Source organism: Uloborus diversus, chromosome 10, assembly GCF_026930045.1.
Source record: "Uloborus diversus isolate 005 chromosome 10, Udiv.v.3.1, whole genome shotgun sequence".
NCBI classification, from domain to species: domain Eukaryota; kingdom Metazoa; phylum Arthropoda; class Arachnida; order Araneae; family Uloboridae; genus Uloborus; species Uloborus diversus.
Window position 1 is genome coordinate 36,079,001 of NC_072740.1, and position 72,089 is coordinate 36,151,089.

General features: G+C 35.4%; 1 long non-coding RNA gene across 2 annotated transcripts; it reads left to right on the forward strand.

Annotated features, from left to right (window-relative positions):
- Window positions 1–10,271: 10,271 nt before the first annotated feature.
- On the forward strand, window positions 10,272–45,327 carry LOC129231491 (uncharacterized). Of its 2 annotated transcripts, none has more exons than XR_008581255.1 (5): window positions 10,272–10,410; window positions 22,112–22,284; window positions 27,287–27,497; window positions 30,999–31,110; window positions 43,347–45,327. It is a non-coding gene; the product is annotated as an uncharacterized LOC129231491 (long non-coding RNA). The 2 variants fall into 2 exon arrangements; XR_008581256.1 differs by lacking the exon at window positions 10,272–10,410 and adding an exon at window positions 13,401–13,483.
- The last annotated feature ends 26,762 nt before the right edge of the window (window positions 45,328–72,089 follow it).

The following is a 72,089-nucleotide window of genomic DNA, read 5'->3' on the forward strand; positions in this document are numbered from 1 at the left end:
CTGTTTTGCATAAAGTCCCTTTGACTGATGATGAACCGGTTAGAAAACGCCCATACAAAGTGCCATATAACTTAAGGAAGGAAATGAATAATCAATTAGATATTTTGATCGAGTCGGGAATTCTGGAACCCTCCACTTCGGCATTTTCTGCACCTATTTTGCTGGTTAAGAAAAGCTCAGGAGATTTTAGGCTTGTAACAGATTTTAGAGCGTTAAATGCAAAGGTCGTCCCGGATTCCTTTCCTATTCCGATTATTAATGAGGCTATTGATAATTTAAGCTCAGGTACTATTTTTTCGACACTGGACTTAACAAGCGGTTTTTTTCAACAAATTGTGGCGCCTGAAGATAGGCATAAGTTAGCTATTACCTCACACAGAGGACTATATCAATTTACGCGTTCTCCTTTCGGACTTAGAACTTCCGCAAATTCGTTTCAGCGTCTGATGTCAATTGTTTTATCGGGATTAGAGCCCCTAAATATTGGAATTTATATTGATGACATAATTATCAGCAGTAAGTCGATTGAGGATCATTTTCCTAAATTACAGGTAGTTTTTGATCGCCTGCGTCAGCATAAGTTGAAGCTAAAACCAAGTAAATGTAAGTTCTTAACTGAGACAATAAAATACCTCGGTTTTGTAATTACAAAAGGAAAAGTTTATCCTGACAAAAGTAATCTCGAAATTGTTCAAAATTTTAATATCCCGAAAAGTAGGAAGGACGTTCGATCATTTTTAGGAGCGGTTAATTACTATCGGAGATTTGTTCCGGATATTAGTCGTAGGGCTATAAATTTGACGAATTTAACAAAAGAAAAATTAAAGTTTAAATGGACAAAAGAAGCTGAACAGGAATTTTTCGACTTGAAGTCAGCTCTTATTAAAGAGCCTTGCCTTTCTTTACCGGACATGACAAAAGATTTCCACCTTTATACTGATGCGAGTAATACTGCAATAGGTAGTGTGTTATGTCAGTTAGACGGCTCAGGCTACTATAAGCCCATAGCTTTTGGTAGTAGGAAATTAAATATGGCTGAAACTAGATACTCTGTAACTGAGAGGGAAGCTCTTTCAATTGTATATTTTACCAACTATTTTCGACAGTATTTGCTGGGTAGAAAATTTTACATTTACACCGACCACGCTCCCCTGACTGGCTCTTTAAAAATTAGAGACTCTTTTTGCAGAATTGCAAGGTGGTCACTTTCTCTATCCCAATTCGAATATGAAGTAAAATTCGTGCCCGGCAAAGTGAATAGCGTGGCCGATTTTCTCAGTAGGCATGTTAGTTCTTGTAGAACTGTTCAGGGTCACATTTTTATGAATGAGCAAACTTCTGAGCTAGACGTAATTATCCCAGAAGTAACTATGGAAATCATAAAAGGGGAACAACTCGAGGACGATAGATGTAAGCAAATTCGGGAAAATATGAAAAATAAAATGCCAAATAAGCCATCGAATTTAAAGTTTTTTGAGAAGGAGGGCATTCTTATGTGTACTGACACGAGCATGGGCATTGAAAAAAGAAAGGAAAAGTATGTCATTCCCCAGTCTTTGATAAGGAATATTTTCCAACTCCATCACGACTCGCCCTCTGCTTGTCATCCGGGGATAAGAAAAACTTTGAAGAAACTTAAGGACTTGTACTATTTTCCAAAACTACGACAGCACACAATTAACTGGATTAAGTCTTGCGTAAGCTGTATGGAGCGTAAAGCGCATAATCCAAAAGTTAGTGCGCCTCTACAAAGAATTCCTTTGCCAAACGGCCCGTTTGAGAAAGTATCGTTCGATATTGTTGGGGCTTTACCCATTACTGAATCGGGAAATAGGTATCTTGTCACATTTATTGACTATTTTACTCGCTGGGCTGAGGCTTTTCCGGTTCCTTCTATTGGTAGTGAGGTTATTGCTGATGTCTTGATACAGTACATTTGTCGCTATGGTACTCCTAAGAAAATAGTTTCTGATAGAGGTTTGAATTTAATTAGCGACAGTATGAAAAAAGTGTATTCGGCATTTAATGTGAATAAAAGGGAGGTGATAGCATGGAGGCCCCAGTCCAATGGCTGCATAGAAAGGGTTCATAAGACTTTAGGGAATTCTTTAAGTCATCTAGTAAATCAATACCATAACGACTGGGATAAGAAAATTAATTTTGCTTTATTAGCATACCGCACATCGGTTCATGAAGCAACAAACTTTTCGCCTGCGTTTCTTGTATTCGGGAGGGAATTTAATTTACCTAATAGTTTTTTAAATGCTCCTCCCACCTTTTCTTACAATGATAATATTGATTTTGCAAATGAAATGTTAGTGAATTTAAATAAGACATATAACACTGTAAAACAAAACTTGACAATTTCTGCTGAAAATAATGAAAAACGCAGAAATACAAAAGCTAAGGACAAGGACTTTAAAGTAGATGATATTGTATATTGGTATAACCCAGCGATAAAGCCTGGACATTGTAAAAAATTTTATAAACATAACGAAGGTCCATTTAAGATCACAAAAGTCCTATCGCCTGTGGTAGCAGAAATTTCAAAAGTCAATAAACCAGATGTTAAGCGTTTGGTTCACTTTGAGAATTTAACCCTTGCTACAAAAAGGAATGAAATTTTGAGCTCGAAGTCTGATGATGATGCTCAATCTGAGAACGAAAACAAAGGTCAAAGCCATGATACTGCTATTGACCAGAATGACATTGCCCCAAATGTTGTGTTTCCTGGAGTTATTGGTCGATTTGTACCTAGACCATATAATTTACGACCACGTCGCCATGGCAGAGTTGTATAAAACAATTATCAGCAAGGAAAATAATTCTGTGTATGTATTTGATTATAGATGTATGTTTTCCTAGTATTGCGTTTCATTACTATGTCATTACACTTTATCTCTTTTTATTTAAGTAATATTTTACATGTATGTATTGTATTCCGTATTCAAGGATATTTTTCATTATTTCTTTTATCGTATAAGTGTATCATGCGTAAAACTTTTCTGGTTAATTTTTACTGGTCCACACTGTACTTCAGTTTAATTGCTATTTAGGGATTTTTGTTCTTGTAAGCACAAAATCAACTGTACCTTTTGTTTTCTGAATTTTTTAAACTTTTTGATCTAACGTGATGTTGCATTTTGGAGACTGTATGCGCGCTACTGTCTTTAAAGTCTGTATTTCGGGGTTTGTTCACTTTTGAAGGGCAAGGTTGGTTCTTGTAGCCGCTGTGGTGCTTTGTCGTTTTGTTGTGAATAGGCTTAGATCAATACCTCCTTGGGGAAAACTGTTTACTTCATTTGCTTAAATTAGTTTCGGTTTCATTAACATGTATCATGTGCAAGCAAAAAAAAAAAAAAAAATTTTTTTTTTTTTTTTTCTTTTCGCGGGGAGACGTAGGTATTTGTACAGTTGATTTTTTGCAAACAAATAATGAAAAGAGAAGTACAACTTAAGTTGGTCACCTTATGACATGCGTTACTATAGTGGATTTACGAAAAATATAAACTTTGGTTTCCAAAAGACTATTAATACGTGTAACGAAATCAAGAGGGCGCCATCGACTTGGCTGAGTAGTGGAGGGATGATGGAACCCTGGACCCCTGTTGGGAGAGATGAAAAGGGGGGAGTCGAAAAAATTTCCTTGGAGAGTGAGAGTGGAGAGGACGAGCGAAAGGAGGTTGGAAGGTACAGCTGAAAAGGTTGCTTCGAGGCGAAGAAATGAGCCTTCTGAAATCGTTGAGTGCCATGTTTCCCGGAACCCCTGAAAGTTTCCCCTCCTCTACCTGATGATGAAATGTGGAAATGAATTATGCCCTCGAGAGAATTCACGATATTACTCATATTGACTAGGCAAAACTTTCACGAGATTTGTTGATCCACGGGGCCCCGCCATTACGAAGGATGCAGCGAACGAACAGTAAGTTTTTGTCATATTATTGGTGACCAATTTGTTCCTATCATATTAAGGCTATGATATAATTGAATTTTGTCAATGTGTAAGGTTTCATGTAATTCCAATACATTTATGTTAATTAAACTTTTCCTTGTAATCTACGAAAGTGTAATGTTTCACTATGCCACGTGGTTTTTATTCTTTAGGAAAAATAGTGATATATTTGAGTAGCATGTGTTACGATAATTAAGAATAAATTTGGATTTTAGCTCAATTTGGATTTTTACGGTACGATGCAATTAGATTGCGGATCGCCACCACGTGACGCCATTTGGCTCTGTCTGGTAAATTGGCTTGTTTGTGATTAAGGAAGTATTTATGAACTGGGTTATCGGACTGGATAACACAAAAGCTATACGATCATAAAATTTAATTACGGAGTTAAGTGTTATTTTGTTATTTTTTTTTGGTTGATAACAGAAGCAAACAGTCCGTACAAAATGTTAGAGTACAAATTTTGACTGGTTTCAACTGTAGCTGCTCTGTCCCCCCCCCCTCCCCTCCCGCCAGCTACTCGCAGTCATCCTTTAACTATACTTCTAGGAAACAGTGGTTAAAGCAACATATTCTAAAAATTCAAATTCAATTTATCAAAATAAAATCAACTGATTTTCATCACTGATTTTGTTAAACAAATCACTTGATTCAAATCAATGATTTTTTTTAAATCACTTAATTTAAATCATGATTTTAATCATAAGTCAAGCTGATTTAAATCAACGATCCCTGTTTAACTTTAAGTAAAACGGTCAAGCAGTTTACAATAAGTATTAATAAAATCGAAAGTATGGATACGGTTCCAAATTATGTACACGTTGATGTACTATTATATAGATAATAACAATACTCATGTTTTAATACTTTGTTTTAAACCAGGAACTAATTCTGTTATGATTATATGATATGATTCCTGTTATTAGCATTTTGTAAGTTAATATATACCTACTACCCAGTAGTCATTTTTATAGTAAGTTTATTTTTATTTTAAAAGTTTTGTAAAATTAGTCAAGTGCATGCTGGACAAAGTGAGTTCAATTCGTTTACTTATTTATCATTTACTAAGCCATTTAAGTATTAGTTTATTAATTAAGTATAATTTACTTTCTTCTTTATACAATTCATTAATTCATACGTTCATTCGTTCACTTATTTTCTTCTTCATTCATTATTTTATTCACTCATCAATTAGTTAATTCATTTATTTATCCATTTATTGTTTCATTATCTATTCATTTATTCAGTAATGATGAGAAAGATGCTTCTATTGGCGCTGAAACAGGTTTGGCCGCAGTTCCAAAAATCATGTTCTCTCATAGCTCAATATCAGCATATCCTAACAAATTAAAAAAATTAATAATTGAAAATATCTTAATTCTATAAGATATACATATATTAATTAGATAATATTTCAACGAAGGAAGTACCATGGCCTGTGAAAAGTGGATGCAATGGAAATGCAACATAACTATACCTTTCCTTAAATGCGTCTGAAATTTTTGCCAAAAGTGTTATTTATAAAAATTATTGTTTATTAATTATTGTTTTAAATAACCACATAGCGAAAGATGAGGATGTTTTGAGGATCCTGAAACAGTTTTTAACGCAGTGATAGATAATCTCTCTTTGGAAATTTTTGAAGCCAGCAGAGATTATCTATCAACCAAAATAGATTTAAGATATTTTCAATTATTAATTTTTAAAATTTGTTAGGATGCTGAAATTGAGCTAAGAGAACATGATTTTTGGAACTGCGCCCAAACCCGTTTTAGTGTCATGAGAAACATCTTTCTCATCATTACTGAATAAATGAATCGATAATGAAACAATAAATGGATAAATAAATAAATTAACTAATTTGAGCGAATAAAATAATGAATGAACAAGAAAATAAGTGAAGGAATGAATAAATGAATTGTTAAAAGATGGAATGTAAATTATTAAATTAATAAACTAATACTTAAATGTTCAGTAAATTACCGCCCATTAGCCAGGGCTGAAGCAGAAATACGTGAAACACACGTGAACTTGCAGAGGCGTAGGAACTTGGTGGAAGTAGGGGGAGCTGAGACACATTATGCCATAACCAGAAAATAACTTAAGGAGAGGGGGCACTTAAATTTTTCCCCCATAAAATATTAGCTTCTCAAAGCTTTTCTCTCTCCATCTCTCTCTCTCTCTTTCCCAGCAAAATTTTCAATCATATTTAATAAATACATTGTGTATGGAGATAATGAGGTGATAAAACTCTGGTTTTGAAAGAGGATCGGTCAGTACTCGAAGATGAGCGCGTATAAGGGAAAATTTCAAAATTCTTGTTCTAAAAACGAGTTTTTAAGCGATTTTTGGAATGTTAAGAGGAGAAAAGGTTCGAATAAACTTCCCTGAAAATTTTTCGAAATTAATGTCTTAAAAACGGATTATATACCATATTTGTTGTCGTTAGTGAAACTAGTAATATGACTCGAGGGATTGTCCTCGATAGAATTTTCAAATCTATTTACATTTCCCTCTCAATATTTCGAATTTGAAGATCCAAAATCGCTATTGTAGATAATCTTCAATGATATCAGGGGAAAAGGCTGTACTAGGGCTCTACTCTGGTAATTTTTCAAAGTTGTCCAAGGGAGCGTTCTTCAATGATGTTATCAGAAAAGGTTCAGAGGTTCCTTCTCCTTATTTTTTTCGAAATTATAATCTCTAAAAAACGCGACTGCGGATGATATTTGTCAGCGTTAGGGGCAGGTCTCGAATAACAAAATGTGAGGCCCTAGGCCTGCAATAATTTCAGGGCTCCCTGAAGACTCGATTAGCCATGTCGGAATGCATTTTCGGAGCCCAGAACTATGTAAATTATTTATCATGTGCATTCACGAATCCTTTTCGGGGCACTCGAAATTGTGGCATGGTAAATTTGCTAGTAGCAGAATTAATAAAAGTTCTCCTTTAAGGAAGTTCTTTTCTAAATAAAATGTCTTTTTTTTAATTATTACTTTTAAAAATACATGGAACTTTTTCGTATAGTTGTAATGTTATGCATAATTATTTCAGTAATTTGGGGCCCCTTAGGGCAGGCCAATTAGGCCGAGGTCTAATTGGCCTGTGACGTAATCAGGCCCTAGTTAGGCGCCGGGCAATTTTTTGAAATTGAATTCCCAAGAAGGGAATATTATTTAATTTCCCATGTTGTTGGAGAACAAGGTATTCAGGGACTCTCTTTCGGAAATTTTCAGGGAACCGAGTCCTGAAAACAAAATTTTAGGCGATCGTCTGTAATAATTTTGAAGGAAAGGGAGGACTTCGGCAGCGTAGCATTTAGAAGACTCTCTTATTTTCGTAGAACTAGAAAAAGGGAAAAATATGAAACAGGAGGGTGGAGAAACAGAACGTTGGAAATTTGTTAAAATGAAGTGTTCGTTATATATTTTATTGTTCAGATAAATTTTAGTAAAAGTCTTTGAGATAAACTATAAAATATTGTTGGAGTTTTTTTAATAAATGAAAAATTATAAATGAAAAGTTACAATTTTGGCATGAAAATATATCTGTATGTGACAAAAAAATCGTAAATTAGGAAAGCAAAAAAATTGAATAAATCTAACTTCGTAAAGTATTATTATGTTCAAAATTTTTCATTTCAATGAACTCGCATTTTTTAAAACTGATTTTTACGTAGTAACTGTTGTTATAATCATTAAAAGATTTTAGGAATATTATAATAGTGAAGATTTCACCGATTTTGATTTATGTGAATTTTTGTTCCTGCAATGTTTCTGTACCTTTAGTATTCTTTGAATGATATTTATCTTTTCAGTTTTATAACTTCATGAAAAAAATCTATCCCTGACGGTTTAAAATGAATCAAAATACTGGGCACATTTTTTTTAAATTTTTTACAGTGAGATTGTTCTAAAAATTGCGTTTTTTTATCACAGCAATGATTTGCGCCTACAAAAGTAATTTCTGAGTACGCCACCGATTTATGTTGTTTCTTTTGATAATATTTCCCATTAAAAATAAGTAAAAAATTTGTTTGAATAATATCTATTTCGGGCGCTACAGGGTCTCTATCTGGCAACAGATTACTTTCGGTTTCGATAGATCATCGAACAATGGCATTTTTGCGATCTGATGGTACCTTTTGAACGAAACATAGAATTTAAACCTTAAATATATGTACGTTCATGATCCCTCGAGAATTAGTTTAGGACTGTTTCTTGTTTTGTAACTACATAGACTTTTGGGAAGTCTTTAAACATTTTTCTTTGTTCGGGGCTTAACTTTTTATGAAGGAGTAAAAAATGATAAAGGAGAGAAATAAACGACGGAGTAAAAAAAAATTAATTAATTAATTTGTTTGTAAATGGGGATCCCCCCCCCTCGAGTTTTTTTTATGTAGGTAATTGCAATGAATAAAGAACACGACCACTTGGTCCTTTAGTTTAACTTTCACGTTATATTTTGCAAGTTTATTTTAATCAACCAGTTTCAAAGGACTCCGATGGAAATTCTTTACATTGTGCCTTAAGAAGTCAGATATCTTAAGATAAGATAAGTTTCTGGAAAGTTGAAAGCATTTGATTTGAACAAGTTGCTTACCTTAGTAACCTTTTTTTATGGTTATGTCTGTAGCACCTTCCATATTATTCGTATTTAAATGCCAAACTGACTCACTATCCTTTTTATGATAAAGTAACAAAAAAACGGCATGAGAGCAAAACTAATAAAAATGTGAACTAAACTGCGATGCCGCTCCCGAAACACGAACTCAAGGTGGGGAGCAAACCCCTATCGGTACTGGTACCGATTTTTGCAGGCCGCGGGGCAAAGCCCACTTTTCCGCAGCCGGTAGGATAGCTTGTCTAAAATTCTTTAATTTTTCTTCTGGGAATCAAGAGGTGTGTAAACAGTGAGAAAAAGGGTGAAGGTGGACTCAAGTGCACTGACCACTCCCTCTGTCCCCTGCTTTTGTTGCTTATTAGGTGGAAATTCTTAGAAAAGGCAGATCACATTTTTGAAATCAGGTTTGAGGTAAACAATTTACGACAGAAAGCTGCTGTACGAGAATTTTTCCGGGGGAGCTGAGCCGGTCTGAAATATTCCAGAGGGAGCTCAAGCTCCCCCAGCTCCCCCGGCTCCGACGCCTATGTGAACTTGACTAATTTCACAAAACTTTTAAACTAAAAATAAACTTAATACAATTGAATACTGCACCAAATACTAGTAAACCTCAATTAATTTTCAAAATGCTTATCACAAGAATCATATCATTAAATAATAAAAAAATTAGTTCTTGGTTTACAACAAAATATTCAAACACTAAAGTCCAGTAGCGTTCATTTGACCGCTTTTTCGTTTCTTTTCATTCCCCCTGAAATGACAATCTTATACTAGTTTTACTTAATATTAAGCAGGGTTCGTTGATTGAAATCAACTTGACTTAAACTATGATTAAAATCATGATTTAAATTAAATGATTTACAAAATAAATCTTTGATTTGAGCCAAGTGATTTGTTTAACAAAATTATTGATGAAAGTCAATTGATTTTATTTTTATAAACTGAATTTGAATTTTTAGAACATGTTGCATTAAATTTATATTGTTTGTTTTTTCTTTCGTTCAATTTTTAATTGCTCCTTACAAGAATCGTAGCTCTTACATATCCTAAGTCTATTTCATGTGAACGCGCCACGAATTTATTCAGAACAACCCAAATGAGAAAACGTTCAATATTCTACCTTATTCTTGTGTCTTTGAATAATTTTATTTCTCTAACAGCCATAGGCAGTTTGAATTCTATTATATTCATATATTACAGAATTTGAAAATTTATTTATTCATCCATTTACACCAAGTGTTACCAACTATAATACACTCTTCTTCTCTTTCTTTTATAAGATGGCACTATCTAATGTAAATAATCATGTATGTATAATAAAAAGTCTATTTTTCATTTTTTTCCACCGTAAAAAATAAATTGAACCCACATAGTTCTTCAAACATTTGTATTTCTGCTAATTATAAATAATAAATGAATACGAAAAAAAAAAAAAAAGCGAGCGAACCTTCGATAAGAGGATTATGCAACTTAATTTTTATAATTACTATGGATTGATATTTATACATCTATCCGCTAGATGGCAGAATAAGCAATATGAAACCAAGCAGAAATGCGAAGATATTGCACTATTTCACCCGGATACCTTCGGTCCCTAACCGAATGTTAAAAACGTAACTTTTAATCTGAAGTTCATTAGTTTGAAAAATTCGATTTAATAATTTAGTTTCAAGGGAAAAAAAAATCTTAAGATTGTTATTTCCTCAAGTAATTATTATTATTTTTTTTTTTTTGAACTATCGTTTGTATTCGAAGGATGCGAGTTGACTCAGAACAGCTCGGACAAGGAAAAGGTTGAAATGGAGAAATATGAAAAGATCTGTTTAGTCGGAAAAGTAGGCTATGATTACTTTTTATTCTTTACAAAAATTTTCGCTTTTGATTAGTAGTTGAAGTAATGGCGATTTTCTTAAAAATTACACTATTTTGGTGAAAAAGAGTATTTCCTTTTGTGCGATGTGAATTTTATACACTTTATGGCTCTGTTAAAATAATTTTTATCTCATTAACAGAAGGGGATGGAGAAATTAATTTGTGCTGGGGAACACTTTTCGTTCTTGCTGTAGTTGGTTCGAAAAATTTGAAAGCTTTTGCTATATTTAGTCAGGTGGGGGTAAATCACTATAAAGCTTTTTTAACCGATGAAAAACGGAGGAGGTTCTTAAGTTGACCCGTATATTTTTTTATGTATGACCACGCATAACTTTTTACAGAATAGTCCGATTTTGATAATTCTTTTTTTATTGTAAAGGGAATACTTCGAAGTTGGTCCCATATAAATTTGGGAAAAAAATCCTACCCGGGGGGGGGGGGGATAGGGGTGATTTATAGTTCACTCACATTTTTTTTGTGTATGACTATACGCATAACTTTTTACAGAATAGTCCGATTTTGATAATTATTTTTTATTGAAAAGGGGGAATACCTCAAAGTTGATCCCATATAAATTTGGACAGAAAAATTTCCTACCCCAAGAGAGGGGGGGGGAGAGGATAAGTGTGTGTGTGATTTATTGTTCATTCACATTTTTTTTATGTATGAGCAGGCATAACATTTTACAGAATAGTCCAATGTTGATAAATCTTTTTTTTATTGAAAAGGGAATATCTCGAAATTGGTCCCATATAATTTTGGAAAAAAAAAAAAAAAATCCTACCCTAATGTGGGAAAACAGGGGTGATTTATTGTTCACTCATGTTTCTTTTTATGTATGACCTGACCAGGCATACTTTTTTACAAGCTAGCCCGATTTTGTTAATTCTTTTTTTAATTGGAGAGGTCCATATAAATTTAAAAAATAAATTCTTACCCTAAGGGCGGAAAAATGGGGGTGATTTCATGTTCACTTATAGATTTTTTGATGCTGAGTTGGGTGTTACAAAAAGAAAAAAAAAAAAGCTCAAGCATCAAACTTATCTGTCTCTCGTGTGTAGCTCTCTCAATCTATGGTATTTGTGATTTTGAATTGTTTTTAGTGCCAGTCATTTAAAATTTTTAATCTTCAGGGTTTGTATAAATAATAGAAAAAGTTTTGTGATGGCGATATACTAGTTTTTGAAATACATTTACACTAAAAGGAATGAAATAAAAATTTAAAAAAAAAAAAAAAAAACTGAACTAAATGCAAAATATGCCGCTGGAAATTTCTCTAAAAAGTAAGACAAATACTTTCAATCTTTGAATAGCATCTATACTTCTTTTAAACATAATTTTTGAAGTCGTTGCAAAAACAGAAGATACAATCATACTTAACCACTATAATTTAACTAAAAATGTAAATTTTAATGGATCCAGGCTCTTCAATATAATTTGCATACATTACATTGATAACAATATATATTTGTGTATTGATATAAAAGTCCTAATTTTGCAAGGCCGCATCCAGAATTTTTTTTTGGGAGGGGCCTGGTTCTGCACATTGCCCCAACACACACACATATGGTCCGGACATTTTTGTTAACGGTGAAGCAGATCATTTTCCCCCGTATATGTCTTTTTTACCCTCATGTTTTTGTTTCATTTTGTTAATGTTTCCACAATTTTAATTTTTATTTCAATTTTTTATTATTTTAATTTTATTTGCCTTGTAGTAAGAAGGATAACAGGAGAGTGACCTTTAATGTGCGAAGTAAAATCCCCATATTTTCAGGGGGTCCTGGGGTTTTTGAAAAAATTTTTTTTTGAAAAATAGTTATCAAAATCTGTATTTTAAAGCCTTATATGGGTATACTAATACAAAAGTGACAACCAGTTACAGGCTCTGGGCCCAGCTAGGCTGGTCCTAGTCAATTTACAATCTCCAGTGAAGGTCACTGGCCCTCTTAAAACTATCTACTCCCTTGCTTATTACCGCCTCTTCCAATAAGCTGTTCCAAGGTTCCACTACCCTGCTAAAATAATAATTTTTCCTAATATCCATGTTAGCCTGAGATTTAAATAGCCTAAAACAATGACCCCTTGTCCTGTTTTCAATGCTAACTGACCAGATAATTGAGACATAAAAAATATAAAGAAATATAGGCAAACAAAAACTTTTAAAAGTTATGCATACTTTTGCAAATCAAGATCAATTAAAATAAAAATTTCTTGTTCGACAAATCGTTGACATGAATCGACAGAGAGGAAGAATGAGAGATTAGAAAAGAGAAGCACATCGTCACTTGCTCATATCGGCTTTAAATGTAGTTTGTTTTTTATACCCCCCCCCCTCATTTCATCAAATGCCTTATAGTAAAAATTGTACAAAATGGTTCAAAAGAAATGGTGTAGAGATTCAGAGAATAAGTAAAGAAAGGTAATATCCTGGCCATTCGGATGATTCATACTTCTGGGTGTCCCACAAAAATCAAAAGTTGATTTTTCAAGTCGCACCCCCTCGAATATATTTCCTTTTTTCAGGGGTTGTAGTTCTCTGGGACTACCCCAGATTTCCGGGTTTTCCGAAAAAGCATTCAGTGTTTCTCAGAAAGCTTTTCCATTATGAACACATAGTGTTAGTAACAGGGGCGTGCACAGAAATTTTGGGGCCCGTCAAAAATGACTTTTCCAGGTCCCCTGCCACTTTGTTTACCCTTATATTTCATGCCTAGTTTTAAAAGTATTGGGTCCCCTTCAGACTCAGGCCCAGGCCAACAGGTGTTCTTTCTCCCCCCCCCCCAAGTGCAGTCTCCTGTGTCTGCTAAATTAAGGATTTGTTTTGATTAAATATTGATATTACTTGAATTATTCAATTTTCGAGTACCTGAATTGCTTTTGGCTCCAGTTAGTCCAGGTAAATGATGTTGAACTGCATTTTGACTCTTGTCTCCCAACCAGGCTCCGGCCAATGTGCCCCAACAGACTGGCGACCAGGTGGAGGCCGAGGAGACGGGGGCCGACCCCGAGCAGCTGCCCCCGAACATTGAACGGGTGAGATGGTAAATGTGTCTCTTGTGTAAAAACACTGACAAAACAAACATTTTGGGCCAATGTTTACTTTATCTCCCTATGTATGCAATTTTCAGCTCTGCTCATCTATCTCTTTCCTAATCCCCTTTCACTCGAACCATACCAAAATCAATTTTTCTCCCTCTACCGAGTCACTTCCACTTTAAGCAGAGAAAGAGAAGTTACCTGCAACTTGCCAGTAGCAGAATACGAGAATGGCAGAATACGAGTTGCTACCCCCTAAATTTTTGTGTTTATAAGGTTTAATTACAGGGGCATCCTAATTTTTATAAGTCTTACACATCAGGGGTTGCTTAGGTTTGCCAGAATTCTGATATGTTCAACCAGGACTCCAGAATCCCTCCTCCCCCTGGATATTCAAAGTAGTGCATACTCTTTGCTGGTTTTTAGAGTTTTAGAAGGTAGCTTATTCTTGGTGCTGTGAATAAATGGCTACTAATTTTGAATCAAAACCAGAAGTAACAATAATTAACCCAAGTAGAAAATTTTTAACATTTTATTTCCTGCACGTTAATATTTATAAGTTACTTTAGTAAGAAGAAACATTTTGAATGAGGAATAAAATTTGAACAATATTTACATATACTTTTCATTGGCTAATCTAGGACTTATATTAGAAGGTCTTTTGGGGTTTTAATCTTGTTGTAAAAACCTTCACTATTTTAGAATGTTTTTTGGGACTTCAATCTTGCTGTAAAAACCATCACTATTTTAGAAGGTTTTTTGGGCTTTAATCTTGTAAAAATCTTCACAAGCTAATATGATACTAATTTAACTTGTCAATGTTACAAATGACAATGTAGTTATCCCCTAAATAATTCTTCACAGTTAATTATTTATAGACTTTTTTGGTCATCTGTAATCAAATTTATCTTTTACCGGGATGTGAAGTGAACCGGACAAGACACCAGGATTTTATTTGAAAACTGGGACTGTCCCAGTACGTTTGGAAAGCCTATACATACTGAATATTCTGAAAGGAAGGTGGGTTCGCAAACAACTGGTTGGGAACCCTTACTCTACACTAACAAGTTGTCTACTGAAGTCATACAATATAACCATTGTCAGAGACTAATAAAGTTAAAACTCGTAATATAGTATGATGGATTTATTTTGTTTGTAAAGCATAAAAAATAATATGTTGATTGCATTTATTTTATTACAGGAATAGTTTAATTTTAATCTCATATTATAGTACCCTAAATTTGTCATAGCATGCAGAAAATTTGCATATTGCACATTATTTTCCAAAAAAAAAAAGGCAGCTGTTTTAATTAAAATGTTAGGTTGTCATAATTTTGTCTATGGTATTTTTAACTTTTTTTTAAAAAACTCAATAAAAATATAGTTTCTGAATCTTTTAAGCATGCTTCCCCCCTGTTGTATAAATATTTTCTGGTGGCACAGTCCAAGTGCAGGAAAGCCTTGCCCATACTTAGGAGCGATGAATTGATGAATACGTAAAGACAACGCAAAACAAATGCTTTTAATCATGACCATTTTAGGGGGAGGGGGGAGGAGGCTTTAATTTTTGAAGAATGTTTTATATAAAAAAAAGAAGAATTACCAAAAAAGAAGGGAAATGAACTATATTTGTAATGCAAAAATGAAAAATTGTATTGTTTGAACTTTTCCTTTTTTTTTACCGTGGGGAAGGGGGGCACTTTGGAAATTTGTTCGGGCCCGCAAAACTGCTAGAGCCGGCTCTGAATAAGTTTAAATGAAAAATGATCAAATAAGCTTTGTGCTACAATATGATTAAATTGAAAAACAAACGTAAATAGAGCACAAATTCTGAAGAAAATACAGCATATAGCTATTTCAAGCAGGGACGTGCACAGAAATTTTGGGGCCCGTCGCAAATGACATTTCCGGGCCTCCTCCCTATTGTTTACCCCCATATTTCACACCTAGTTTTAAAAATATTGGGCGCCCTTCAGGCTTGGGCCTGGGCCAACAGGTTTCCCTTCTTCCCCCTGTGCACGCCCCTGGTTAGTAACCTTTTAGGGTGTTCTTATACTCTTCATCCTCCACTTTCCGGATTTTTGATGTTGAGCTATTATCACCCCTGTTTTAAATCAAAACAATTGTAAAAAAGTTTCATGTAATTTGAAAAATGGCCTGTGCCGACTGGCGTCTGAAAGTGTGAACAATCATATAATAGGCCAAATCCAAAAAGAAACTTTTTTTAGAAACTCAAAATTTCTGTTGATAAAACGTTGCCCCCAAGGGTGGATTCAGGGGAGGGTCAAAGAATCAGCTGACCCCCTGTGACAAGAATTTTATTATTATTATTATCAAACTATTTTTTTAAATCTAAGAAAATACATAGAATCAATGTTAACTTTTTTAGCCTACTGTAAAGTATTCCTTCAAAGTTTAAAGGATTGTACTGTGCTATTCTGCAGCAGGGCCGCCGTTTGGATGGGGATTCTGGACCTATAGTATTGGGGCCCGGAGCTTTGGAGGGGCCCGTCATGAAACTGTTTTTCCAATAATTCCAACTCATTTCCTTGCACCATCCAGGACTATTGAAAGCACTCGATCGTTTTTGTGAAGAACTTGCTTTATAGTTAACCAAAAAGACATTCAGTGAAGCAAACTTTTTAAAAATATTTCAGTTTTTTAAAGAGCATGCTTATGTCAGCCTTTTGGTTATGTATTGACAAATGTAATGTAATTGTTCAAACCCGTAGAATTTCATTGGATGTGGAAGTTAATGTTCTAAGTGATATCCATAAAGACCTTCAAAAATTAAGGGATGATTGGCTTGCAATTTTCAAGAAACAAAATTGGTTTCTGAATTAACTAACTTAGAGATCAAACTTTCGAATTGAAAAAAAAAAAAAAAACGAATTTATAAAAGATAAAAACATTTTTTGACGAAGGAGCAAAATACATCAAAGTACTGAACTCATACCCCGTGAATATGAATTTCAAACAGAAATAATTTTGCAGTTTTAGACTTTATTATAAGTGATATAAACGCACGTTTTGCAGAAATAAAGATAGTTTATTTCCCTATTATTAGCCAATACTCAAATATATGCCAATAGATGATGAATTGCATAAGATGTCTAGATACAATTTAAAACTATTTATCATGAAGTGTGTGAGTGAGAGCAAATGAAGCGACGGTATAAAAATGTGCAATTGGGGGGGGATGAAACATAGGGAAGGCTCGGAATTAAAATTAGTATTGCTGGTAGTGACGACCCTGTTCTGCAGTAGGAAGATAAAGTGCAGTAACTGCAAATTTTTCATTTTTTTTTTTTGCATTCTTGTCACCTATTGTACTTCAGCTGTACTGTACAAGCTTGTTTACTTGATTTACACTGAAAATGAAGCACGAAAAAGTGTCAAATTCTGCATATTCCTTTTAAATCCAATGTACATTTCTTTCAACATCTCAAAACTCATTTTTGAGGATACTGCGCTTTACCTTCCCCCAGCAGTATTACTATCTTGAATTTTTGTTCATTTTCAAAAGATCACTCATCTCTAATGAACTGAACAGTTTTTCAGAGCATTCTTCAACTTCGGCCTCAAACCACAAGTCGTTTGTGTGTGTTGTGTTATGTGTGCTTTTTCCAAATATTTTATGGCTTTAATCTTATGTATTCAAAGCTTACGGCAACATGACCAGCCTGTCGGCCTAAATAAATATGACTTTTGATCAGGGTTGTTTGGTTTGAACAACGTTGGTTTAAACCGTGTTTAAAACCAAGTAGTTTTTTTTCAAAATTTTTTTTTTTTTTTGAAATACTTTATCGTTTCCCCCCAAATGTTTTCATAAATTTTACATATTATTTTGAAGCGTAAAGTCTAATTAATACAAAGTAACTAGCAAAGCTTTATAGATAAACTACAGATTTAATAAATTTAGAAACTTATATATTTTTAAAGATAATCAAAGTTTGCTAAATAGTTTTTTTTTTCTTTTTTTAAAATCAATGCAGCTTTTCTTTAGGTGCATAAATATACAAGGCAGACCAATTAAGTTTTTCTAAAATTACACGGAGGAAAAATCTAAGTAGATCTTTTTTTAATCTTTCAATTTTCATCATTATTCAGTCTTTTGCATTTCAAAATAGTCCAAAAAGCATATTTCTACCAAAACCTCATTTACTACCTAATTTGCTTGATTGCTTAAGATTTATTGAGATAGATTATGTACCATTGAAACAATGCATAGTGTACATAAATCTTAATACTAGAATATTAAATGACAAGAGAAAAAAAATAACTAAATAAGTCCAAGAACACTTAGAGCAGGCATAAAATTTTGCTTATGCCTGCACACTTTTTGCATCCCTGATAGACGATGAAGTCAGAGCAAGAAAAGAAAATGTATAAAGTTATGAAACAGAAAATATTCATCTAACTCAGTGCTCTTATTAAAAAAACTTAATGCCAAATTTTTACCTTTCAAAGAACTTTTTTTGATCCCAATATATTAAAAGAAATCTTATGCATGAATGGTAGCAGAATTAATAAACATTCATTTTTATAAGTCTTCATTATTAAATTATGTTCAAAGAGTATTTTCATGCCGAGGCTTTTAATTAAAATGATTTTTTTTTCTTTGATAAAAAATTTGTATTCCTAAATGCATTAAACCAGGAAAAATAATGTCTACAATGAAAAACATGATGATTTTCTTAAAACCTAATTGTCCTGTTTCTATAATTGTTGTCACTGGTACATTAGGTAAATAAATTAAATGATTTATAACTTTTTTTAAAATCCTTGAACACAATATGCGTTGATTTTTTGATTTTTAAAGTTCTGTAATGTATAACAGACTTGTGATTCATTTGTAGATGCTGAAAAATACTTTTTATGTTTAATGCATGATTTTAATTAAACTTTTGTTTTTTTATTTATTGTAGATAGCTATGATTATGGGGAAATTAATTTTCAAGAATTTATTCTTTGTTATTAGTAATTAATAATGTCTGAACTATCACAGTAAATTATTTATAGTAAGGCCCATTTACGTATTGTATTTTTTATAATAGTTAAAGATTTTCAACCAATATTCTGCTCTAGGTATGAGGAAATGAAAGTATAAGATTTTACTTTTAATTATTTAATCAATTAGGAAGAAATTAGGTACAAATATGAATATTAAACATTCTTTAACTATTTAATCATAAAATCTTCATGATTTTCCTAAAATAAAATAGTTTTTTTTTTAAAAATATTGTTTAAACCAAACAGACCTGGTTCAAACCAAAAAAAAAAAAAAAATGGTTTAATACTAAAAAACCATTTTTTTTTTCAAAAAAAAAAAAAAGTTTTCATACCAACCCTGCTTTTGATAAAAACTGAGGGAATATCTGATCCATGGCACAGGATGCGCTATTGAAAAATTTAAGGAGAGAGGGATCTCTGAAAGGATTTTGATTGCATTGGGAAGGGGGGGGGTGCTTCATAGCATATGAGAGGGTGCACCATCACCCTTAGGGGATAGAAACCCCTTCTTAAATGATTCTTTTTTACATAGGAGGTATAACACTGGCAATTTTAACTTGAATCCCCTTAAAAAAATTTCTGGATCTTCCCTTGGTTGCCCATATATATATCCCACATGTACACAATAACATTTATTCAAATTGAAAAATAGTTAGGTATCCCACACTAGGCCTAAAATTTATATTTTTCTTCAAAAAAAAAAGGATTTTTTTCCATATGTTTAAAAAAAAGGTATATTTTAAGAAATTATCAATTTGAAAAATATAAGCTATAAAGTTGGTAATTAGTGTTAAATAGAAATTTTCGCTCTTCTGCAATATGTAAGTCTCCCACTTAGTGTTTCAAAGATACTAATTTTTTTAATTGATTTTTTCATTTTAAATACAAAGTTAACATAAAGGAATATCCCGGTTTTAAAAATTAATATTTCATAAACTATTACACTTAGCACTATAAATGATACATAAAAATAAACTGTGAAAGTTTTTTTTCATTCACATCACTTCGAAGTGTGTGCCTTTCGTCGCGTGACACACAGCTATAACATTTGGAGTGTTTCACTGTCAATTTTTCGTAATGCGTAACACGTATGCGATCTTTTAGTTCTTGCAATGTTGTAGGTAATGGTAGTGTATATACACTGTCTTCGACCAAACTTCATGAAGAAAATCACATGGGTTTAAGTTTGGGGATCTGGCTGGCCAATGCGTAAAGGGTAAATAATCATCACCTGCATGCCCAATCCAGCGTTGCTGGAGCGTCAGTGACACAGCAAAGTGGGGTAAAACCCCAACTTCGCTAGGGGTTTTGGGGATGACCCCCACCCAGAGGTCTTGGTTTTAACATTGTTTTAAATCCTAATACAGTAGTTAATACACCTGTAAGGTCTGTTTTGACCAGAAAACACTTTCCAGAAGGAATTTCTGGCATCTCCAGTGCAGAACGTGCATATTTAAGTAGTTATGCACATTAAAAAAAACTTTCACAGTTTATCTTTATTTTTATGTATCATTTATAGTGTAAGTGTAATAGTTTATGAAATATAAATTTTTAAAACTGGGATATTCTTTTATGCTAACCCTGCATATTATGTGTTTATTATTCATTTGCAAATATTGATCTGATAATGTGTTTACTTTTAGTTTTTGAACTTGATATTTTATTTAAATTTATTTGTAATTATTTAAAAGATAAATAAAAAAAAATCAATATTTTGAAATCTGGCAGCTACATTTCTCTACATCACAATTATAGCTATACTATACTGCACTTAAAGAAATGATAGACTAGATACAAATATAGAAATATGCCACTTTGCGGTACCAACCATATGTAATGGGCATAGAAAATAACAAATCAGTTCTAAGCAGATAGCATATATTGTTTAAATTTTTATTGCTGAGAAAATCCTCAGATGTGGCAAATATTCTGGCTGCACTTTTGTTTACTTTTGGTTTATCTTTTCGCTGAACAGAATTTGGTACTTAATATTATATTTTTGCTGTATAATCTCCAAGAAACCTATTTTGACATAAAAATAAAAGAAGCAAAATGAAAAAAAATGTGGAGATTTAATTTTTGCAATCTGCAAACATAAGAGAAAAATATGCTGTTATGTTCAAGCCACAATTTCGAATTATTAAATTTTATTACCCAATTAAGATAAGTTTACCACTTTCAAGCCCCCTCCCCTCTTAAAAATGCATACGTGATTAGTAAAGCTCTAGATTAGCGGTCGTCAGTCATTGAAAATGGCTACCTTTTCACCCCAGAGTCCCACGTACCTACTACTATTTGTGGCTTAACCAGTTGGATGGGACCCTGAAGACAGCTCGGATTTTTTAACCAGACCAGAAACCGAACTATCCCTGGTCCAGCACCCCCTCAGGTATCGTTTCACTTAGAGGACTTTGTGACCACAAGTATATTTAATGTCCCCCAGTCACCATTAATGAAGACGGTGAATCTTCGATCCGGCCAGGATCAAACCGAGGACACTCCGGTCACAAGTCCGACGCCTTACTGATCAGGCCACCACAGCCATTTGAAAATGGCTACCAAAAAATCAAGTCTTAATGACTAAAAGTGGAGACCATATGTTTTTTCCTTAGTTAAAAATCATATTGTACATGCTGCGACAGCACATGTGAATAAATTGATAGATAACATGCTGATATAGTGTATGTTTTATGTTTTGATAATAATGTCTCATATTCCATGGACTGACTCTTTCCCTATGGGGGGACTGACGGGGAGGAAAAACTCTTATGTGAATTTCTGAATATCAAAGAACCTCTGCGCCAAATTTGACAAAGATCCGAAGAAAACTGAAGTTGGACCTAAAACAATGTCATACCCCTAACCAACATATCTCATAAACATTATTTTTCTCAATGGAATTAGTAGTGTGCATTGTTAGAAGGATTGACCTCATTGTAAAGCCAAAATGTCAAACTTTTACAACAAATACATATTGTTACATAGTTAGAAGTAGCTATTTTCGGTTACGGGCCTGACAAAGACTTTAGATAACTTTGCTTACCAGTAATTAAAAAAAAGTTGCAATCTACAAAAAAGTTGACTAGTGAAAAATGCTATACACACTAAGTGAGTGCTTAATATGACACTATGAAACAGTAGATTCCAAACTGGAATTGGTGTTGCCAGATCCTAGGCTGAAAACTTGATAGTTTATAACTAAAAAAATGAGGTTGAAAAATTGTTTTCTTTTTGAATCTATATTTACTCTAAGAACTGGGATATTTCACATATTGAATTAGGGAACTATACTTTCTTGTGAATGAAATGACATAAAACATGATGGTATAAAGTGTGTTTATAAATACAAATACAAAAGTGACAGCCAGCAACAGGCTCTGGGCCCAGCTAGACTGGTCCTAGTCAATTTACAATCCCCAGTGAAGATCAATGGCCCTCTTAAATAGGATATATGCCCTTATATTTGATGCTGCTGTCCTATTTTCCGTGGATATGCCCATTATCTACTTTTCCATGACTGATATTTTCTTTCTAGAATAGTCTGTCATCTTATACTATTAGTTGATGAACTTTGCAATCATTTTGATGCGTAATCTTTTTTTTTTGTTCCAGGAAGTGCTGCATTATTTCGGGCAGATGGTCTATACCCTGCAGCATGTTCACAACAAGCTCATCTTGCACAGGGACCTCAAATCCCAGAACATTTTGCTCCTTCAAAACAAGAGGACTGAAAATTGGGAATTTTGGGATCTCCAGTATTAAGTAGCAAGAATAAAGCTTCAACAGTAAGTTAGTGTTGTTGTTCTTGCAAATGTTTTTTTTTTCTTTTTTTGAAGCATGTAAAGAGATTTTCTATTGTGCATCAGTTTTAATAAATTGAGAGGGAGCTGAAATCATATGCCTTATGTGTGATACATTTATGATGTTGTAAAATATCATTTTTTGTACAAGAAAGAGCTCATAACATTTTTGACAATATGTACTAACTTTAATGAATTAGACGTAAAAGTTATGCTTTTTGGCCGTCTTTATGCTTTTGCATGTCAGCCTGGCTTTTTTACGCATTTCATAATCCAATTGCAATCACATCTGCAAAGTTTTTTCATTTTTGTAGTCTATGTGATTTTACTTCTTGAATATCCTTCATTTTTTATTTGCAATTATTTTTAAAACTCTTCTTACATTTCATATTCTGAATAGAGGACTTGCATGCTCTGGTCATTTTGCCTTGACTGCTCGTGAATTTGAATCCAGTTACACCATTTCTAAAATCTTCATTTTCCTAAGATGTTAGATTTTTGAAAATGAAGTAGATCTAAAATAAGTTGACTGAAATTCGAAAATTCATTCATTAATTTTGCTTTTAAAATTTTGGTCATATCAACTAACTGAATAAGTAAGTATTTTAGCATAATTAATACTTTTCATCCATATTTGTGCATTATTCTTTTTTTTTTTTTTTGTATGTTCTTCTAATTAAATTTGAGGAAACTTTCAGTCAGTTAAGTTAGTGGTGTGTGCTTAAAATTACTGATGTCAGTCTCCAATTATGTTCTGTTTTATCGCTTTTAAACTATTTTTGTTCTCTGCTTATAAAGGAAAAAACCATTATAGTTGCAGTAATTTTTCTGAAGAAAATAGTACAGAAATTTCCTTGAACAAACAAGTTCATTTAAAGTCACTTTTGTTAAACTTTTCCTGTTTTTAGTGTTGCCTTAAAGATCTGTATAACAGTACAGGTCTGCCTCCACCCTTTCTATTTTGAAGAAGCTCTTTTGTGAAGTAGCTTCAGTATAGTTCATTTTTAAATTCAAGTCAAGTCAAGGGATGCTTTGAATTTTTCATGAGATATATTTGCTAAAATGGTGAGGTATTTTCTGTGAGAGTAAAATTTTTTTATTGAGATAAGTGCACTTATATAGTGGAAAAATGAAATTAAGATGAATAAGACTTTATAAGAGAATAAAGATAGAGATAACCCGGTGCCCCCTCCCCTAAAAAATAAGGGAGTCATTTTATGGGCCACCAAGCTAGGGAAAAATTCCTATAATCTTAATTTTTCTAAGACAAAATCCACTTCTGGTGAGCCATTCAACAGAAAAAGTCGCTATCTTTTCCTGCACATGATAGCTCATGTTCCAAGGGGACTTTATCTTGGACACTTTTAAATTTTTTGGAGATTTCATCCTTTTTCATTGTATAACAAATTATTAGATTTATTTCCCCTATTTCTCTTTTCTCATATTCTGTTATTTATAAACTATGAAGGTAATTTTTTTTAATAGTTAATGTTATTTATTTAATATTGTTTATATAGCATTTTACAATATGCATGTTTACTTTGACATTCAAAGGCTAATTGTTATTAGTATCTAGTGAGAATAATTGTTTTGTATTTCATTTGAAGAGCTTGTTTTCAAATGGCATTTCCAATTTTTACCATTCTTAAAAAAACATGATTTTGTTATGTATTATTTGTTATTGAACTCAAGAAAAGAAAATTTTCCCCAACAGAGGGGGGGGTATACAGGGGGGTTCTTAGGGTTCACCCCCCTCCCCGAAAAGTTCGGTTTAACCTTTAAACGTTCGTTTATATTTAAAAATTTCTAAAAAATATTGTTCCAAAACTCAAATGTCTTTCATATGTATTTTAATTGCATAAAACGCTTTCATAATAGATAACCCAACCACTTGAACATTAGCACAAATAGCGCAAAGCTCCACATGAAAGTTTTTAAACCCTCCCCAAAATTATTTTCTGGTTACGGCCCTGTTCCCCAGTAATCTATAGATGATAACAGTAAATTACCGTATTTTCCTGCGTATTATCCGCGGGCGGCCTATAATCCGCAGGTCCTAAAATCGGCCTGAAGAGAAAACCCTTCATATAATCCGCGGCGGCGTATAATCCACGAATAATACGATGTAAAAAGATAAAGTTTGAATTTAACATACCATTTGAACAACTAAACTAAAAACGTGAAAAAGTAATAACTTTGAAGGCATAATCAAAATTAATCTGAAATATAATCTAAAATATAATGATTTCTTTTTGAAATCTTGATTATATTTCGCTAATTGCTTGAAAAACAAAGAGTCAAGACAAAGGAGCAAACGGTCTAATCTTGTGCAAATGACTACCTATTTCACTGTAATGTTGCTTATTTTACATGACCTGAATCGCAAAGAGGAACATTCAAGCAACGTAAAATAACCAACAAGGCAGGCAGCGAAGAAGAACATACATGCTTCGTAAAATAAACAACATGCAGTCGGCGTACAATTTCGATTGGTTAATCCTACTGTAAAAATATTGAGGTTCAATGCGTTGGTGTTAAGCGAAAAAAAAAAAAAAATTCACAGATCATCCGTGGCTGCGTATAATCCGCACCTCATAAACTTTGCCTTTTTTAGCAGATAATACAAATACAAAAGTGACGATCAGCAACAGGCTGTGGGCCCAGCTAGACTGGTCCTAGTCAATTTACAATCCCCAGTGAAGATCAATGGCCCTCTTAAAACTATCTACTCCTTTGCTCATTACCACCTCTTCCGGTAAACTGTTCCAAGGTTCCACTACCCTGCTAAAATAATAATTTTTCCTAACATCCATGTTAGCCTGAGATTTAAATAGCTTAAAACAATGACCCCTTGTCCTGTTTTCAGTGCTAAACTTCAGCCCCGTAACATCTTTCATTTTAATAAATTTAAACAACTGAATCATGTCCCCTCGGACTCTTCTTTGCTCAAGACTGTACATTTTTAGCCTTCTAAGCCTGGAATCATAGTCTAAGTGAGAAAGTCCATTTATTAGCCTTGTAGCTCGCCTTTGAACCCTTTCCAATACATTTATGTCTTTCTTAAGATAAGGAGACCAAAACTGAACAGCATACTCCAAATGAGGTCTTACCAAACTTCTCTATATAAGGGCAGAAGAACTTCTTTAGATTTGTAATAATCTGCGGGTTATTCGCAGGAAAATACGGTACTTGGATAAAAAATTCTGACGGTATAGTTATTTAGAAAAAAAAGAAAAAATTATTTAACCCCTTTTGGAACAAAACTACATGACTTATGCCCTTTTGGCTCAAACAAATAACAAAGTGAAATGACCTTCTTTCATTCAAAAGCATTCTAAGTAATTTTTTCATGTAAATACAGTAAACATTTTAGAAGTACAATTTTGAAAAGTAGTTACTAGGAATCTTCATTGAATAATTCTATTTCTTGATTGCTATCATTATGATACTGTGAAATTTTCATAATTTTTTCTGTTTAATAAATATTAACAGAAATAAGATATTTTTGCTGTTGAATTAATATTATACAGTGAAATCTGATTATAACAAACTGCAAGGAGCCATAAATTTTGTTTGCTGTAACGAGAATTTTGTTGTAGTGAAATTCAATCAATGTAACAGCAATTTAATTAGGACTGAAAATTAATTTCATTGAAACAGAAATTTTGTTGTATTGGTACTCGTTGTAACGGGATTTCACTATATTTTCATTTTTGTTAGCATTACGTGTATCTTTGCAACATTGTTTCTAAACATAAAAAACATTCATAAAACTAGTTAACTCCTGAAACTTCATGTAATTTCAAAAAATCTGATTTAAAAAAAAATATTGTTTTGCTCGTTTCATATTGTTTTTAGTTTTTTTATTTTCAACGGGGTGCACAGGAGAATTCTTTTTCCATTAATTTCACGCAAGACAAATCGCGTAATCTCAATGCATGCTGCGATTGGTTAAACTTGACTTTAATTCCTTTTGTCAAAAAACGTATTCCTTTTATTAAAAAAAAAAAAAAAAAAAAAATCGATTTCACGCTCTGTTTTCATGGCAAAATTTTTCTTGGAAAACCTATGAATTTATTCAGTGAGAAGCAAAGGGATGTAAGTACGTAAATTAAAAATTTAGAGGTAACCACTACAAATGGCAGGTGAACCTCTCCTCTTGAGGTAAGAGATAGCCCTGGTAGGTGCTTCTCTACAGCATGATTTACAAAAATTTTCAATGAAAGTGTACCTAGGATCAGAACTTGAAATGCATTTTACTCAAAACTTGAAAATACCCTGTTACATTCATTTGCTTATTACTGCCTGAATTGTAAATACATTGATTGACATGTACTGCTATATTTTCCTTCAAAAAGTACATTTTCGAAAATTTTTGGTTGAATGCCTTTTTGAAACAAGCTTTTCATTTAACAAGAGCACATATGGTCGCCTCAGAGCATCAGTAGGACATCTTAGTGTTATATCTGGGATTAGATGTCTTAGTGTTGCTCTGAGGTGACGATATCAGTAATTTAAATTGGCTTTTGTTTTTTATTTTCATGGTTTTTTAAGCATCTATTTTTAAAGCAATTTGAGGTGCATTAATTATCAAAATACTCTTAGGTACGTCTTTTGAGTTTGTTATTATAGTGGTTGAAACCAAGGCTTATACTTAAAAAAGGAATATAAAACTACACTTTAAAACACATGCATATACTTATGCATTCAATTGTGTTTTGTGGATAATGCATACACTGCATATTCGGTCATCTCATCGAGTTGATGAATTTATTTGAAGATGGGTCATTAAAAAGAAAAGAAAATCTTAGTTCTTATTATTTAGCAAAACTTTCCTTTTTGTTAAAGTGTTGTTGTCCTTATGTTTGATTCTTTCTGGTAACATATCTTGCATACTTTTAGTGTTTTAGTTGAAGGTTGCTAACAGTTTCTTTCCACTAAATGAAAATAATTTCTCATATTGCCTAATGATTCTTTCATCTTTCAGGTTCTTTACCAACTTATAAAAGCTAAATTGCTTCGTTCTGTTTCTCTTTGCTTCTCAAGAACCTCTTCTGTTTTGAAAAAACAAATACTCCATTGTTACATTGATGTTGTTTCCTTTAACTGTTATAAGATATAACCAGAAGAGTGACATCTGGGCCCTTGGCTGCATTCTGTATCAGCTGCTGACTCTGAAGAGACCCTTTGAAGTTGATGTAAGTATTTCTTATTTAATTACAAAACATGCATTTATTTAATGACTTTGTCAGTGTTTAGGATGGATCATATTTGTGAGGGCAAGTTTAATTAAACTTGTGCAGATTTTTTTCAGTTGCATATTTTGTGACTAAATAATGTATAAATAAAAGTAAAAGTTATTACTGGACAAAATTAAAAAAAATATTTCTTGTATTTGTTGTAATCTATCACAAGACACCAATTTTTTCCAGAACTTTTGAGCCTTGGTCATGAAGAAGCAACTGCCATTTAGTTTTATAATTTAGCATTGTAAAAGAGGTTACTTAAAACCAGGGTCTCAATGATTTAAATCATTTGATTTATTTATTTATTTTTACACATTCATTTAAATCATTTTTTCAAACATAAACCCTGTATTCAGTAAGTTACCATCCTATAGCCAGGGCTAAGGCAGAAATACATAATATGCACCGCCAGCTCAGTCAATTCCAGCCGAGGACTGCAGTTTTGTGCTTATTAGCACTCATCAGCCCGGCATAGGAAAGTGACTGAGCTGGAGATGGAAAACCTCTTAAGGAAGCCAAGAGTGCCAAACAAACTGGTAGCTAATACAGAATTAGCACTGACCAGACGAGTGACCAAAGCAATGGTTCAGTTCAACTCGAAGATTGAAGGCAAGGCAGGTATATTCAGTAAGTTACCGTCCTATAGCCAGGGCTAAGGCAGAAATACATGAAATGCACTGCCAGCTCAGTCAATTCCAGCCAAGGACTGCAGTTTTGTGCTCATTAGCACTCATCAGCCCGGCATAGGAAGTGACTAATTTTATATTAGCTACTAGTAGCTAATGTAGAATTAGCACACTATACATTAGCTACCAGTTTGTTTGGCTCTCTTGGCTCCCTTAAGAGGTTTTTCTCCTCCAGCTCATGGGATTCCTATTCTGTGCTGATGAGTGCTAAAAAGCACCAAACTGCAGTCCTCGGATGAAATAACTGAGCTGGTGGTGTATTTTAAGTATTTCTGCCTCAGCCCTTGCTTATAAGGCAGTAACTTACCACATAATGTAATGTTTGTGTGCTTTTTCTTTTAAAATAATGTCAGGTTACACTTAGAGGAATCAGCGGGTCGCATATGACCTACGGGATACAGACTTTGTATTGCTGGTGTTGAACTTTTTAAGCTTCTTAATTGCTTGCATATACTGCGATTATCTACCTACGCCAAACTCATGGGGCAATAAATGGGGTGTTCCTGTTGACCCCTAGTCTCTAGAGTACATGTTAGAACATGTTCACAATCAGTACTCGAGAATTCCTATGAATCAACTTGGAAAGCCTGAAATACATTCACAATTTTATCACAATGATTGAATGGCATTAAAGAGAAAATGGAGAGAGGAAGAAGAAAAATCATTTTCCTAGATCCTGCATCGCATGAAATCATTCAGCTGAGCAATATGAGCCTGAAGCTTCTGCCACTGAACTACATTTCAAGAATCCAACCATTATATCAAGTTGTATTCAAGACCTTAAAGTACAGTTACTTTCAAGAAAATGTGGCTAAGAATCAACTGAAAACATTCTCACTTGGATAATAACACGTACCTTGTTAGAGAATACACACTGCAAAAACAGATTTTTTTTTTCAGGTATTGTACTGGCAGCTGTATTGTAAAATTTTATTGTTGAATGTTATGTTAAAAATTTTTAATTAAAAAAGAAATGAATAAAATGCAGGAGTTTAGGTGCTACTGAGTTGAATACTGATTTTGTGGCACTTAGGCAGAGTTTGAAAGCAGTTTTTTCTTCCGGATTGGACTATAGCGATGTGAATCTTCAGTGGGCAGAGCTTAAGGAAAATCTAGCGAAAACGGCCGATGTGGTTCTTCAGGGAAACTAAAGACACTCTAAATTACAAGCAAGCCGCTTTTCATAGGTTTAAAGAAACTGGTCACTGTGCAGACAGGCTCCAATATTGTAAGGCAAGGCGTAAATTTAAGTATTTGTACGGATTCAGAGAAGAGAGTTGGAGCAAAAACTGGCAGGTAACATAGACAGGAATCCTAAGAGGTTTTTTGCGTATGCTAGTTTAGGGAAAGTTTGAAATAGTCATATTGGGCCCCTGGTTGATGAGCACAGAATTTTAATTCAGGAGTGATATTGCTAATGTTCTTAATAACTTTTTATGGGAATTCTTTTTGGATGAAGAGTAGATTTGGTGTCAGTAAAGCTTCAAATAGGCTCAAACATCTTGGTGATCGAAAAAAAAGTTTAAAGTGTTGTAAGTAGTTGATTTTTGAAATGTGGACACTTGTTTCTGGGTGTCATGTTTTTGGTACCTCATAATAGGAGGCATCCCATGTAAGGGCAAACCTTTTTCAATTTTTTTCAAAATTGTATAAAAATTCATAGCTAAGATTTTTGTTTAAAAATTTTAAATCTAATCTCAGAATCCTGAATTTTATTTTTCGCTTTTTTTTTCTTCTGAATCATGTCAGTTTGACATGACAAAAACAAAGGGTACCCCATATTCAGTGCTTTATCCCTTGTAGAAAATAGTTGGCTACAGTTGTTTTCTCTCTGCGTGCTCCCTCCTCAGTGGCGTAGCTAGACCCGACTTTCGGGGGGGGGGGGTTAGTTCTTTTATATATATATATATATATATTTAATATATATATATATATATATATATATATATATATATATATATATATATATATATATATTTAATATATATATATATATATATATATATATTTAATATATATATATATATATATATATATATTTAATATATATATATATATATATATATATATTTAATATATATATATATATATATATATATATTTAATATATATATATATATATATATATATATATATATAATCGCTTGGAATTTTTTCCTTTTCTTCTTTTTTTTTTCTTTCTCTTCTCTCTTCTTTTTCTCTTTTTTTTGAGACTAATTTTTCGGGGTGGGTGGGTTTGTCCCCAAAACCCCCCCCTTAGCTACGCCCCTGTCCCTCCTTCTTGTGGGAAATGCATCAATCTTGCGTTTGATTATGTAGCAGTGACAAGCAGATGTATTCTGTGTGTGTGTACTATCTATTTTGTGCTGTTGAAACAAACCTTATTTGAATATCATATATCTGGTATTCCTTTTTTACAATTTGTTTTGCAAAGACTAAGACATTGGCTTAAACATTGATATAAACTACCCCTAGACAACCATAGGAAATTATTCACATATTTTTATTTCTTATTTTACTTACTAGATGGCTATTATTCATAATGTAATTAGAAATAACTGGTTTTTAAAAAAAATTCACTTTTTAAATCAAATTTCCTTGATGATTATGATTGATGATAAAAATTAAGTGCTTTGATTAATGGTGTCTTGAAAATGATGTAATCTTTGAAGGGATATTTGAAAACTTTTGCTTTCATGTAATTCTGTTTCATGCACTCAGAAACATGAATTGGTTAACAAAAAATAAAATTTTCTCTTTGTTACAGAGGAGGGCCTCAGAGACGAATCGTTCCGTAACCGAACAGATTTCTCTCCAAAATATCTGGTTGTTTATGATTGAGACATTGGAAGCTTTTCTTCTGCCATCGAATCCCACACGTAAGATCATAATAATTTCTTCCAATTCACAAATTGGGGATCACGGAAAATGAGTCCCTGATCACTTGGGAATCTACAGCTGTATCAACTGTGGTATGACTATTTCAAAATACATATTAAATTAATAAGTGCAAGGTTTTTTTTTCACTTTTTTAAGTAAAAGATATCTGGATATCAGTTTAAAATTTAATTTTATCAAATAAATTTGTTTGATCATAACTTGTTCATGAGTGTGATCTACAAAAGTTTTAAAACTTAGAAGATTTAAGTCTATAAGTTTAGTTAAGAAGCACTTCTTATTACAACCAAAAGGTGGAAAAGTAATATGATCCCACAAATTTCATGGATCAAAGTATAAAAACAATACAGCAGAGTGCAAAACGTTTTGTAGAGTACCTAATATTTTCTTAATTTAATAAAATATAGTTTAGCATGAGTTTTCTATGTTTTCACGGAAATCCACTTTGTTGAAAGGTTTGTTGTCTTTTGAGCTGAATCTAAATCTGTTCAAAAATCCTAATTGGAAACATGCCAACTTCAAACTGCTTTGGACTAGAATGATTTTGCTGTATATAGCTGAATAGCATCAACTTCCTGTTTCTTTACTTTTTGGGGGGGAAAGTTGTTTCCTGCACTCACATCTTTTCTCAATTACTTTTCATGCTTTTTTCCCTGCTTTTCTTGAATACTTTATAAGTAAAACCTCTATGTCTTGAAGTTCAAAACTCGCTGCTATGGAAATTTGAAGTACCGTATTTTATGGAAGAAACGGCACGGCGTTTACGTGTTTAAAACCAAAAAAAAGTGGAATGCGGCGTTTATACCAGTGTGGCGTTTATGATGTTTTAAAAATTTTTATTTGCTTTCAAAAAAAAAAAAAAATAATCGGATATTCGAATTTCAGTATATTTCACATTGTTGCCAAAAGATGGCGCCAGCTCTGATCTGAAAACTACATTGTCTCGCATGGCTACCCAACCAATTTTTTTCCAGGGGTGTTAAAAATAAACTCTTCCACCTCTGCTCCCTGGTCAAACCAGTGGGGGAAAGGTGAAACGGCATTCCTTTCTCATTGATTCAGTATTGGAAAGCTGCGAGCCTATTTTCTACTAGCGCTTCTTATCTTTCGTTTGTTCGATATTTTTGAATTTCTCTCATGGCTCCTAAGCGTCACATGAGCTACACTGCAGCCTTTAAGCTTCAGGTCATCGAAAAGGCGGAGAGTGTTGGAAATCGTGCTGCAGGACGCGAATTTGCAGTTGATGAGCGATGCATCCGTCGTTGGCAATCAGAAAAGGCGGAGCTCAAAGAGATGCCGAAAACTAAACGGGCTAGAAGAGGCGGAATCGCCCGGGGCCTGTTTTGGAAGATCGGCTTGAAAAGTGGATTTTGGAGCAAAGGGAAAAGGGATCCCCTCTCTCCACAGTGCATATTCGCATTCAAGCGAGAAGGATGGCCGCTGATATGGAGATACATAATTTCAACGGCAACTCAAACTAGTGCTATCGGTTTATGCACCGAAAAAAGTTATCAGTGAGGCAAAAAACGACTGTTGGACAGAGTTTGTCTGATGACTGGGAGGCAAAAAAAAAAGTAATTTCTAGATTTTGTACATCGTACGATTGCTGATAAAAAGCTGACAGCTTCACAAGTGATTAACATGGACGAGGTTCCCCTGACTTTTGATTGTCCTCCCAACCGGACAGTCAGCAAAACAGGGGAAAAATCCATCGCAGTTGCGACTACAGGACATGAAAAGTCCTCATTTACGTGTGTACTCGCCTGTTCAGCAGATGGGGAGAAGCTAAAACCGCTAATAATTTTCAAGCGGAAGACGATTCCGAAGGAAAATTTCCCGAAGGATGTGGTTATCCAGTGCAACGAAAAAGGCTGGATGTGTGAAAGCGTAATGTTGCACTGGATAACGGAAGTGTGGCGGAAACGAAAGGGATGTTTTTTCGAACCCAGGGGCCTCCTTATTTTTGATTCGATGCGCGCTCATTTGTTGGATTCAGTTAAAGAGCACGCAAAACAGGCATCTGCTACTCTTGCTGTTATTCCAGGTGGATTAACGAAGCTGCTACAGCCCCTGGATTTAACCGTCAATCACAGCTTTAAATGCCACGTACGGAAGCAGTGGGAAACTTGGATGGCCGCAAATGCTTCATACACAAAAGCGTGCAACCTTAAGCGAGCGTCGTATGAAGAAGTGGTAAAATGGGGATCGCTTGCTTGGAAAGAAGTGTCGCCTAACACTATAAAAGGAGCTTTCGCACAAGCAGAAATCTTTTGTGAAAATGTGCCAGAGATTGTCGAAACTATCTCGGACGACGAAGAATCACATGAAAATGATGCAGAATTGGGAGATGAACTTCTCTCACTCTTCCATTCTGATGCTGAATCAAGCGATTTCGAGGGATTTAACTAAAGTAGTTTCTAATTAAGAGGATGCGACCCGCTTTAAAAAGGGTGCTGTAGTGGAGCTAACCACTTAAAAAAACTACAACGCACGAACTTAATTTTTTTTTGTATCTGGCAACTGACTTGTCTCGTCAATTTGTTTACTTTTTATGTTTTTCTATTGTTGTTTTTTCCATTGTCATACATTAATTTTACCTTTTCCATAAGTGCTGTAAATGTTTTTAATAATTATAAATGAATTTTTAATTGTTTTTTCTATTTTTGCTACCTTTTAAGCAGTGTAAAGTATCAGTGACATACTGTGTACTCACCATTGTTAGCGGGGCGATTGCGACGGGTTCGGCGTTTACGATACGTTTTTCGTACATTGCGCTCATTATTGCGAGTGCGGCGTTTACGATACGTTTTTCGTAAATTGCGCTCTTTATTGCGAGTGCGGCGTTTCTTCCATAAAATACGGAACAATCTTGTTTTCTTTTCACTGTTTAAAAAATAAAAGTAGGCAGGAGATTAGCCCTAAAGTATGAAATAATTTAGGAAAATACCCTGCCTCGGTCAGGGAGAAGGAGAAGGGTGGAACAGGGCAAATCCAAAGTGCAAACAATGACTGGCCCACAATACTATGAAGTAACGAGGGGAGGGAGAAATAAAACGTCTCACTTCAAGTTGACAAACTCGACACATACACATAGTGCTATTATTTCTTCTGCAAAGCTGAAAAGGGTAAATGAAAGAGTAGGAGATAGGTAGTAGAAGGAAGAATCAAAAGCAGAATTTACAGCTATTCTGAAATTAAAAAGAATTGTAAATGAGACAAAAACTGTCAATCACCAAACTTTGTTAACAGATTTTTTTCATCGACATATGTATTATGGTATTGCATTAAATCATTATGAATTGTTTATTTAATTTTTTTGTATAGTATATTTTTATCCAGTTCACTACAGCATGCGCATTGTTTGAACTACTCATGGTCGCTGATTTAAATGCAAAAATCAAATCCTCCATATTTCAAAACCTGTCTTTCTCGAATTTTTTTTCTGAACCCTCAACATTCGAGAGAGCCAGGTTTAACTGTACTACAGGATGATTCCTACAGCACTGTATTGTTAGTTTTATCAAAGAAAACCATTTTATATTTAAGTTCTGTTTTAAAACTGAAGGGGGTATTCCAGTCTAGAAATTTAAAAAACATTGATCCCCCTCTTTCATATTCTCAAAGTTTAGACCTTTAAAAATAAGCTTCCAATAGGATTTATGGAAATTTAAACTATTTTTTGGGTTACTTGTCTGCCAAGATAGTCCCAAAGATGTTCTATCGGAATCAGGTCTGGAGATCGAGCTGGGCATTCCATTTCTTTTCAAACTGTGATCCTCAAGATACTCCTTAACAATCCTTTTTCGGTGAGGTCATGCATTACCAATAGCATCAGCATATGGCATACTTGCCAACTCTACTGTTTTTAACGGGAGACTCCCGTTTTTTGCTTCCATCTCCCGATTTCCCGTTTTTTACGATTTTCTCCCATTTTTTCAGTCAATCATCAAAAAGTTTCACTTTCTTCTCAATAGATGGCGTCCCTTTCTAGTCTACCAATGTCAGGGAATAAGAACTTTTCCAATTAATAACTCCGTAAGTAAAAATTAATTTTTTGGTGTGTATCTAATTCCGTGTGCATCTTTAATTTAGAAGTTTGAGGACTTTAGCAATGGTAGCTATACATTTCATCTTTTAAGTGAAATGCTTTAAAAAATTCTCAGTCAGAAAGAAGAAGGGGAATATTGTTTCCCTGTGGCCTATAGTCGTACGTCTACAGGGTACAACTATGGGTCACCTCATTTTAACCTAGAAAAGACATTGAAAACTTGACTCTGGCCTGTTGATGTCTGAGGCTGCAAATTGCCCTCTGCTTGAAAATGTATGAAGATTTTTTTTAGTCCATCATTTACGTTTTTTTTTTTTTTCAATTTTAAAAGGTTTAATCATCACTTGTCATCTTGAGTGAAAAAAAAGGGTAACATTCTTTGTTATGTGCTTAGGGTTTGACCTAGAAACATTTGAAAACTAGAAAAGTCTCACCAACTAAAGGCTAGGTACCTATACTTAGTTCTCACAAAGGGGAATTTTTTCCCCTTTTTGAGGAGAAAAAAACCCTTTCCTCAAAAAATACGTAGAACTGACAAGTTTTAAGCGAGATAAACAAAAATTTTCAAAACTGAGATGTGGAATCACATTTCGCATTCCAAATCTCATCAAAATAAATAATTTTTAAAAATTATCTCAGTTTATATTTAGTCCAAATTTCAGTAAGCAGGTTCTGCAAAAAATTCCTATGAATACGGCGATAAGGCGACCCCCAAACTTTTTCTTTGTTTTCTTGCCATTATTTACAATTAATAACACAAAATACGACAAAAGCATCTCTATAGGGAATAAAATGAAGCTCCAAGCCACTAAAAACTCTAAAAAATAGGTGGCCTATTGTTGTACCCAAACATTCCTATTTTCAATAAATGTTGAGAGCTTGTGAAAACTATGAACTATTTTAGGTCAACAAGTGGCTTAATTCATAACTGACCAAATAATGAAGCAAATCTGAACTTACCAGATCTTGGAAAACAGTATAAAAGTTCTGCCCAATGGAGACTTTTGGCTCTTGAATTTAAAGGAAAAAGGGAGTGCGCTCGGAGATTTTCTCCCGAAAAATTTTAAAAATTGAAACTTTAAAACTGAAATTTTAAACTATATCTGGTGACGTTCAGGTAATCTCCCCCAGAATGTTTTGAAATTAAAATCTTAACGTCGAGGCAATCGTCAATGACGAAAAAAGTGCGGGGGCGGTCGCTCCCCTTGCCCCCCCGAATCGCCGCCACTGCTCTACAATATTATCCTTCAATTTAGAAACATAATGTACCCTCCTGTTCCGTGGCGCAACTAGAAGGGGGGGGGGAGGTCACATGGCACCCCTTCGGTTGTCACATCTCGCAGAATGCTGAGTTGAATGTTTTTTAAAAATATTCTTTATTATTGAAGAGAGAAAGAAAAGACGCTTCTTTGGAAAACAAAGTGATTTTAATAAGAAAAAAATAATTATGTTGGGGTAAAACTTTTGTTTTGTTAAGAAAGAAGTCTTTGAAACAAATGTTTTCAATTGGTTCATATAATTGGTCAGCTACTCGTCCTCCTTTCTTTTTTCTTATTTTTCTTTTTTCTAGTTCGTCTGAAAGTACGAAAGTCTTAAAATGCCACTCCTCCGAATCTTTCCCTCTCCCCCTGCAAGAGCATTACGGAGCATCTCAAATTTCATTTCCAGATCTTCAATTTTGCAAAATTTCCAGGGGAAATTCCCCCTCTTCCGAGAACCAGGAGATCCCAGGGAGGTTCCTCCGAACAACAAATAACACCATTTGAAACTGCTTTCAAAAATGATCTAAAATTGCGTTTTTGTAGCTTCATTTCTGAAAGATTGCCCGCCCTAATGTAACCAAATATGGTCTTACAATCACATTTTTAAGATTTCAATTTCAGAAAATATTCGTGCATTGGCCTCCAAGTAAGCCTTCCTTTAATATCATCAAAAAATAGGTTTTTTTAAACATGATTTACGAAATCTTTAAGTGGAATTGCCTCTGAACCTCTTCCTCTAATATCATAGAATATTGCTTAAGTTTTTAGGACTTTAATTTTGAAAAATGTTCCGGGGGGGGGGGGCTCCAAATCTCCTTCTTGTAAAAATCTTTAAAGTTGTCTACAATTGCGTTTTTTGGAAGTTTAATTTCGAAAAATTGGAGGAGAGAGGAAGAATCGATTTCTGTCCAGAAAGAAAAAAAACCATCGGGTGGAACCCCAGAGTCCATCTCTTGTTCTAACGTCAATAAATATGACTTATAATCGCATTTTAAGGTTTCAACTTCTACAAATTTCTGCGGAGCCCCTTGTACCATTTTCGCCCATAACACCATTAAATACCGTCTAAAACTGCATTTTTAAAACTACAAGTTTCAAAAAATTTCCGTGGAGAATCTCTAGACCTTTCTTTTTAGAAGATATTTTTTTTAAATGTGCCCCCCTAAAACTATTTTCTAGTTACGTGGCCACTGCCCAAAGGAGACTTTTGGCTCTTCATGAGTGAGTCGAATCACAAACTAAGAAAGACTAAGTTATCTAAGGCAGACAACAACAATGGCAAACTCTGATAAAGCGTCTTTAGTTACCTAAATGGTTACACTACCTGGTAAATTATTTTGAAGCTTGTAAGTTCAGAAAAGAAGTCACTTAGAGAGCAAAATCATCACCATAGCAATAGTGGCCCATTGTTGCCCCTTTGGCACAAAGTTGTTCCATTTTACGGTATTCTAGTGCCTGGTTTGTTTATTTTGTCGAGAGGACTCTTTTTTGCACGAAATACCTCTGCTCTTTTGATAAATTAGATCCAGCAAACTTTTAGTTTTCAATCTATAATGCAATCCAAAATGAAATGGCTATCTCTGCACAATTTATACAAATACAAAAGTGATGACCAGCAACAGGCTCTGGGCCCAGCTAGACTGGTCCTAGTTAATTTACAATCCCCAGTGAAGATCAATGGCCCTCTTAAAACTATCTACTCCTTTGCTCATTACCACCTCTTCCGGTAAACTGTTCCAAGGTTCCACTACCCTGCTAAAATAATAATTTTTCCTAACATCCATGTTAGCCTGAGATTTAAATAGCTTAAAACAATGACCCCTTGTCCTGTTTTCAGTGCTAAACTTCAGCCCCATAACATCTTTCATTTTAATAAATTTAAACAACTGAATCATGTCCCTTCGGTCTCTTCTTTGCTCAAGACTGTACATTTTTAGCCTTCTAAGCCTGGAATCATAGTCTATTTATTAGCCTTGTAGCTCGCCTTTGAACCCTTTCCAATACATTAACATCGTTCTTAAGATAAGGAGACCAAAACTGAACAGCATACTCCAAATGAGGTCTTACCAAACTTCTATATAAGGGCAGAAGAACTTTAGATTTGTTTGAAATAGATCTATTGATAAACCCAAGCATCTTATTGGCTTTGTTACTAGCAATGCTGCACTGTTGGCTAAACTTTAAATCCTGACTTCTTAAGACCCTCAGATCAGTAACTTTGTCTGCTTGACTAATGACTGAACCTTGCAAATAATAACTTGTAGACTTATTTCCATGCCCTAAATGTAGCACTTGACATTTCCCAACATTAACAGCCATACCCCATTTATCAGCCCACTCCGTAATATGATCTAGATCCTCTTGCAGCTGATTTGCTTGTTCTTCATTTTCTACAGTCCCCATAACTTTGACATCATCAGCAAAACAATTCATGCTCCCAGAAATATTTTTGTGAATATCGTTCATAAAAACAATGAACAAAACAGGCCCTAACACTGATCCTTGAGGAACCCCGCTTAAAGGTTAAGATTTACGGTCGCCACTCGCCACGTGGCGATTCAGTTTCCAAAATTGGCGACCCCAAAAAATTTCTACAGTCGCCAACTTTTTTGGGGGGTTATTTTTAATTTAGATCCCAAGAAAAGAATTTCAATGCATCAGTACTATAAGGATTCACCGATAGAGACCGTACTCCGACTGAATGTTGTTTATTTTACAAAGCTTGCATGTTCTTTCTCACTGCCTGCCTGTATGTTGGTTATTTTACGATGCTTGAATGCTCCTCTTACGCGATTTAGGCCATGTGAAAAAAGCAAGAATACAGTGAATTAGGAAGCCATTTGCTCAAGATTAGAGCGTTTGCTCTTTTGTCTTGACTCTTTGTTTTTCAAGTAATTAGCGTACTATAATCATGATTTCAAGAAGAAATCATTGTATTTTAGATTATATTTCAGATTAATTTTGATTATTTCTTCAAAGTAATTACCTTTTCACGTTTATTTGCTCAAATGGTATATTAAATTTATTTTTTTTACACCGCCTCCGATTATGCGAAACTTTTTTTTTCTTCACGCCCATTTTAGAACCTGCAAATTATAGGCCGCCCGCGGATAATGCACAGGAAAATACGGTTATTAAACGGGGTTCGTACGCTCCGGAGAATCTGGAATTGTCATGGGAAACGACATAGTTAAAAATGTCAGGGAAATTTCAAATTTTGCCCCCCACCCCACCCCCCAATTTTTTTTTTGCAATTTTTTTCCTAGGGAATTTTGTACCTTGAGTTCTAATCTTCGTTTTTATCGATGTTTCCTGAAAAAAGAAATATAAAAGTTTTGAGGCAAAATGACGCTTGCAATAAAATAAAAAAGGACCGCGGACGCCATTTTTGCCCCTCAATAGTTCCAAAGAAAAAAATTCCTAGTGTGAACAGGAATTATGCACAAATTTAACGGGAGAAAAACATTTTCCTGCATCTAAAGCACAAGCCTGCGGATGGTGGGGTCAATTGGGAAATCGTTTTTTAATCGAAAAGTCTTTTCAGCTACGAATGAAACGTAGTCGCCATCTTTGGTCATTTATAAGATGGAAGTAGACACGATGCTTAAATGCCTAAGTTTCCAAAAGCAAAGCAGAATTGGATGTTTTCTTTAACTGCAAACTAATGAAAACAACGCAAAATGTGCTGCAACTTGTTTTTTTTTTCTTAAAATTTATTTTGAATATGTAATTTTCTTGAGAAATGAAAAATTTTGTTCCTAAAACTTAATCTTATCCTCATTGCCTTGGACGCAAATCTGCTAAAAACTTTTCAACTGAATTGTAGTTTCAGGAAGATTTAATATTTTTAAATTGTTTTCACGCCACAAATTCAAAAAATTATTTCTTAATTTTTTTCGTAGCCGCCATATTTGGTCATTCCCAAGATGGCAGTACACAAGACTTTTTAAGAGCCTTAGTTTCCGAAAATGGCATTGATGTTCATTGCAGTGCAAACTATTGATAACAACGCAAAATGTGCCCTTTTTTCCCGGGTAATTCGTAATTATTTTCTGGAAAAATGCGAAATTTTATCTTCAGAACATTTTTTTTAAATTCTAATTGATTTAGACGCTTATGTGCTAAAAACTGACTATTTTGTCTTAATTGTAGTTTTATAAGGATTAATTATTGATCTTTTTCTAAAACAGTTTTATGTTTTGCTTTAAATCTTGTTCTGAAAGTATGAAAATATTTTACAAATTTCGGCTCTTTAAAAGTGAAAAAAAAAAAAAAAACATATTGTATGTTTTTTTACATAAACCCTCGAAGGTCGTACCGATCCTATTTGATTCCCAGTTAACTCAAACAGCCTTTATTCTGAAAAAATCGTCAAAATAGGAAGACACATTATTTATTTTAAAACTTGAAAAAGCAACTTGTTTTTGACCGCAGAAAGGCCCCCTCCCCCCCTGTGCGCCCCATTTTATCATTTCTTTGCCATAAACAATATTCCATGTTGTCCCATAAATAATATATTTCATTAAACATCCTATATATCATTAAAAATAGACAGAAAAAAAACTATATTACTATATTTCAATAAACTATATCTTATATTTCTGCTGTGATGTGGACGCTAATACTCGCAATCGATTAGAAATATGTTCCATTGAAAATCGTTTAAACAACAGGGGCTAGTTTCTATTTATTCGAGTAGCTGTTGTAATTTTTTAATCTTCCATCGCATCATATTAAAATACAATCCAAATAGTCAGTCCTTTGATCGTTTTTCCTTCATAGTCATCCTAACATGGAGATACTGCGTATGGAACGTAGTCGCTATGTTTGGTCATACCCTTAGTTCAAATAATGCAAAAAGAATGTTTTTTTTTTGGAAATATATTCTTGGTAAATGCCGAATTCGGTATTACTGGAGGAGGTTTGTAGTTGATTATTTTTATGCCAAAAAAAAAAAAACAATCTTAATTATTGAAAAAAATCAAATCATATGTTTATCTAATATTTTTTCGATTCCCTTCGTGCTAATTTTCTTACAGTTAATTCTTTTCATTAAACTAGTTACCTGAAAAGTGCATGTTGATTTTTACTACCATGGCGTTTGCAATGATTTACAAAAAGATTTTAAAGGAATTTGTTGTTGTTTTTATGGGAAATACTTTTTTTTTCACTGTGTACAATACTTTATTTTTGGTTTAATGATTTTTTTTTCTTAAGAAACTTTCAAATGGGTGGAATGAATCATTTGCTTCAGGAGCTCCCAACCTTCACCCAATGCCTCTTATATTTCCATGATTAATATAATTTATATTTCTTGTTAGCATTCCTTTAGCATCACTTTCATAATATTTGTTTCAAAAGATACAAATTGAAATCCCTACCCCCCATCCCCATTCTTGTACTAGAGCGCTGTTTTCAAAACCCGGAAAACTGGTGGCCACCAAATTTTTTGAGTCTAGTGGCCATTGGCCACTTGAAAATTTTCTGAATCTTGAGGTCTAACGCTTAAAACCTCACTCCAATTAGAATAATTTCCTCTTACAACTACCCTTTGTTTCCTTCCGGTCAGCCAGTTTTTTACCCAAATGAAAGTTTTCGCTCCTATTCCTATATCAGCTAATTTGCTAAGTAGAGCAACATGCGGTACCTTATCGAAACCTTTTTGAAAATCAATGTAAACAACATCTACAGGCTATACATTTATTGCTAAGTATGATAAGATGGAGCCCTTCTAGCCATAACTGTTAAGACTGCTGAGATTTTTGATCCCAGCCAGTGGTATTTGGATGGAATGAAAATGTAGAGGATGTTCTGGAACCCAGGACCTTGCAATTTTGGTACAGTGACTGGGGAACTACCTTTGCTTGGAATGGTCAGAAAATTTCTTCAAACTGGGAAAATTCATGGAATTTTGTAAAAATGGAATTTTTTAATTAAATTTTTTTTTTCATTTTTATTTCAGCCCTAGACATAGACTCTGATGTCAGCCACAGCTGACATCAGAACGGCTTTTTCTCAAAGAAACAAATTGGGACTGTTAGTTATACTTCCTGTTATTTATTTATGGAAAAAATATTTTTCAGGTGAGAAAACTCGTATGTTGCTCGTATTCCTCAATATTCATACAAAGAGTCTCCTGGATTTTGATATCTTCTCTCAATGAGAATTCTTTCTGAAGTAAATATCTCCCAAATGTTCACCGAAACAGCGAGATTCCTCCCAAAATGGGATTTTTCTGTGATTGGAATTTCAGAAAAAAATCCTGATGTTAAAATGATCGTAAAAACAAATCCTTTTTGTGCACAAGTATGAAAATTGTTTGATCATTTTTGAAACCTATCTTTCATTTTCCTTCTTTTAACAGTTTCATTTCCCCAACAATGCATTCAAGTAGTCCAGATTTTTCTCTGAACTTCCAAAACTTTAACCTGCAACTAGGGAATGTTCATTTTCCCTTATAAGAGAAAAGAAACTTATGCAATCGTTCAAACTTTTCTTTTCCAAAACCAATTTTTTTTTTACTTCAAAAAAGTAAAAATAGTAACTTTATTTTAGAATTTCCGGTCCTGTAGCAGCTTAGTTTAAGAAATCTTTACCTGTATTTTAAATTCCTTTTACCCTCAAACTTTTGTCCCAAAATTTGTTTATGCAAAATCACTCTTATTTTATGTGTGAGTGCCCCAAATTTCAGTTTTCAATGTTGGCAACAGTGTCATGAGCCAGTTGTCATCATAATCCAATTTGTTGAAATTTTTGCCTTTTTTCTTTTGTTATAATTTGCTGTTTTGATTGGAATTTCCAATAAGCTGAGAACACATCTGAATAGTTTATATGTTCAGTGAAATTCTGAATTTGGCTTTATGTGTTTTAATGTATTTATATTAATGTGAAACTTTTCTCTTTTCAGATAAATCCTTATACTACTGGGGCCGATGTCTGGAATCGCCAGAAGAAGCTAAAGATTACTCCAAAACTCAAGTCCCCTTGTGCTTTCATGGAAAAGTTGTTTCTGCCATTGCATGTGACGGTAAAAGATGCATCATTGTGGAGGATGATACCTCTAAAAATTTAACTACTCGCGAAATTTGACCTTTTTTTTCTGTATGCTGAATTGACATTGAAATTGCGAGTAAAATATTGTCTTTTCATCTGTTTTTTTATCAAAATTTTTATTTTTGGAACATTAATAAACCAACGAGCTCTCATGTCTCATCTGAGTCATCCGGAAATGTAATCGGATCAGGTTTTCAGATTTATCATTGAACTTTATGCTAATGGTTTTGAAGCTGGGCCCAGAGCCTGTTGCTGGTCGTCACATTTGTATTTGTAAAATGTTCTGTAGGTAAAGGTGCGTGACAGGGTTGCCTTGCTAACTCTTTTCTTGGTATGTCTGCTACACTAAATCAAATCATCAAAACTAACCTTGACTTTGTTACACCTAATGCATCTACTCACATGAAATAATACGTCTTAAGATCTTATCTGATTCAAATTACTTTTAAAATAAATTAGCACAAGAGAAACAAGCCTCTGCAATTCCATCATATAAAAATTTTTCCTCTTTGTAGAACACTACTTCTGTGCTCTCTATGAGTCGCCATCTAGCTCTGCATGGCAATACGGCAGCAAGCTTTCTTACCTAGTGAATATTTGTAAGTTAATTTGCTTAGATTTTAGAAATTCCAAAAAACTTTGTGGCAAGTCATGTTTTTTCTCATGAGCGTTACCTTGATTAACCCATTAAGCATGCCAAAGCTCCCATTGTGGAAACATCTACCTTTAAATTTTTTTCTCTTCAGAAATTGGAGTTATTTATAAAAAATACATTCCATGTGAGTTTTAACAAAACGGACGAGATTTAAAAAAAAATCAGTAGAATCTATGAATTGTATACATTTTTCAAAAAAATGGAACTAAATGGAAAAAAACTAAATTATGGGATACTTAATTTATTTCAAATGCTCTGCATATTTAAAGCAGATATTCTAACAAATAAGATACGAAAAACCCGGAATGAAACGTTTAGTTTAAAGCAATGCTAGAAGCACTTAAAGTTTTTGCTCCCGGAGCGGGAGCTTTGGTGGGGACCGGTAGCATTCTTCCTCTTTTATGTGCGAGAGCATACAATGAAGAAATAAATGCTGCTAGGCAGAAAGGGGCAACCTACGTCACGAAGCACGTATACTCCTTTCTGGGTCTTTCGAAAAAGGATTCTTGGAACTATGTTTTGTTAATGTTTCCTCTATCCTCAAGATAGTTTGACTGATAAGAGAAAATAGACTAAAAGACTACCCTCTTAGTAAAAGTACGTTATTAGTAGCAAATGAAAGAGGGTGTATCGAATCCATTCAAACTGAGAACTTAACTGTGGTAAAATGGAAGGATAACAAAATAGTATGTTTAGCTTCTAATTTTGAGACAGAAGCTCTCTTAGGAATTGTCAAAAGATGGTGTTTTGAAGAAAAAAAAGATTAAATTTTCCTCAACCTCATTTAATTTCATCATATAATAAAAATATAGGTGGTATGGATTTCTTAGATAGATTTCTAAGTATATGCAGTACTTGTAATAAAAGGAAAAATGGTGGTGGCCTTTTTTTATGAACATACTGAATATGGCTGTTGTAGCAGCCTGGAGAATTCACAAAGAACTCAAGGGCGAAATGATGCAACTAATATTTTTAAAGGATATAACTACAGCTTCAATGAAAAGTTCCATGAAATATTATGTAAATCCGCAGTCCATGGCATTGCGGACCAGTGAACTCTACTGTACATTTTGATGGAGTAAACCATTTCATTATAAGCGTGGAAAAACAATCTCGATGTAAATATGGTAAAAAGAGCACTCAAATCAATGGTAAAAAATGCAATGTAATGCTGCATCGAAATTGTTCTGCATTTTTTCATTAAAAAATGAAGATTGATAAATTGAGTAAGTGTTTTATTCTTATATTTATAGTTCATTTACTTTTAGTACTTCTCTTTTCGCTTGAAATGCAAATGAAATATAGCTTTCATTTTGGAATAGATTATGCACAGATACACATATGTACATAATTTTTGTGATGGATTTCTATATTTCTTCATAAAAGAACAAGAAAATAAAGTTTGAGACGCGGCTCTTTTAACCCTAGCGTCAATGACCGGGTACCCGGGTACCTTTTTGCGACTTTTATCATAATTTTTAAGCTTTGTAACAAGGTCTTTTTAAAATTGCTTTTAATCCTTGTTATTTACATGAATCTGAACTGAAGAAAGTTGTAACCATGTTTTAAAAAAAAATTTTGGGGGGAGTTTTTTAGCCTTTAAAATTTTTATACCTAGATTCAATAACCAGGTACCCGGGTACCCATTGCACTGCACGTCAAAAAATACCCCTTCAAAATGCTTCTGACACCAATTTTTGTTGATTCTCATGTAAAATGAGCCTTTGAATCAAATTATGACCACCCTTCCCCCCCCCCCCCCCCCACTTCCCCCTCTCCCCTTCGGCATCGAGCTCCCAAATCGTGCTTCGCTTTCGGCAATTACATAGTAATTATTTATATTTGATAGGGAAAACAGCATTGTACATTGTATTCACCATTAATATTCTTCTGAAGGGTTAGAGAAGAGTATAGTTCAAAAGCACGCACATTTGCAGCAAGTTGGGACACTCAAGCGCGTCCCTCCCCCCCCAAAAAAAAATCTTAAAAATCCTCAGAAACTATTTTGTTTTTCCGATAAAGGTTCGTTTTTTCTGGTGCAAAACCGAAGAATTGGACTCGCTTCCCATGTCCAAAATTTTTTTCGCACTGTAAAAAAAAAAAAAGTAAAAATTAATAAACACTTGAAAACATTGCAATTACACACGAGTCACACTGCAGATCGTAGACGCAAAAAAAGTTTTTGTATAATTTACATTTCTTCAAATTACATTTACAGATATAATTAAGATTTTAAATTAAATTAAGTATACTCATAATTATATTTCACAGGGCACTACACCCGTTGGTTTTCACCATTCGATCAAATGCTTCGAAATTATCAAAATTTGATCAGTCGTGTCAACACAACATTTTGTTTTGTTATAAAACGAAATAGTTGTGACTTTTGGTTGCTCCAGAACTTCTTTTGTTATGATGTGAAGTGGAAAACAATATTACGGCCTTTTCTCTTTTTGTTGATGTACGAACATATTGTTACATCATCAGTGATACCGAATTATTAACTTCGTTTCTCTCAATATGTAGACAATAATGATACAGTTGGAATATATTATTTGTCCTTTCTTTCTTTTTTTTTTCTTTTTGAGTATACCTACGAATGTCAGGCGGCATGACAGCAAAGGTTGAGCAAATGATAGTGAGGATAAAATTACAGATAATATTTTTGGTACAACAGGCCTATGTGTATATGGTATGAACTTCGCGGGCCTCATGTGGTCTGCGGGCCGTACGTTGAACATCACTGGTATAAATAAATAAAATACTATGAATTCACTATAGTGTAAAATCTAATACATCCAGTATTACGAAAAAACTGCAGAAACACATTTGTTTCTAACAGACAATTTAGCGTGAAACGTAAACATAAAACGCTGGAAAACAATAAACCATTTCGTTTTTTAGTAAAAACAGGATACACAAACATCCCCAGATGAGGGTGAAAAAAAAACGTTTCAATTAAATAGAAGAGGTGTCAGAAAAAAAAATCTGCTCTAAATCTTTGAAATTCAAAATGGGTACCCGGTTATTGAAAGTAAGGGAAAAGTTTGGTCATTGACGCTAGGGTTAAAACGCAATCAGAAAAAGAAGTAGAAACAAAACCGAATGAGGTAGAATTGCAGCAGTTGAGACAGTGAATGTTTTCCCCCTTCAAAAGCGGCGAAGCTCCCACTACGGGAACAGCCTATAATTTCTAAACAGTTACATTTTTTTTGAAAATTTCAAATGCACTGTAATATTAAATATATATCTTTTATGAAAATAATTTTTTTTTAGATTTTTTGTGTAGTTTATATAGCGGCATTTAATGGGTTAAACATTCCATATAATTTCTTTTCTAAAAATAAATACTCCAACAATTCCTGATGAAACTATCTTAAATACCCCCCAAAGTATGTAGGCATTTTTTCAACCCCCCTCCCCCTCGAGACCTTTATATATAATAAATGAATGGTTCCTAAAGACATCCAGTAATGTTGTTACATCCACAATCTTACTATTTTGCTTTGAAAAAAGGGTTTCTTGAAACTCTGAAACACGTATCTGCAGTAATCTGTATATTTTGGCTCTAAAACGTTTGTTATTGCTTGTTACACTTGTATCATTACCCAATGGTATAGTCGAAGGTGGACGTAAGGGGGAAGACGTTCCCTCAGGTTTTCAAATTCAGTGTTTCCCCTTTTTACCTGAAATATAATTTTAATTTTAATGCCTCTCAAGTTAGAACCTTATTAGCGCTCCCAACCTTTACTTCCACCACCCTGAGGCACACAACATATGTCTCCCACAGACCTGTCCATGTGTTCATTCATTAACACCTTTCACTCAAAACATATCATTATACTACCAAAGCATCCTAAAGAATCATTTGTTACTCAAGCATTTGACAGCATACATTCAATTATAACATTATTCGAATGAAACATTTGAAACACTATTATTTGATCATAACACCATTTAGATCGCAAGGGTATCTATTCCTCAAGTGTGCTGGCACACCTTTTAAAATTAGGGACCCTCCCCACCCCCACCCTCAAGAAGGATACTCCCTAAAAAAGACTATGTCCATTTAAGTCTGCGCTATGACCCATCTCCCCTGTGGGTACCGCAGTGCAGCCCGTCACTTCAAATTTTTCTGGGGGAAGGGTTAAAGGGTTTCAATGTAAATTGTTTCGGAAGACAATAAAAACCATGCCCATTTATAAGTAAAACCATTCACTTTTCAAAGCCAGCAGTCTGATCCCCTAAATGATGGATCTGCCCCTGCAACTAAATCACTTCAGGAGCAGGGGTGCCCCCCCTGAGGTCAAGGGCGCACCCCCCACAATATCGCAGAGCACCCCAAAAATGAAAAAAATACCCCTTAGAACACCCCCCTAAAAATGTCAATGGTGCAGTTTGCGCCATGACCCCCCCCCTTCCCTAGGTGGGCACCCCTGTCAGAAGTAAACTATATTGAGAGGTTCATTCGATTATCAAATCGATCGAAAAATACACTACTCGAGTGATTGATATCTCGATTGATCGCTCGAATACTCGGAAAGTGATAATCGAAAACTCCAGAAGTTCATCGCTCGAGAACTCAAAAATTGATAATCGAGAACTCGAGAAGTGATAATTGAGAACTCGAGATACGATAATTGAGAATTCGTGGTAATCAAGTTCTCGAATGATCTTGAATAATCGAGTGATTCGATTATGAGAACGCTATTATGCCCATCAGTACCCCCGGGGGTGTTGGTAGCAGCAGTAACAATTAAAAAAGAGGGAAAGAAAGAAAAGTTGTTGTTGGCTAAAATTTTATTTGTTGGAATTTGCAAAAGATAACCTTTTTCAACTTTAGGATTACTCGGTAGATCTGTGTATGCGCAAACTCCGCAATGTGGGGGGGGGAGACAACTAAGAGGCCCAAGGTGCGAGAAACCTAATAATCTTTTTAAAAATAAATAAAACACCCAGGCCCGGATCTGGCCGGTGGGGGGAGGGAAGGGACACCACTAAGGGGCCCAAGGCCTGAGAAACCAAGGGGAGGGGCCCTACAGATTTAGCTGCAGGGGAGCCCAAATTGTGTAGCTCTGGGCCTGATTAACACCTCTGCTGAATTTTTAAAAGTTGAAAATATGTTTTAGCAAACATTTGTAGAAAAAAGAAACTCAACACATATTACCCAGGAGCCACTAAAGTGTGCAACTGTGATGTCAAAACATATTTTTAAGACAAAAAAATAAATGTACGGAAAGCATGAAAAATCCTCAAAGTTTTGAAATCTTTAAATGATAGTCACATCAGTTCTAAAAGGGTGAAAGCAAAAATTTTACTTGATCGAAGTTCATGTTTCGTATCTCCACTTATATAAAAGGCACACAACACATAAATATTATCTGTGGTTAATAGAGAAATAACACAAAATTCAAAAAACGAATTCAGAGCATTCACAAAATTAACCGAAAATGCCGTAAAAACTGGTTGAAGCATTTTCACGAAAAAATGTTTTAACCAGTTCAGGTAAACAAAAATCTGTGAATTTCGGTTCACCACAGAACAGAACCTTAAATACCATCAACATCAACACAAATGAAATAAAATTAATTAATGAAACAAAACTTAATTCAAAGAAAATTTCAAGCAGGCAACAGAAAATAAAATATTTAAACAGAAAATAAGAAACCCTCAAATCCCCAAAAGCATGCCTCAAACTTATAAGAATACATTTATCAAATCAAGCACATTCCATAGGGTCTGGTGGGGGAAAGTGGTCAATGGGGTAAAGTGGTCATACGTCAAATAAATGACTATAGCTTGGAAATAAATATTCGAATGAATGTGAAAATTTTATTTTAGGTTCGGGGAGTTAGAAACTACATTTTGAATACAAAATTTCCAAACCTGGCAAAATTTTATTTGGTAAAAAAAATATTTTGTGTAAATATGAAAATTTTAAAAATCTAAACACCTCTTTTAACTTCTTTGGGAAATTTTGTTTGTTAGAATTATGAACAGATTGACGGCACAGGAAGCTTCCTACATGTCTTAAGATCGCTTACTCATTAGCAGTTAGCTGAATATATTTTAGATCATTTTTTAGAACAATTTCAGTAAGATGGGGTAAAGTGGTCATAATATTAGGCTTAACGAATATTGTTCTTCTAATGTCACTTAAGAGTTATGTATAAGGCAGATATGAATTAAATATTAATTTCACTTAATATGTATTGTTTTTACCGTAAATGGGGTTAAATATACGAGTATATACGTATGCATACGCATATACTCGTGTAGGCACGTAAACAAACGTATTCACATAAATGCACCATAAATACGTATATGGGTATCTGCGATATGGGTATTTTTTATCTATGCAGATATACATTCGACTATACAAGTATATACTTGCTTTTACTCGTATGTATACGAACACTTTTATACTCAGGTAGACACGTATATACACGTACGTACTCGAGTAGATACTTACATACAAGCATATGACATACAAGTATACAGGGTTAGTTTAAACTCTTGGGAAAATTTTTACCAGGTGTTAGAGGGGAGGATAAGGAGCAAGAATCACAAGGAACATATGGTCACAAACACAATGCTGACGCGCTACATGCACGCAAAGCCAAAGACTGATGGATGCAAAACAGGTCGCAAATTTGTTACACTAAGACAATTTTGCACAACATTTTAGGTTGTAAGAAGGTTTTAAAGCGATTGAAGAAATTTGCGGCCTGCAGCTGTAATGCATGCGTCGCAATCACAAAGCACTCTCTGTTTTAATAACGAGACTTTTGAAAAACTTTCATCCGTCGCTGCGCCTTTGTTGCGATGCGTGTATTAGAACTACTACGGGCCGTAACTTTTAAAAAGTGCTCTAAATATTTCTTAAAAACTAAATTTTGAGTAAAATCATCTTTGGGTAAAAAAATTGTGACCTGTTTTGCATCCATCAGTTTCTGGCTTTGTGTGCATGTAGCGCGTCAACGACCATAAACTCCTTATTATTCTTTGCTTTTTATCCTCACCTCTCACACCCCTTAGATTTTTGCTCAAGAGCTTGGATTCACTCTGTATGCATGCATGTATGTAAGCGTATATACTCGTGAATACATATATGTACTGGTTGACGAATATGCACGGACACATAAATGTACGTATATACGTTTTTTCAGGTATATAATTGTGTTTACACGTATACATACGTATATACTCGTGCTTCCATATATACGTGTATATACGTGAGTAGACACGTACAAACACGCACTGGATGCATCCACGAACTAACTCGTGTATACCCGTATATACATTTATGTACAGTTATGTATATACCCACATGTACACTTGTACATATATGCGTATATACGTCTACTATGCATGTATATACTCAGGTATGCACGGTATCTACTCATATATGTACGTGATTACTCATGTTTACACGACACGTATATACTCGTGAATACACGCATATATTAGTGCATATACTTGTAACCATAAAAATAACTGAAATATACAAATATTAGGGTTATTTAATACGGTTTTGCATTTATTTTTAACTATGACCACTTTACCCCATGCTATGACCACTTTCCCCCATCCCATGGGGTAAAGTGGTCATAAATACAAAGGGAAAAGAAAGTGTTATAAAACTAATTAAATCAATATTTTTTTCTCTAAACTTCAATGTACTGTGTTCTTTAATAATGCAATGTAAAATAACAACAAAAAAAGTTGAGGTGTTTAAATTGTTTGTTGTATTTATTATCCACCAAAGTTGAAAACCTACGATTTTATGACCACTTTACCCCACTAGACCCTACAATGTGAATACTTTTCTCAAAACCAAGATTTACAGAGGACAGCAGTTATTAGAATACTGTCCTGAGAAACTTGTTTACTTGCTGATAAATAAAATGAGTATCCAAAAAATCAGGATTTAAAGTCCCGCACAACAACTCAAAACCTTAAAATAATAATGAATTTGTAAAAATATTTTTAAACAAATGAATTCAAAATTTAGGTAGAAATTTGAAGCAGTTAAAAACAGACAACAATCAGGGGCGGATACAGAAAAATCTTTTGGAGGGGGCCGGGGAAATTGATTAGCCCCTCCCCACATTCGATGTTTCATAACATAGTTTTCATGACTTGATTTAAATTTTTTCTAATTAATTAATTTTTTTAATGATTCCTTTAGGTCAATAAATCTACTTCTAAGCAGGGCCGCGCCGTCTCTATGTGTAAGGTCGTGCACGCACGACGGCGCTAGAGTCAAAAAGGCGCCTAGCTCTACCAATAAAAAATGCTCCAAATGGGTGGAAAAAAATCTCCAACCAAAAATATTAAACTATTCATTTTTCTAATAGGGGCAGTGAAATTATATTGCTTCTCCAACAAGCAATCCTCCTCGCTGCCTACCTAAAAGAAAAAATTATTGCCTTGCTGTATCTAAACATGCTATTATTCAACAGCGCAATCGTTTACAGTGAAAACACATGATGCAAATTAATGCATACTTTTGCATTTTTCTTCATATTTGGAGCCGTGAATGCTATTTCGGTATAATATGTTTTCATAAGGTTGAGTATGCGAAGCGCAAGAAATTATCAATTACCCATTTTGGTTCTTACGATGAATATGTTGTACTAGAATTTGTGCAATTTATCTTTTTGTGATTTTTAACTATTGTTTGTGGCAATTTCACTGTACTGTAATTCTTTATGTTATCATACATAAAAAAAAATAAATAAAAAATAAAAATAAAAATACGGTAAGCATTTTTGCATATAATTTACTTGTGCATAATACACATATATTTTAGACAATAATTTAGGTTATATTTTTAGTTCCGAAAAGTAACGACTTGACCATAATTACTTGATTCCCCCACCCCCCTTTTCTTCAACTATTTGTGTATTGAGTTAAAGAAAGAGCTTTGGACAATGCGTTTGTTTCAGATATTAAATTCAATGCCTTTTTAACGATTCCGTAATTAAGAATTTTTCGTTTTACCGTCAAGTTTCTATTTTAAATTTTATTGTGGAATATCCTCTACAACAGAGGCGGCGATTGGGGCTTATAAGTGTGGGGCAAAAATTATTAAGGAAGCTGAAGACTATTTTAGGCTATCGTGAGTGACGGGGGGGGGGGGGGCGCATCTGATGTTCTCTCGCATAAATGTTTTCGAATAGTAGTTTTAAAAATGCCATTTTAGTAGTGTTTTGTCAACGTTTGAGGAGCGGAATGGAATTTCCAGGGTTGTACCCATAATGTTTTTTTTTTTTTTTTTTTTTTTTTTTTAAAGTCTAATTACTAATAATAATAAAATCGAAGAAGTTTGGACTGTCTTTGGTTATGCAAAAGTTAGGAAGGCTCTTTCTTCCTCACCCAAAATAAAATGATGTGTTAAAGACGCAAATTAAAACCATCTTTAGCAAACTTAGAGCAAGGGGTTTAAGGCTCGCTCCCTAAGGCGATTCCTAAGTTGCCTATTTGGTAATCCGACCCTGTTTACGGTTCAAATTCAGAGAAAGGAAAGCCTTAGGAGGCCCTAACCTAAAATTAATTTTTGCTCCGGGCCCTACCAGGCTTTGCGGGGTCGGATTACTAAAAAGGCAAATTACTAAATAGGCATTACTACTATTAGTCAATAAAAAATGACTAATAAAAATTACTAAGTAGGCAGTTGCCTAGGGGCCCCGAGGTTCTGAAGGTCCTCGGAGAAATCTTAAATTTGAAAATATGTATGAAAAAAGTTCTATTTTCGACAAAAAAAAAAGTAAAAAAAAGGGGCTCCCTTCCTTTTTTTCTCTCTATTTCATCCTTTACTGCTGTCAAAGAGGAACTTTTTTTAGACATGTGGGATTCTTACCACACACAACAACTTTGGAGCCCGGTTTTGTTATTTATTTTTAGAAGGTCATGGAGACCATGGCCATGGATTGTTTTTGCTGCTAAAGGGCTGACAGTGGCAGATATTCCATGTCTCAGATGTCGCAAATGGGAGAGCCCCCACAACATAAGGGCCCCAAGAGGAATTTAAAGTTGAACACGAAAAAAAATATTGTAACGGATCCGGTGCGACTTCCAACTTTCTTGAAAGGACGACACATCTCTTGATTAAGAATACAGGAAATTTATTTACACTATGTACAGGGAAGATCGTCAACAACTGCTAAATTAATCATCAGCAATTAAGCAAATATCACACAACACCGTAAACTCAACGGTTACACACGTATTTACTTCCAAATACGAAAAACAACACAGCGAAATGCCTCGCAATAAACAGAGCTAATACACTCTCAGTACAAATTCTCAATCGAAACTCACCTTTTTATCCTGCGTAACGGCTTTTATACACACCGAAAGAGACCTCTCAACTATTCCAGAAAATGCTACACCGTTCTACACTTTCTTATTTCTTTACAAATTTTATCAATGAAAAAAAAGAATAGGGGAATCGTATACTTCAGCCGAATGTGTAGGGGCTGTATATTCATTACGGGAAACTATTTACAGGTTACGTTACTACAATAATTACTATTTACACAACTTGTAACATTGCCCCCTTCCTAAGGAATGCACGTCCCGGGCAGTACAATCCCCAGAAAGGGGTTTAATAGGGGGGTGTTCTCCAGTGTAAATCCTATGCTGCGTTAAATTCGTACGGCCAACATCCTCCGATGTAGATGAAAACAGGTGCTTGAAGTCGTCTACCAATTGTTCCGCAGCAGTTCTTTGATCTTTTGATAATGGCGCACTCCCAATTAACTTCGATGTCAAGGACTCAGAAGACACAGTCTCGGGGGAATTGATTCTTCTAATGAGGCAGTTTACTGGAGTACAAGTTGCTAACACTTCACCTTTCCGGATATTCCTTGGCCTTTCACTCACGTTGACGACTCTCACAAGAATTAATTACATCCTTAGAAAGGTCGACAAGTGTAGATGCTACCAGCACTCCTTTTGGGTTATTGCTTAAGATGGGATATTCAATGAGTCCAAATCAAAAACTATTGCTTTCTTCAATGGAGCCAGGTATTAATGATTCTGACCTTGAGGGAATCGATAAATCTGTTTGGGCTATTATTTGATGAGCGGACTTAACATCACTTTCTGCGGGGAAAACGGCATGTCTTCTCTCGTCGAGTGCAGCTCATTAGTCTTGAAGTCGAGATTGAAGTCATACTTCTTTAAAAAGTCCAATCCGAGAATGAAGGGGTCCGTGATATCAACAACGAATGCCGTATGATGGTAGGTGGCATTCCCAAACACTATTTCCAAATCCACTTTACCCTCAATCTCAATTTTGTCATCTGTCACAGTCTGGAGACTTACGCGTGGCGATGTCCACAACAGTTTCAATCCAAATTCACGAGCCACATCTGTACTAACGATTGTCACATTGGCTCCAGTGTCGACAATCAGTTTGGAAGGATTCCCATTTACATGTGCGTAAATGAAAAGTCCATCACTGCCACTACTAGTAGAGGAAATCTGCAGAGCTCTGGTGGAGGTGATTTCTTTCCGTCGCGTAGCTTGGCGAGCCGGACAACTCCTTCGCAGGTGCCCTTCACTACCGCATTTCCAGCACTTCTGCTCTTGTTTCTTTTGGGCTGTTATGCTGTTCAGATGTCTTGCCAAGTCACCGAGTTGTCTCTCAAGTTCAGCGAGATGGGACGACCTGGAATCAGACTCATCAGCTTCCAGAGTCCAGATGGGATGGCGATCCACACTGGTTGCTTGCTGGGCGGCCTCCAACTTCATCGCATACACAACAGCAGAAGTCAGGTCTTTGACATCCGCCATCCGTAGAGCTTTCTGGATTTCCGGATCTCGAACCCCGTCGATGTAGTAGTTGAGTGCCAGGTTGTCTCGAACATCTGCATGGCAGTCGCAAAAAGCAAGATGAGACAGTCTCTCGATGTCTGCCGCAAGCTCTTGCAGGGTTTCCCCGGTTTTCTGGAAACGGGACTTCAACTGGAGTCGGCTGAATTCTTTCCGGCACTTCTCACCGAAGCGAAGCTCCAACGCAGATGTGAGGGCGGCGAAATCCAGGCGCTGGCTGTCCGGAAGGGTCTGGAGAATGTCCGCTGCGTCACCTTTCAGGGATGCTGCAAGCTGACAGGCCTTGGTAACAGAGTCTCATCCATTTGCTTCGGAAACTATCAGGAACTGGGTCTTGTACACTTGCCACGAGGATTTGCCGTCAAATGTGGCGAGCTTAATTGACGGTCGTGCAGCTGAAGGTAGAAAATCACCAGCACCGCTTCCAGAGGCCGCCAATTTCCTTCAACTCGATGCTCTATGTCATTAAATTTATTTTCCATCACAGTCTTTACCGAAATAAGGTCGTTTTTAATTTCTTCTTGGTTAGAAGTTAAGTCCTTTTTCAGCACCGTTAAATCACTTTTTAATTGGTCTTGATTTGCCAACATACTTGCTGTCAGATCACTTTTTAATTGGTCTTGATTAGCCGCAAAACTTTCAGTTAAGTCACTTTTCACAGCATTGATTGCGTGGAGAAGTTGTTTTAATTGATCATCTATTGCGCGAGTAATCACCATAAAAACAAAGTCTATAAATTCAAACTGTCTTTATGAAAAAATGTCCAAAAGTCACACTTACTCCAAGAAAGTCCAGAAGAAGCCCCACGTTGGGCGCCAATTCTAACGGATCCGGTGCGACTTCCAACTTTCTTGAAAGGACGACACAGCTCTTGATTAAGAATACAGGAAATTACACTATTTACAGGGAAGATCGTCAACAACTGCTAAATTAATCATCAGCAATTAAGCAAATATCACACAACACCGTAAACTCAACGGTTACACACGTATTTACTTCCAAATACGAAGAACAACACAGCGAAATGCCTCGCAATAAACAGAGCTAATACACTCTCAGTACAAATTCTCAATCGAAACTCAACTTTTTATCCTGTTTAACGGCTTTTACACACCGAAAGAGACCTCTCAACTATACCAGAAAATGCTACACCGTTCTACACTTTCTTATTTCTTCACAAATTTTATCAATGAAAAAAAAGAATAGGGGGGACCTTTACTTCAGCCGAATGTATAGGGGTTGTATATTCATTACGGGAAACTATTTACAGGTTACGTTACTACAATAATTACTATTTACAGAATTTGTAACAATATTTACGTTAGACAAATTGGGCCAAAAAAAAAAAAAAAAAAATCAGTAGATCCGTCATTGTGGTCCGACGACATCCAGGTAATTAAATGCTGGCTAACAATAAACTACATAACTCAGTGGCGTAACTACGTACCTCAAGACCCCGCACCGAAGGGGGCGGGGCGGAGTCAGAAGGGGCCCGAAATAGTTGAGCTTTGTTTCCATTCAATTTTGTTAAAATTTTCCAAAAATCAAACTTAGTTTTAAACGCTAATATTTTTTCCGGGGCTCCTACAGCCCTAAAACCTATTGACCAAGGACTCCGATTACGATATTGGGGTTCGAGGCCAAACACTTTTTCGGGGCCCTCTTGTAGTCAAACATGACAATTTTGTCCATTTGCTAGAATAGTTTTAGCCAATTAGGCTTATTCAGTAAACAGGCCCTAAGTAGGGAGAAGAGGGCCCACTGCCCAACTTCCATGCGCGAAAACTAAACCTTGGCACGGGGATATTACCTTCCCTAAAGAAAGGGAAATAGTTCTGGCAGTACCGGAGTCCGGAAAAAGACAGCCAAGAGAGGTTTTTGGGTGGATCTGGATTGGGGAAGGGAGGGGGGGGGGGCGGAGTTGGAAGGGGCCCGAAAACTTTTGAGCTTTGTTTTCAATTTTATTAAATTTTCCCCGTAAATCAAACTTAGTTTCAAATGCTTATATTGGTTCTGAGACCCCCTAGAGCCCCAGAACCTATTGACCAAGGGTCCCCAATTAAGATATCGGCTGCACTAGGTCTAACAATTTTCGCGGCTCCCTTGTAGCCAAACTTCAGTTTTTTCCATTTGCTAAAACAGTTTTTTTAGCCATTTGGGGGCCTCAAATAGCAGGGACCGCGGTCTAATTTTCCCATTCAGAAAACAGGCCCTGAGTGAAGAGAAGGGATGGCCACTGCTATACCTCTGTGCGTGGAAACCAAACCTTGGCTCATTGCAAAAAGTATCATATTGCCCTCCCTAGACCATCTGACAGGAGGAGAAGAGAAAATCCATGAAAGAAAAGGAAAATTAGGAAAATGGGTAGAATCTGGAATGGGGGACCCAGTTATCATCAGTATGCCCCAGCTTCCTATTCGTTACACATTATGAGGAAAAATCTCACAGCTAACAGAGATTTATGCTCACGGAAATACGAGTGATAGGGGTGCAAACTAAGCAAATTTCAACAATTTATAGTGATTGTCAAAATTTCATTCATAGGGGATGGGGGGGGGGGGCGAGAAGTTTTCAGTAACGCAATTTTTCTTGCGTCTCTGACCGTCATAATAAAATATAGCAAATTCTAACGAATAAGTTTTTACACTCCTGTTTGTGAAAATTGCAACACCACGAAGGACTTACGCGAGTGAGCTGAAAATTGCAGGAAATGTAAAGTAGAGCATGATATGCAAATGATTAGAATTGCAGACCGGTAGCGCATGCGTATGCTGAGCAGCGCCCTCTGAACCGTGGATCGAACCGAATATAAATAGACGTCTGTAGCGAGGCGGTATGATTATCAGTGGTTATATGCTACAGTAAACGTTAATTGAATCTTTACTATGCCTCTTCGACGAAAGAAAGCAAAATTTGAGCAAATTTCGGAGTTTGAACGAGGCAGAATCGTCGGCCTTCGTGAAACTGGATTGTTTTATCGTGCAGTAGCCGCTCGTGTGCAGCGTAATAGCAACACAATCATGCGTGTTTGGAAGCAGTGGACGGACGAGGGTCGGACAGCTCGGAAATCCGGGAGTGGACCCCGAAATGTGACGTCAGCTCGCGATGACAGACACCTGGTGCTTATGGCGCTGACGGACCGCACAGCTTCTTCTAGACATTTGGCAGCACAGTGGTCAACAGCCACAGGTGTTTCATTGTGTGCTTCATCAATTCGGAGACTTGCTACAGAGTAGGCTGCGCGCAAGGATTCCTTTATACAGGAGATTCCTTATACAGGAGAGGATTCCTTTATCCTTTATACAGGCTTTATACAGGATTCCTCTCACGCAAAACCGTCGCCGCCTGCGGCTACAATGTGCCAATGTGCATAGGAGCTGGCGTGCTGATTGGCAGCAGGTCTTCTTTTCTGACGAATCCCGTTTCAATTTGTGGCACCATGATGGTCGAATTCGTGTCAGGCGCTGTGCCGGTGAACGGCACATTCCGGAGTGCATTATCGAACGCAACAGTGGACGAACACTCGGAGTTATGATCTGGGATGCCATAGCATATCACGGACGATCACAATTGCTACAAATTGTGCAATTTGAACAGTACCCAATACATAAACGAAGTTTTACAGCCCCATGCTATTCCTTTGCTGCAAGGATTGCCAGGGGCTGTATTCCATTATAGTGCCCGTCCACATGTCGTCAGGACTGTCAAATCCTATCTTGATTCGCAGCAGGTACAGCTTCCTCCTTGGCCTGAATATTCCCCGGATATGTCACCGATTGAACATGTGTGGGATTTCGTCGGACGGCGTCTCGCTCGTAATCCTCGTCCTGTTGCTTCGACAGACGAACTTTGGTTGCGAATACAAACAAAATGGAATACTCTTCTGCAGGCAGATATTCAAACTTTGTTTCACTCCATGCCGAGTCGTGTAGCAGCTCTTATTGTGGCGCGTGGTGGCCACACAAAATACTAATTTCTATCTCTTTTTATTGTTTGTTTGGTTTGAAAATGTAATCATTTATTTGTACCATTCCAACTGTATTAAATTTCATTCAACTATGATGCTTCCTTTATGGTGTTGCAATTTTCACAAACAGGAGTGTATTTTAAAAGCTGGAACTACTTCTAGGCATTTTTTTTAAAAGAGGAATGTTAATTCGAACAAGTTACTGCTAAACCTCTATTGTTTATCAAAACGTAGTTGAAGATTTATGCACCTGTGACCAAGTAAACTTAGTGAAACTCTTATATATGAAACATGAGGTACATAGAAATTTCCAGTTACATATATATTTGATTTTCCACTAAACAATTAATAGCCGCTAAAGACTATTAATTGTTTAATTTTTTTATTTAACAGCGTATTATAAATTTTCTTAATCCGGCATATACCGTGAAAATCTCGCCGAACGTACACCCCTTAAGCACGAACACCCCTCATTACGGACATTTTTTTTTAATAACCCAACTCCCATTTTTCTATGGTTAAACTATTAAATCTCCTTTTATTATACAGTGGAGACTTACTTATCCTGACACGGACAAAGCTTTTCTTGTAAAAAGCTCTTTTTAAACTATTTTAGCAAATCTCTCTGGTTTTTCTTTGAAAAAAAAAAGAAAAGAAAAAGACAAGGGAATCTCTGAAAATCCTTTATTTCAACCACATTGGTTGTTCAGCACAGAGGAATAAAACCAGGGAGGATCCAAAGGAATGATTCCAAGAAACGCAGCTGTTAGCAGGACCACAGTATTACAAGGTCCTGGCTGTTAGTGCTCATTTCTTGGAATGGCTAATAATAAGTGAACAAGTCACTTTGCCGAAATTCTTCATCTGCTCCCCAGAGAAACAAAACTGCCCTCCAATCCTGCTGCCTTGTGTTCTGAGTTTACAAAAGAGGTTGAATAGGCTATATATATCTCTGGTTGAAGTCAAAAGCATGGGCGGGTCATATCAAAGAGAATTTGAACAAATGTAATTGCGGAAGGGCGCGTTGTGTCCTTTTATGCAACATTCAAACAGCGTCCGCACATCACGTTCGAAACGTAAAGCGGACAGAGTAACGTTTTCCAAAAAGGGAGAAGCATTCATACTTTGCGGAACGCGAAAAAGGCACATGTCTGTCTCTCACCCAATAGAGAGAGCGCGCTCATCTCGTGGAGACCAATGAAATGCGACGCCCAACTCTACGGACCGTCAGAGCCGTCAGATATCAGGCTTCTCGTCCCGTCGACGGGTCCCGTACAATACGGCTTGCTGTCATGGCAACGCCGGTTGAAAACTGGTTTTAGGGAGAAAAGCATACGTCGGTGACGGATGTACGGACGTAGTGTGAATGTTGCATTATATAGGCACTTGCCGAAAGTCCCAGCTCTGAGCCACGTATTATGTACATCCCTATATACAACCACTATTCAGATGTGAATTGACTATTTTGAAAGAAATTCCCTAAAAGGATTGGTAATAATACGTAGCGACCTTGCTCCCTTTCCCTCCATGTGAGGTACCTCGGATAGGAATAGAGTAAATTAGTGACACCTTGTAATTTTTGAGAAACTAGTTCCACACTCCTTTTCTGAGAACACATTTTTTTCTGCAGGAGCTTATGGTTAGACGCCTGCAAACCATTTCTTTTCTTTTTTATCATTTCCGCACCACTTTCCCCCAAAATGAAAGGTGGTGGTTTGAAGGTTTTAATTAGAGAGGTTTCACCAATCCTGGTCCTCTTCAGTGTTTACATGTGCATGGTAATCAAACTTTAAAGTGGAGTTCTTGTATAAAGCCGGTTTTTAAGTTGATATTTAAAACTTGTATTTAAATGTTAATTTTTTTCTTTAAAAACGAATCATCAAAGCACAACGACATTGAAATACTTTTCTAAGAAGCAAGAAATTTCCTATGAGAAAGGCTGATTAAAGAAAAAAAAATTAACTTGAATTCTGAAATTTTGAATTCAAATTATGTTTTTTGCAATCACGAGTTGTGACGGGGCCCTACTCATTGGGGTCTATTGTTTTTAGAAACAGCTCCTTTCTCCCCAAGCCTACCCTTCCTTCTGGGTGGTTACGTGTGTATAGTTGTGTTAGTGTATGTGTAGGCACGCATGCGTGCATGTGTAGGTTTGTGTGTGTGCGTAAGACCTGTGTGTATGCACGTAGGCGTGTGTGTATGTGTGTAAAGGCTTGTGTGTATGAGCGTGTTTGTATGTGTGTATGTGTGTGTATGAGCACGCGTATGTGCAGGACAGGGACGTCCCCGACCAGGAGAAACGGATTCCAGGAGGCAGTGCTCGGAGCCGCTCCTGCAGAGGCCGGTGGGCGGTGGTGGTGCTGGTGTGCCTGGTTCAAGCTGAAAAAGGAACCACAACGCCAAGAATCGTCAAATGAAAGCAATAAGCAATCGTGATTGCTCAAAAAAAAAGCAAGAATTCGTTTTATGTATCATTCATTTCTGCTGCAGGCATATTATTTGTAACAAGATATTAATTTTTTTTACCGATATTTACTTAATTAGCTATCAGGGGCGGGGGCCTAGCTCGCAGGGCCGATCCTAGGGTGCTGGCCGCCTGCGTGCAAAGACCTAATGTGCCGCCCCTCAAGAGTAATTTGCATATTTTTACTAATCTTTAACGTCTATATAACTCTTTCTTCAAATTTCTATACCAAGTTCTAATTAAAAAAAAAAACACAAAACAGAAGAATGATGAACTTATAAAAAAGAAGAAAAATTTTTATAGTAAGAAACTCCTTAGGTACAATTTTTATCTTAGAAGAAAGTAATAGATGCCAAGCGGGAGGATTGCTCCGAGAAGATTATCGAAATTGGCGTATGAAAAATAGTTTTAGTTCATCTTTGGTTGTGTTCGGTTACAAGGACAAAAGAGTCGGGTATATTCAAGGTGCGTGGAGAAATTTTCAAAATTGACGTCAAATATCGCTATTTTAGGAACTTTTTCGAGACTTCAGGAGAAAGTAATGTTGGAGTTCTTTCCTAAAATTCTTTCGAAATTGAAATCAATTTGAAGCTATTTTTGGTGAGCGTAGCTTAGGAAGGATCGGCGCTCTTCACGAAAATTTTTCGAAACTGAAGTTTTAAACACGCAATTTTGGGTTACCTTTGTTGACGTTGCTAGAGGGAGGGAGATTCAATCGTCTTCCATTGAAAGTTTTCTAAATTGAAGTTTAAAACGCAAATTTAGGCGGTGGACTGAGGAGGACAATAGGGGATCTGGAGGCCTTCCTCCGGGAGTTTCTCGGCACTAGTGTTCAAAAACCCATTTTTGACTATATTTGTAAACGATAGGGGTAACGTGAAAATGTTCCGAATCGAAATATTTTTCGGAACTTAAATCCATTATGATAGGCTATTTTTGAGAAGGAAGGGTTTTGGAGCTCCCAAACGGATATTTCTAAAAGCGCAATTTTATACTGTCTTTGGTGACGTTAACGAAACTGGGAAGCTTCGGTGGAGCCTTCGGATATTTTTCGATATTAATATCTAAAAAATACAACTATTGACTTTTGTCCACCTCACCTCGACGATTAATGGGTACGCCCTAGCGCCGTGAAAAGTTACATAAGCCAGGCAGTTCTAATCCGGAATTTTTTAGAAATTGAAGTCCCAAAATCGTATTTTAGGTATTATTTGATAACGATGAGACTAAGAGCGGGCGGGGGTTCAGTGTGCCCTCACGAACTGTTTTTTGAAACTGAAGTCAATTTCAGGTTAGTTTAGGCAGGAAGGGTTCTGTGGCTCCACGGAACCGTCTAGGGGGATCCGGGGTCCTTCTCCGAAAGTTCTTGAAACTGATGTATGAAAAACGCAATTTTAGTTTGTTTTTCAATACGTTAAGCGAGAGAGGGTGGGATTCGGGGCCTCTCTAAAGACGCTAATTGAGACTGTATTTGGTAGTAATGTTTGGGAATAGATTTCGAGACCCTCAATCGGCAAAATTTTCGAAAAAGAAATCCGAAAAATGTCATTAAGCAATTTTTAATGACATTAGGAAAAACTGTCCTCTGAAAACACATTTTGGATTTTCGAGCAAACATTTTTAGGCTATGTTTGATTAATTAAAGGTGGAAGGGGGTGAATCATAGACTTAATTGGGTTCTTAAAATCGGTGGTTCAACAAGCAAAATTTTCCGAAATTTAAGTCTAAAAAAAGCTAAACGCAATTTTAAGCCTTCTTTAGTCTCGTCAAGGAGGTCATGACTTCCTTTTGGATCTTCGTTTTGGAGCTACATTTAAATTTGCTTCCCGGTGCAAGAGCCCTGTCCTACCTGATCTGAAACCGGGCAGTTCATTCGGGATTTTAATTAGAAAAAATTGCCGTAAATGGGGAAAATTACAAAATTTTAGTTCGTCATTCAAATATGTTTGACTCTTAGGTGAGTCGTAATTTTCCACTTTCTCTCCACGCATCCATGATTGTTGAACACAGAATTTGTTGTTTGAAATGCTTGAGAGAGTATCTAATCAGTATAGCTTTTTTTATAAATAAAATATGTCTTCATTGTTTAGGTCTATAAAAGTTTGGGAGGTAAACATTAGTGGTCGCCCCCGGTGCCCCTTTTAGAAGGCACCCTTTCATGCTTCAGGGAAGGGGGTATTTCCCTCATTTCCCCTCTCCTCTGTATCCATGCCTGATTACCTGTTCTGTCACAAATTTTGCAAGCAAATGAAGCATGTGTGTAAAGAGTAGATATTAATAGACAATGAACAAGGGAGTGCGGGAAATTATAGACCTGCGAGTCTAACTTCTGTGGTTTGCAAAATTTTTGAAACATTAATAAAAATTAAGATAGTATATTTTTTAAAGACTAATAATCTATTGACTAGTTTTCAGTACGGTTTTAGGAAAGATAAATCTTGTGCAACTAATTTATTACATTTCTATGACAAAGTTACCATGGCTTTCGACAATAAGAAACCTGTAGATGTTGTTTACATTGATTTTCAAAAAGCTTTCGATAAGTTACAGCATGTTGCTCTACTTAGCAAATTAGCTGATATAGGAATAGGAGGGAAAACTTTCATTTGGGTAAAAAACTGGCTGATCGGAAGGAAACAAAGGGTAGTTGTAAGGGGAAATTATTCTAACTGGAGTGAGATTTCAAGCGGGGTTCCTCAAGGATCAGTGTTAGGGCCTGTTTTGTTCATTGTTTTTATGAACGATATTCATAAAAATATTTCTGGGAACATGAATTGTTTTGATAATGATGTCAAAGTTATGGGGAGTGTAGAAAATGAAGAACAAGCAAATCAAATCGAGCAAGAGGATCTAGATCATATTACGGAGTGGGCTGATAAATGGGGTATGGTTGTTAATGTTGGGAAATGTCAAGTGCTACATTTAGGGCATGGAAATAAGTGTACAAGTTATTATTTGCAAGGTTCAGTCATTAGTCAGGCAGAAAAAGTTACTGATCTGGGCGTCTTAATAACTCAGGATTTAAAGTTTAGCCAACACAGTGCAGCATAGCTAGTAACAAAGCCAATAAGATGCTTGGGTTTATCAATAGATCAATTTCAAACAAATCTAAAGAAATACATGAAATACACCGCCAGCTCCGTCATTTCCAGCCGAGGACTGCAGTTTCGTGCTTAATAGCACTCATCAGTCCGGCATAGGAAAGTGATTGAGCTGGAGATGGAAAACCTCTTAAGGAAAGCCAAGAGTCTGCTTTAGCCCTGGCTAATGGGCGATAATTTACTGAATATACCAAATCTAAAGAAGTTCTTCTGCCCTTATATAGAAGTTTGGTAAGACCTCATTTGGAGTATGCTGTTCAGTTTTGGTCTTCTTATCTTAAGAAAGATATTAATGCATTGGAAAGGGTTCAAAGGCGGGCTACAAGGCTAATAAATGGACTTTCTCATTTAGACTACGATTCCAGGCTTAGAAGGCTAAAAATGTACAGTCTTGAGCAAAGAAGAGACCGAGGAGACATGATTCAGTTGTTTAAATTTATTAAAATGAAAGATGTTACGAGGCTGAAGTTTAGCACTGAAAACAGGACAAGGGGTCATTGTTTCAAGCTATTTAAATCTCAGGCTAACATGGATATTAGGAAACATTATTATTTTAGCAGGGTAGTGGAACCTTGGAACAGCTTACCGGAAGAGGTGGTAATGAGCAAGGGAGTAGATAGTTTTAAGAGGGCCATTGATCATCATTGGGGATTTTAAATTGACTAGGACCAGCCTAGCTGAACCCAGAGCCTGCTGCTGGTCGTCCACCTTTTGTATTTGTATTTAAACCAACAAAATGTTCCCTAACATTCTATTTTTCTTAAACTATGCTATGCTGTCGGGAAATCCACTTACTTTGTTAATTGAACATTTAAAATTCAGCATATTTATTCGACTTATTATAATTATCTTGGGATAAATTCATGAGGAATTTTGCTTGATTATAAGAACTATATGATGCGGCCCGCGGCCGCCCCTTGCTTTGGCCGCCCTTGTGCGGTGCACACGCTGCACACCTGCTGGGATCGGCCCTGCTAGCTCGAGGGTCCTCAGCGATCGCCGACTAGCCGACCTGGCCAGACCGGGCCTGATTAACACATTTGTTGTTTCAATTCATTCGCTTATTCATTCACTGGTTTTTATTGATGCATTGAGTTAACGAACAATATTTTAACTACGAAAATGAAAAATATTTCATTAGCAAAGTATTTTATTTTTCACTTAACCCACCGTATTTTTTAAATAAAATTTTCCACTTTCTTTTAAGGTACTAATTTCAATTTGCTGCCAAAAATGAGAAATAATATTTCAGTGCAAGTGTTATTAAAATTACATTATTCATTCCTTGTGTTCTGTAATTTTCAGGACAAATTTCCTACTTGTTCATTGTGAAAATGATAAAATTTATCTAAACGATTTCACTTGCCGACTTGCCACAACATTCCCGTATGAATTTTCGCTTTGCTACCTTTCTTGAAAATCATCAGTTATTTTCTCATTGTCAGTGCGGAATAAAATTTCCCTCTCCATGTTTAAAATGGCCAAGTTGAATCTTTTTTTTCTACCATTTTATTGCCCGTAGATATCTCATCACACTTTTTCTTATTTAAATTTTCTGTTGGAAACACAGTTTTTTAAAATTAAGGAATGCCCATATTCAAGTTCGTGGCGCCATCTGTTATCATTAGGAGAAATAGTAAAAACGTTTTGAAACTTTTTTCCAGAAAGCTTAGAAATTAATCAGAACATTATGATCAGTGACGGTTCCAGAAAAAGTTTTCGGTATATGGTAGTTTCTACAGAGGTGCCCAAGAAAGGGGGTGGGGATTAATGGCTCAGTCTGCTACTTTGACATTTTTAAGGTGGGTGTTTTAAGGGGTGTTTTTCTCTTTTTAGTGTGGCTCTTATTTTGAGAGCCACCCAAAAGTCCCCCCGTATCTTGGAGCATATTAAGGGGTGTGCCATTGTTCTTGAGGGCGAGCTTCAAGTAAGGAGGAAAAAATTTTAAACAAAGAAAAAAAAAATGTGATTACATATCCTCGTCGCAAATTTCCAAATGAATCAAGAGGTGTTCCTGGCAGCTCTTCAAATAATTGATTTGCTCTCTAATTCAACATGTTCTTCATTGATCTAAGTCAGTTTTGATCCGAACGAACATCCCTTCTGTTCTGCATGCCAAAATATTGAAGAAGTGTTCTACCAAACTTAAAGATCGTTCTTTCTTTTCATTTTTCGTTTCAGCTGACATCGATCGTTTCAGCTGACAATCAAATGTTTGGCATATTTCAAGTGCTAGGTTTGACACAAGCTGACGAAGTTTAAGACAGTTAGGAATTTCTTTGAGAAATAGAGACTTGAGTAATGACGGACTCAGAGGGTGGTCCATTGGGATCATGACCTCCCCCCTCATACTACTAGTTGTGGATCTAGAACTCGAGCAGGGGAGGGGGGGGGGGAGGGCTAACCTAGGTCCAAGTGGGGAGTCAATTTCTTCGTTTTTTCGGGAACGCGCAATCTGGGGGAGGGGGGGGGGGCATCGCTCTTGGAGGGACAGACACCAATTGTTTAAACAATATGAAATTTTCTTTACAACTGGCCGCTCGTCCGTCTCCTGAAAAATTTAAGGCTTGGTGCACGGTGGAGAAAAAAAAAAGGTTTGTTTTTTGAAATAAACTTATACAGTGTTATACTACAGAGCATGAATACGCTCTCAACCCCCCCCCCCCCCATTTTGAAATTTTGGAAACAATATAAACACCTCAAATGGATATAAAGCAGAAAATTACCACCCCATTAGAGCTAAGGGGGGAACTGCAAGCAATCCAAAAAAGATCAGTTGAAGTATTCAGAGATTGCAGCTGCGCTTTAGCTTTGTGCTCATCAGTACGGAGTAGCCAAAATCATGCTCAGGAAGAGAACCTCATATAAAGCTGAGTAGATTATCACATTGGTAGGTAAAAATACATTCACGTAACAGCAAGAGGTGCGCAAGCATGGTACGGCTCCCCATCGAAAAGTAAAGATTAAAGTTATGGTATAAACACTGTACCCCCCTCCAGCTATTGCTTCAGAGCATGCTGTAAAAAAAAAGATGTATGGGATGTATGGGGGGGGGGGGAGGTATGACCCTCCCGTAGAAATTTGCGAAATTAATGTCAAAAACGCAATTTTCGGAACGTTTTGGGGCTAACGTTAGGTGAAATGGGGTTAAGGTTCCTTCCTGACTCTTTTTCCTAACTATAGTCAATTTCAAGCTGTCTTTAGAGATACTAAGGGATCAAATGCTCCTTAGAGAAATTTGAACAAATAAAAGTTTAAAAAACGCAATTTTATGCTATCTGTGATGACGTTTAAGGTGATAGAAAGGTCCAGGGGCTGTCTCTGGAAGTTTTGTGGAACTCGGGGAAACACAATTATAGGCTAACTTGGGGGACGTTAGGGTAGGAAGACTTTGGTGATTTACTTTAGAAATATTTTAAAGTTGGAGTCTTTTAGAAGGAATTTTACGCAAACTTCTGGTGCAGTTACGTTATTAAGCGGCTCTCCTCCGGCAATTTTTCGTCATTCGGCTATAACTGGTGACGTGGAGGCTTCGCAGGCCCTCTCTGAACTCACTGGTTTCGCCAGTGAAGTCTGAAAGACGTAAATTTAGGCTATGTTTGTTGAGGAAATGGGAAGTGTGGAGGATCTCTATGAGTATATTTCAACAACTATGTTTTAAACTAAGTCTAGTCAGGAGAATCCCCCGGAAATTTATTAAAGTTGAAGTCGAAGAAGCGCTTCAGCTACGTTCAAAGACGTTAAGCGTACATAGAAGAATTTAGGCATCTTCTTCGGCTACATTTGGAAATTGAAATCCTAAGGACACAATTTATAAAATCTTTTATGATAATGTTTGCAAAGAGTGAGGTTTCAGAGACCTTTTCCAGATTTTTTTTTAAAATCAAAGTCTTAAAACGCATTTTAGGCTCTTTTGGACGATGCTAGAAGAGGCATCATGGTTCAAAGGTTCCAAAATTTTTTGATATTGAAGTTCTGAAAACATAATTTTAGGTAATGGGTTGTCTCTCAAGGAAATGTTTCAAGCTTGAAGGTCAAAATATGAACCCTTTTTTTTAGTCACGTTAAGGGAACGGAGAGTGTTTGGGAACTTTTTCTACAAATTGTCGACATTAAGAATAGAAAAGAAATACTAAGCATTTTTGATGGTGATGTTAGGGGAAGGAGATGGAGATTCGGGAGCTCTTCTCCTTCTTAAAAAAACATATTTTAAATCTCACTTAGGTGGTGATAAAAATATAGGGAAAAGAAGTTCCACACTAGAAGTACTTTGAAATTGAAGCGTCAAAACATCATTTTATTCTGTTAGTCCAAGTTAGGGGTGAAGATTTGAGTAAATTGGTAAAAAAAAATGTTAGAAAAATTCCTCCAGAAATAATTGAAATTCAAAAGCTATTTTCTTTTTTCCTTGAATTAAATTCCTCAGAACTGTTCTAGAGTTACAAAATATAATATTGAATATGAATGAATTCAATTAATGACGAATCTAACACCTAACCGACTATTGTCTTTACTTTTATCTAAACAAAAGACAAAGTAAACATTTCTTCCTGGAATTAGTTCAAATTAATATATTTTCACGGTTTAAGATTAAATAAACATTATAAATTAGAATAAGTAGAAATAAATCCATATCGCACATTTAAAGAATGTTCAATTTTAGTTTCAATTCAACTACGTATAATTCATTAAAAATATAAAAGTAATACAAAAGACAAAACAGAAAGTAAGCAACTTACCAACAGAAGCCTTGCAACAGTTTAAAAGAGGTGGGAGGCTTTCTTCCCTAGCTGAAAAAGTATACACTGGCCTCAAAAAGTTAAGGTACAACATGTTTTTCGAAGCTCGCCATAAATAAAATGGCTGTAACAATAAAATGCATAGTTTACATGAGTGATAATAACGATCTTCAAAACTATTTATGAAAAAAGGGTTGCTCCCACTTTTATTTTATAGAAAAGAACATATTTTTACGAGTGAGAAAAAATATGTAAATATCGAGCTTTCGTACTTTTGTGTGTAAGTTGTGTTGATTTTCAACCCTTGTTGGCAGTTTCGGTGACAATAGTCAATAGAGTTTAGAAAATGTCTCAGAGACAAACCGATTCGTTAACGTGGAGGACAGTTAGATGGATGAAAATGGGGTTTTCGCAGGCTGACGCCGCTAGACGGCACAATGTGTCTCGTAGTGTTGTTCAGCGACTTTGGGATCGATACCAATCCGAAGATTCTGTGTCCAGAAGGCGTGTTTTAAGCGCTTATCACACGATGCAACTTTTCACCCGATTCCCTCCAATACCGGACTAGTCCAATATACCTCAGATGCTTCGGCCAAGTGAGACGTCATCATTTCTATTGTCCGCCCGCGACGCGAATTTAGTCCAAGATTATAGCTTCCGAGCAATAAAGTTGGGTAGAGTTGGTCTTTCGACCAATAGGAAAGCATCTGAGTGCACGGGCAAATCCAACATGGCTGACTGCTTGAATCCGAAGTAGAAGACTAAGAAATTTATTAAATAATGGACTTTATTAGCGAGAAAAAATGTCTATGGGATGCTAAAAGTCCCTTGTACTGCATGAAGATTTATAGGATATGGTTAATGAGGGAGTATTTTCAAGGAATTGATTAATCAGCAATTGCCGAAAGCATGCATACTCCTTACATACGGTAAAGATATCCTTTTCGATGTTTATTTATTTGCTTGATATAGTGCGTGAAAGAAAAATCTTAAATGCTGTGATACCTTTAGTTTTATTGTTGTTCGTGCTGAAATTTCGCCTGTAAATTTGGCTAATTCTTACATTAATTCGTAGTTTTGGTTAAAGGTACATTGGCGACAGTACCGGTACATATCGACGCCAAATGATTGTTTACATTTTACTGAATCTTTGTCAAATTACTGGAAAAAATAACAATAATCTTAATTTGATTATTTGCCGTATTATTTCTCATAGTGCGTATGTGCGAAATGTAAAACTGTTTACATAAAACAGTATCATATAAAAAGTAGGCTGATGCTTGATACATAATTTTTATATTAAATGTTTGTAAAATAGTTTTTGAGGTGTTCTAGAATAGTGAGAAATTCTTATAATTTCATAAGATTCAAAAACAACTTTTCATTTTGCAGTGCTAATAAATCAGTATTAATCCTGCTTGCAAATAATTATCATTTTGTCTTGCTTTTAGTGTTAAAAAAAATTAAAATCAATCTATGTTATTGCTTTATCATGATTTAAAAGTGAGTTTCTGAATCATTTTGTAAGAGAGCTGTACATAATTTTTGCTTCTCAGTTACAAGGATCCCTTTCAGCCATTCATCTGTGCAAATGAATGAAGAAGGATATGAGAAAGACCTTTTAGTGAAATCTTACCATTAAACGCTAGCTGGCTTGTCGATATTGACAGGTTAAATAAATTAAATTATCTGTCATATTGGTTAACTTGCTGGTTAATCTTTTCATCCTTTGAGTTCCGGTGCCAAAGTAATTGAAGAAAACCACAAGTCACTGAGGCATTTACAATTGTAATAGATCAGTTGGTGATGGCTATGTTTTAATTCAAG